This window comes from Aethalodelphis obliquidens, unplaced genomic scaffold (genome assembly GCF_003676395.1).
Source record: "Aethalodelphis obliquidens isolate GAN/ISIS:26980383/991018 unplaced genomic scaffold, ASM367639v1 scaffold19, whole genome shotgun sequence".
In the NCBI taxonomy this organism is placed as follows: Eukaryota; Metazoa; Chordata; class Mammalia; order Artiodactyla; family Delphinidae; genus Aethalodelphis; species Aethalodelphis obliquidens.
In genome coordinates, this window is record NW_020837963.1 from 28642263 (window position 1) to 28704994 (window position 62732).

The 62732-nt window shown below is 50.4% G+C and overlaps 2 protein-coding genes across 2 annotated transcripts; one reads left to right on the top strand and one right to left on the bottom strand.

The window, feature by feature from the left end:
* Positions 1–31335: 31335 nt before the first annotated feature.
* On the top strand, positions 31336–48400 carry SALL3 (spalt like transcription factor 3). Its single transcript, XM_027118867.1, has 3 exons — positions 31336–31417; positions 43334–46812; positions 47919–48400. The coding sequence occupies exons 1-3, from the start codon at positions 31336–31338 to the stop codon at positions 48348–48350; spliced, it is 3993 nt and encodes a 1330-aa protein (XP_026974668.1). The 3' UTR covers positions 48351–48400.
* Positions 48401–56634: 8234 nt separating this feature from the next.
* LOC113626712 (translation initiation factor IF-2-like) lies at positions 56635–59206 on the bottom strand. The gene is made up of 3 exons (XM_027118401.1): positions 59146–59206; positions 57428–58017; positions 56635–56905 (listed from the first exon to the last, which is right to left on the bottom strand). Exons 1-3 carry the CDS (start codon positions 59204–59206, stop codon positions 56849–56851), a joined length of 708 nt encoding a protein of 235 aa, XP_026974202.1. The 3' UTR covers positions 56635–56848.
* Positions 59207–62732: the final 3526 nt, after the last annotated feature.

The following is a 62732-nucleotide window of genomic DNA, read 5'->3' on the forward strand; positions in this document are numbered from 1 at the left end:
AAACGTCTTTTTATAGTTGGTTTGCCTGACTCTTCGCCACCCTTTCCTGGGCTAGAAGCAGGTGCTCAGCCTGATTTCCGGGCACGAGACGCACTTGCTGTGTGTCGTGATCTGCTTTGTCACGAGCTCTCATCTTTCCCCAACACCTCCTTCCCGGCCTTCCGGGACCCCCGGGTTTCTCTCCGTTCAAGTTTCTGTTCTGAGTTGCACCGTAGTTGCTTCATTGCTGTTTCATTCGAGACCAACTCCAGAAGCCTTGTCTGCAACGCGAGGGCTTTCCAGTCCTTCAGAGGTCCATATCTCACATCTCACGTCCTGGGCTATGGCCGAGAAGTGAGCCCCAGGGCCACCCTGTCGGCAGCACACAACCTCAACCGGGAGCGGCTCCCCCTTGCCGTCGAGACGAAGACCCGTCAGATGAGAAGCACCCTCTCGTTTTAGTGCCTGTCTGAAAAGCTGGACTGGTGCGGTTCTGTCTCATGAAGCATCTCTCCTCACTGCAATCTCCTTTCTCGCCTCTTTATTTATTTATTTATTTATTGGCTGCTTTGGGTCTTCGTTGCTGCGCGCGGGCTTTCTCTAGTTGCGGCGAGCGGGGGCTACTCTTCATTGCTTTGCGCAGGCTTCTCATTGCGGTGGCTTCTCTTGTTGTGGCTCACGGGCTCTAGGCGCGCGGGCTTCAGTAGTTGTCGCGCACGGGTTTTGTTGCTCCGCGGTATGTGGGATCTTCCCGGACCAGGGATTGAGCCCGTGTCCCCTGCATCGGCAGGTGGATTCTTAACCACCGTGCCACCAGGGAAGCCCTCTTACCTCTTTTTATAAAGGAAAAATTTTCTCCCTAGACACACTTGGGGCCGGATTCAACTCCCCTAATCCCTTTACCACGTGTTATGCCCACCTTCATCCTCTCTCCACGAGCTCTCCTCCCCAGACCGCCCGTTTGCTCTAGGTGCACACGAGCTGGTCTGTGTAAACGTACATCACCTCTTCACATACAAGTCGGGGCCCATCAAGGGCAGCTTCTAGAGCTGGACACCCAGCGTCGGCCTGAGCCGGCCCCGTTCTCATGCCGAGGTTGAGATGAGTCTCGTAACAGAATCTCGCATGACTGGCCAAGGACGTGACGTTCAGAGGTCACGGCCTCTCTGCCCAGCCACGACCCCCCTTGCTCTCTGTCTCCCCAGCTTTGGAACCAGACCCAAGGCTTTTCTTAGGAAGATTCTTACAGCCAATTATTAGGAGTTGATGAATAATAAACACTTCTGACAACCCTAATCTTTTCATCTATCATCTAGTTTGGGGGAGCCTCTTAGAGTTTCACAAAGGACGTGATTTAAAGTGCACCTGTGTCTAGTAGAGATGGGCATAAACTATGTGACTATGACGTTTAGTGGCTCCTGCTGGATCGTGACACTTACGAAGGCTCCCTCCTCTGCCGAGCAGACTTCTAGGACTGCATCCCACAGCATCTGCTTGGACAGAGGCAAGGAAAAGAAGAAAACTTGGAAAAGCATTCCCATCCACCCGGCGTGAAGGTTCTGGTTGTGTCCTGATCTACAAGGAATGAGAAAAAGCACACTTACCAGTTCTCCCGAATTCACATGGAGTCCCTTCAACTCTCCCCCAAAACTCTCAATCCAACAGGACTACTCGGGCCCAGAGCCTTCCTCTCCCCTAAAGAGACAGGAGGGGCCGAGGGATGGGACAGGACACATCACACAGGTCACCACGGAGGCTGAGCCATCCGAGCCCCAAATGACCAGCTCAGAGCAGGACAGGGTCCTCCCACCGCCAGGCCCGCAAAGTTCTCTATCTCTCCTGGAGCAGAAAGGAAACAGGAAAAGCCTTGTACACGTGGTGTTCAGAGACCTTCCCTCCCAAGCAGATTTTGGTCACGAGCTTGGCCACAGAGAGGGACCGGAATTTAAATAATTCAGATCATCAGGTATTTTCTCTAGTGCGTGTGATGGAGACCCCAGGCTGAGCATCAGGAATCAGGTTCTGAACCTAAGACCCGATGATTCCAGGGCACACTCTGTTTAAAGCGTGGTTTTTCTCTCCCGGGAAAGGAAGGAGCTCCTGGTGGAGGCTGCCTGCGGTTTCCACAGCAAAGCTGGCACGGAGTCTAGGGCGGTACTGATGCGACACCCACACACAATGGGCCCCTCATTAACCTGGCGGTGACTTCACAAACCCCACACAACGCAGACATTTGGAACCTTGAGCTCAGGGGTGTCTTTGTAAATCTCTTAAATGGAATTGCTGTTTTTATCTTACAAATAATATCTTTCCATCGCTTTACATGTATACATTCTAAGTAATAGAGTTTTTGTTTTTCTTTTTTGCGGTACGAGGGCCTCTCACTGTTGTGGCCTCTCCCGTTGCGGAGCACAGGCTCCGGACGCGCAGGCTCAGTGGCCATGGCTCACGGGCCCAGCCGCTCCGCAGCATGTGGAATCTTCCCGGACCGGGGCACGAACCCGTGTCCCCTGCATCGGCAGGCGGACTCTCAACCACTGCGCCACCAGGGAAGCCCTAGAGTATTATTTTAATCTGATCATCGTGGAAAAAAGAGGTCGCTTCTAATACAAATAAAAGGTCATTCTATCCCAAATATGACATTCTGGTATCTAAAGCCTTTACTTCAGATCACCCCCTTGTTTAGCAGCGTCTGAGGCACTTAGAGGAAAGGCAAAGCCCACCTGGCGTAAGGAAAGTTAGTCTGTAACTACTTGAAGACGGGGCTGCAGGACACTGTTCTTAGGTTTAGTATGTTCAGCTCCAACCTGTGGGCTCTGCCTGGTTTATGGCACTCGTCTGAGGACAGGACTTTTCAAAAACATTGTCTCATGATTTGTAGGACTGGAGGAGAGCAGACGCTAAAGATCTTACGGGGTGGAGGGGGACGTTGGATGGCGACCACCTGATGCCGGTAAGAGAACTGGTTTGGGCGCTTCCTGTGGAGGCGGGGGTGGGCTCAGAGACAGCAGGACTCAGCCTTGGGACGCATCCTGCGAGACTGGTTTCTCCCCTTCTGCCTCCAGGCAAATGTTGGGACACATCCAAAGGGTGTTTAGATGAAGAATTTCAGGGTGTTCCCATTCTTTCATTTTCAGCAGAATTGGTGTCACCTTTCCTGATGTCACTAAAGGTTCCCCTAAACACAGGCCGCCTCTGGGGACTGCATGTCACACACGGACTTGCACCCTCTGAGTGTGTCTCCTAGCACTTTTTGTTATTGTCTGGGGACGGATGGTTCTGCTGCCCCTTTACTGCAGCGGAAGAGCCTGATGTGTAAACATCTACTCTTATCTGATTATTCCTTAAGCAGAATTATTCGGTCAAAATGCAGGAATGTTTTAGCCTTTGATACCGTATGGTTCTGATAAGTGAAAACTCAGTCGTTTCCCTAATTCCGAGATGACCCAGGTTTTTTCTGTGAGTGTAAAGCCTGACGTCGGAGCTACTTCCTCCGGGACCCTGGTCTGGCTGTGCCCACCCCGGCCTCCTGCCCCTAGGCTGGAAGATTCCACGTGGAACTTGGGCAGGACACCTGAGGAGGTGAAGCTGCTGGCAGCCCCTGAACCCACAGTTTCCCCGAGACTCCCCACCTGACGAGAATCCCGTTAACTTCTAGTCTCTGAAATTTAATGTGTTGCCACCCCTCACGGCTACTGACCATGACGACGTAGTGCCTCTTGGTTCCCAAAACGAAGGTTAATGATCAGAAACCACCTGGGATCCTAGCAAGCTGTCCCCGAGCGTATGTTCTTGCGTCTGTTGGTCTAATTCTTGTCTCCACATTAGCCTGCGGCTTGGAGATGCTGCTCTTAGCTGAGGAGATCAGGCCCTTCTCCATCTCACGAGCCTTCATTTTTCTAAAATCCTCAGCTGACACCCTCACGCGAGAATTCCGTGCTAGGGAACCACACGACCAAGGGCTGCCTCGTGTCCCCCCTCCACTGCCCTTATGCTCCTTCTGTCCTTAACACCACAGCAGCGCGAGGTGGACGCTGCAGACCCTCTAAGTGCCTCTCGCAGGGCCTCTCAGCGCCTTTGGTTGGTACCACATTCAACGGAAAAATCATATGTAACTCGAGATACAGAAAAGAGGAAAGCGAACCCCAGCAGGGGCAGCCTTTGTTGACACGTGAGGGAGGGACAGGCTGGAGGGCTGGCTCTTCTCTAAGGCCCTCCTGAGGCCGCCCACATGGGCAAAAGTGCCCCTGACCTGGGCGCTGTGCGCCAGGGGTCTGTCCAGAGAACGCTGTATTAAGAAAGATGTGGCTATTCTTATATTGAGTTAGAAAGATTCACATCACTATTTGAGGGGGAGAGAAGCATATGGGGAAAATAAACAGAGGAAGACAGAGAAAGGATACCAGAGAGGGAAATGATGTAAAAGAAAAATGTAATTATACGTGGAATCAAAAAAAATGATACAAATGAACTTATACGCAAAACAGAAATAGACTCACAGACATAGAAAACAAACTTATGGTTACCAAAGGGGAAAGCAGTTTGGGATGAACAGATATACACTGCTGCATATAAAATAGGTAAAGAACAAGGGCCTACTATACAGCACAGGGGGCTCTAATCAATATCTTGTAATAACCTATATGGAAAAGAATCTGAGAAAAATAGATACATACATATGTATGTGTAGCTGAATCACTTTGCTGTGCACTTGAAACTAACACAACATTGTAAATCAACTAGACTTCAATTTTTTTACAAGAAGTTAAATGGGGGGAAAAAAGCCAAAAAGAAGAGAACTGTGAAAAGCTCCACTGGATCCTCCCCAAAGGGCAAGTTACCGTCTCTTATATTCTCTACCTAAGGAACCTCAAAAACAAATGCTGCGTCTTCCCTGCTTGTCTTCGTGTGTTTGCATAAACTGCTAGAGAAGAGTCATTTCCGCGGGGATTGGTTTTGTAAACTCATGGTTCAAATAACAGCTGCAGGAAGTAGGAAGTTAGGTGATGGACAGGGGTGGCCGGGGGTGGCGACCGAGGACGCAGTTTGTAAACAGCATCTGGAAGTAGCCCGTCCCGCTCACCGGCTCCCCTGCGTGGACCCTGAGCTTTAAGAGCCCACGTCGTCCACGCGGCAAGCGAAACGGAGGGAATTAAAACTGTGACTGTAATTGATGTGGCGTGTTCAATAAACATCAAAATTATTTTAAAATACCTGATCATCAAGAGAAAACTTTCACCCAAAACTAAAATCCATGGAATCAGGGGGAGTGATGGCAGCAATTAGGCACGTTCATTTGGAATGCTCTGATTCTGGTCTGTATTTTCGCAAGACCCTGAATTCCATCTGCTCGAACCTGCAGCTGCGGGGACTCTGCCCTGGCCCATGGCGTCCTGCGCTGGCTGCTCCCCGGGCGGAGACGCCGACCACGCTCTCTTCGGTTCAGTCTGTTTTGCCCTCTTGTCTGATATTTCCAAGGCTTTTTAATCGCAACCCCAGCAGACTGATCAATGACAGATACGAGCAACAACTTTTGCATGCTAACCGTGCCGGATGTTTCATCTGAGATAATATTTCTCCCTTAAAAAGTCTCTGCACGGCTATGTATTAATTAAAATCTAAATACTAAATATTGATTGATGTGTTATCAGGCCACAGCAGTCGGGCTCTGCCACATCGATTTTTTGCTGTGATTTATTATCATATTTAAGAAAAATCATTTCGTGTGATTATACGGAGAAATAGGCTTTAGTGAGGGTGTAATTCTTTTGTATCACTTTTGTCGTGTGGCGGTCAGGCCAACTCCTCAATTGCGGCCGAGATCGCCGACACCTTCATCGTCTCTTCTCTGCGGCTGCACGGCTGAGGCGTTAAGCCTCCTTGGTCTTGTCATTAGGAATAATGGGTAATAGGATTCCCTCCTTAATCACAACTAAGATTAACAGATGGATGAACCCACGTTCGTAAAATTATCTAGTTATTAACAAGTATTTCTTTTTATCGCATTAATAACACCGTCGCAGAAGATGTCTTTTGCCTTTGACGATGAGAATTAAAGCAAAGCCCAGAACAACAGCCAGCCAGCCCGATGTGTCACCATCAGCCGATGAACCTTCTCTCTCGGTGCAAAAGCCACGGCACAGCAACAGAATCCAGCCATGAGGAAAAACAGAGACACACAACTACACAAAACAGCTCAGTGCTGGGCTGCACCTGCAGCTATAAACGCAATTTATACGCAAACAACACGCGCTATTAAGGAAAGAAGCCTTTCCAACTGCTTAGATGCCAGTCATTTACAGAATTTCCCAAAACATAAGGGGAGTGACACAGACTCAGCCATCTGTACTTCAACTTCCAGATCAAAGTATTCATAGAAACATATTCACTCTGTCATTTGAATTATTGAGTCTAAATATTCCTAGCATCTTATTTTCTTCTCATTTATCTTGTGTGTTCATCTTGGGAGAATAAAATTACTTTAGTATTAAGTGAATGCCAGAACCACTCATTGTTCTTCCCGCTCATCACTTTTTTCTGACCTTGGAATAAAAATAAAAGAAAACAAAGGTATTGCCTTGCACTTCATAGTAGTGATTTTTCGGCTGTAGTCAACGATCCTTAAATTACATGGAATTTCAGCCATGAAACCTCCCTCGACACTCAACTTACTTACGGTCTCTCCCTCTCCCTTGGCTCTAAGGGAACCACTGTCGCCAACAAACCTACCTGCACCTCATCGCTGTCTTGGTCTTCTCAGGAAAATCAGGATGCCCTGCACACGCGCTCAAAAAATTCAAACAGCAGGCTTGTTCCAGGTTCGCAAAGGGAGCTGGACAAGGAGCCATGGGGAGGTTTGGGAAGAAAAAAGGAACGCTTTTTGTGGAAAAGAAATTAGACCATCCCATCATCGTTAAATTGAAATAAATTTAAAATATGAGGCCTTTTTCTCTAATTTCTCAAAAATTTAGCAAGTGTATTTAAAACATAGAATGAAAGGTAACATTGGGAAGAGACCACATTGGGGGAAAAATATAAATGCACTAATGTTGTGCCTATAGTTTGTGTCTTTCTCTTGTTATGGGTCTGTCCTCAGAGTGGTTTCATGAGAAGGAGGGAAGGAAAGGGGGGGGGGAGGGAGGGAGGGAGGGGGAAGGGACGGGAACTGTTGCTCACAATAAAGTTTATTTCGGGGGACACGAGCATGCTCACTGCACGCTCAGCATGGCTGGCTCTCAGGACCCCTCTAAGCCCAGGTCAGAGGACACAGAGATGAACCAAACGCCCGCCCTGAAGCCACCCACGGTCTTGGGAAGGTCACCCTGTGGGTAACCCGAGTCGCACACACCTGCTGTGGGGATGTGGACGGGCGGCATCTAACAGCCACAGAAGCTGGGCGTGTGCATCAGGAAAGAGCTCCTGAACTGAGTAGAGAAGAGCAGAGGTGAGGGGTCCGCCAGCCCAGCAGGGAGGCCCGGGAAGGGCAGCGGTCCTGGACGCAGCACCGGGACCTAACCAGCCAGGAGCTTTCGCTCGTCATGAGAAGTGTGTGTGTTTTATGGGCATCCACAAAAATGAATTCTGAATCCAGTCTCCTATATCAGGCAGGGTAGAGAGCCTGAAGCGAAATTTGTAGAAATTATTTTATAGGAAAAACACTAAACTCCGTCGTACCTATAAAAACTCTTGGCGTGTGGAATTGAATTATGAAACAGAAAATAATACTACACGGTTCCTCCATCATTCTCACAAGCTGCACACAGGCCCCGTGACGAGAGACTTGCACAGTGTGGAGGGTGGGAGGGAGGACACCCTTCATCCTTCCTTTTACCGGGCTTTGCTTTGTACTGAACAACAACCCGAAAAGCAGCTTAATCTCACTGCTGCATCGCTCCAGCCAAGCACAGCATCTTCACAAGAAACGCAGTTGCCAGTCCCTCACGTGGAGAAAACAGTTGCGTTTGCCTTCCTCCTTATAGTTGTGAGAAGCCTATTATCGAAGTCTCTAAAGCCGTGCGCTGGAAAAACCTGCCCTGGTTTTGCCCTAGATTTCCCACCTGTTCTGGAAGGAGGGCTACTGAGAATCCTGGACAGAGGCTCTGGCCTGTCCCCCGGCTAGAGCTCACTGCAGCCAAATGCAGACGCCAGAGGAGGGGGTCACACTGGGGGACACGAGCTGACCTTGCTCGACGACAGGTCAAAGGCCCGGGACTCAGGAGGGCAGGACGGGAACTAGGAGGAATACGACGGTCTGATGCAGATGGACACGTCCAACCAGCCCGTCCAGCGTCACAGGAGGAAACACCCGGTCTTGGCTCTCCTCCTGTGGGTCATGGGACCTAGGCACCCAATATCCCAACGTGTGCTGCATATGCACCGGGGGGCCCTAGGGGGGAGCAGCGCTGATCCCAGGGAAGCTGCATCGCCTGCAGCCGGGAGGGCGGGAGAGAAATCCCATCTGATTCTTCAGAATGACGGCCCGGCCTTGGACGGCACAGGCCCCGCTGAATGAGGTAGAGGCGGCTCTTATGATGTATTCACCACGTTCATAATGTTACCTAATGTGGCCCATTAAAAGATTGTACTTACCCAGCCCCCTTGCCATAAAATCACTACGGGAAAATCAACTCTGTAAAAATGTGAATTTACTGCAGTGTAACGCCTGCCAGGGCCACGCGGCCCTGATCACACCCCCTCGTCCCGCTGACACCGGTTCAGTGCAGAACGCGATGCGGAGGAACAAGAAGCACCCTCCGGATCTCACCCAGGAGCAGCAGCAGCCCCGTCAGGGCCCCAGACCCAGGCGGCTCTCAGCCCTGCTGCCCGCGCGTCCAGGCGCCCGCACCGTGCTCTCAGCACCTGGTCATCCTCGCTGGTGTCTGTCCACTGCTCCTTCCATCCTGAGTCCCTCCCGCCACCCCGTTCCCGATCTGTGCTCTGCTTTGTGCCTGAGCCTGGAGCGTGATGGCGGAGCTCCCTCCCTAAAGCCCGATGTACTGACAGGAAGGTCCTTCCTCAGCCCCGGGCCAGCAGGTCCAAGGCCCAGGCACCTTCACTCTCACCGCACACTGGCTAACTGGCCACAGGTGACTGCTGTCACCAGCCTCAGCAGGGCCGAGGGTGGTCCTGCAAGAAGCATGGAGCCTGGAGCTTGGATGTGACCCCCAGCCTGACAGCAGTCACTCTTGTGATGGGTGCCACAGACACGCTGATGACCACAGGCGACCTGCTGACACGCAGCCATCTTCCTAGTGACCTTCCTCAGGACCTGACTCGTGCTCTCCCCACGTGAGAACGGAGTTTCTAAACTGCAGCCCAGCTCCACCCATTGCATCTGGCCTCTGTTCATCAGAAACTGAGTCACTTGTTCACAAACGTAATTATGTGCGTAATGTTCTTTCTTTTCCTGGGGGAGGGGGTGGGTATTGGGGGTGAGTTGTGTCCCCCTGAACTATATATTAAAGTCCTAACCCCCGGCACCCATGAACGTGATCTTATTGGGAAAGAGGGTCTCTGCAGATGAGGTCAGGAGGGTAGGTCCCTAACTCACTCTGACTGGGATCCTTATACGAAGAGGAGACGGACACTCAGGGAAAAGCCCACGTGAAGATGGAGGCAAGGATTGGAGTAATGCACCCACGAGCCAGGACCGCTGGCCCTGCAGAAGCGGGGACGGGGCCCAAAGCAGGTTCTCCAAGAGCCTTCGGGAGAGCCCGGCCCGCTGACACCTGCATGGCGAGCTTCTGGCCTCCACAGGGCGAGCGAGTGGATTTCTGTTAAGTCTTCAGGTGTGTGGGCGCTGTGGCGGCCACAGGAAGCTGATCCAGGGGTGAGACCTAAATCTGATGCCCCCAGAAACAGAAGGCCTTCGTCATTCCCACAAGGAACTCACCCACCGCTGAAGAGTCAGCTCAGAGCAAAGACTTTCAAAGGCCATGCCCATCATCATGCCCATCTCCATCACCATGACATCCCCATCACCATGACATCCCCATCTCCATCATCACCATCACCCTCATCATCCCCATCTCCATCACCATGACAACCCCATCACCATCACCACCATCACCCTCATCATTCCCATCTCCATCTCTATCTCCATTCCCGTCACCATCCCCATCCCCATCTCCATCTCCAACACCATCACCGTTTTCATCACCATTGTCATCATCATCATGTAAGCGAGAGCATTGGTTACTACATATGCCTCCACACAGGCCACTTAATCTCTCCATATCACTGTCCTTGTCCACAACGTAAAGAGGCTGCCTTATATGCCCTCCAGGATGGTCCTCATTATCTGTGGACCTTAAAAGCTGCCCAATAAGTGATCAGTTCTGAATTTGGTGTGGGAGTCCAAATCCAGTGAGTCAGATCCTAGTGGAAACCACGCAGGTACAGACCAACCGGTGGTCAGAGCGGAAGAGCCTCAGAGAAGAAAGACGCAGGCCTGTGAAGCCGGGTGGATTGGACCCACCTTCTGCTGGCGTCCCAGGTGGCGCAGAACCCAGTGGTGAGTATCTCGAGTAGATTGGCGCCACGCTCTGTGAGTGCTGATACCCACACTGGCGGTATTTTAAATACCAGCTGCTGTATATGACAAAACTTCATAATCACTCTGACTTTTTGAAGAAACTGGGCGAGTTTCTAACTCAGAGAAAAGAGTCTGGTGTGTAGACAGCACCTTCTTTCCCAGTGTTTCTTTCTTGCCCCTCACCAAGGGGGACATGAGCCCCTTTCTTGCCCCTCACCAAGGGGGACACCAAGGGAGTACCCGCAATTCCAAGGCACAGCCTTCTTGGTGGCCAGTGTCAGCCCAAAGTCAGCGAGATGCAGAATTCTAATGAGAACAGGCTCATCGCCGTGGCGTTCATCCCTCCCTTTGGTTCCTCTGAGGTTGAGGAGTGTGATTTATCCGGCCGGTCCTCTCCATTTATATCAATAGCTACAGCACATCAACCCACAGTCCACAGCGTTCCAGGGGGACTTCAGCCCCACGCCTCCAAGCCATCATCCTAAGAAATCTCCTGAGCTCTCCTGTTAATTACCCTCAGCCAAATGCAGAATTCAGGTACTACCTGGAATAAATATAAACGTCACACATTTTCACAGGGCGTCCAAATTCCATTACGGATTTTCCATCACACCTGAGTCGTGTGACACCCACACGTCCCGTGGATGTGATGGCTAAGAGTAAACTACCTCCATACAAAATCATAAAGCTACTGTGGGCGGCCAAGTAGCAGCCCTAACTTTCTCAGCGTTTCCTAACGTTGCCATCTCATGCCACCGTCTCCATATTGGTAGAGCGTGGCTGATAGAGGACATCCTCCTGGTACCCGTAGCACCTGCTACACATGGGCAGTCCCCTAACAGAGCAGCCCCTGCCACTGCAGACTGTCTGTTCCCAGAGTTCTATGTCACCGAACGCAGTATTCTTTGGGATATCTAACAATTAGAAGTCACGGAAAAGCAGCCTTGACCTTCCACGGAGATGGGCTTATTCACTTGGAGAACCCTGATGCTACTCCCCTCCGAAGGGCCAGCCGATTCCAAGCCTGAAAAAAGGAAGCTCTGCTCTGGCAGGACTATTGTGACGCTGGCCAGACAGGAGCCAACAGACACCTCCGCTGCCAGCCTCGGCCCCCCGCCTGGCATCACAGCCCAGTGCCCACTGCTAGCAGGCACGAGTAACAGCGCCAAAAGGCCAGTGAACAGAAAGGGGCCGCCAGGGCTCCGCTCCATCCCGCGGGAAGGCCGTGTCTGCTGGCGTCAGCTCCCAGCCCTGGCTCCATCAGGGGGACTCGTGCCTGCAGAGAGAAACCACCCCGAGGAAGGAAAACAGGGCGAGAGGAGCACAGAACGTGAGCACCCCTATCAGCAGGTGTCTGTCCACCAAGATCATGTTCTTCTGGAAGAAGATGGCTTCCTTGTGACTAAGGAACAAACTGACAAACATAGGATATTTCTGAAAACTGCTAACGTGAGAAAAAGCTCTAAGCTATAATGTGCTGACCCATAAACCCCGAACAGCCTCCCGGGGCAAGGACTGAGGGGCAGCCACGGAGCTCTCGCTGCCCAGCTGGTCCTGGTTGTGGCCGCATCTGCAGAAACGCACATCTCTGCCCTTTCTCGTATCTTCCTGCGCAGCCTGTCACAGTCCTGCTGGATCCTCGTTCTCATTGTTCTAAACTGTGGTTTCCAGATAAATCGTCACAGCACTCTGGGCTTGCAGCAGAAGGCACAGGACGGGTGAGGAGAGCCAGGCCTCCCCATCGATCTAAATCTTCCTCCGACACTCTTCCGGGGTCTGCGCACCTTCGTCAGAAGCATGTCATCCCTAACTTCCCACTGCAGAGCACACGGCCATGGAATCCTGGCTATTCAAAGCACGGAGCAGCTCAGCTAGCAAGGAAGGCGTGTCGAAGTTCTTGTAACCAGGTAATAATTACTAACACATACATTGTGGGTTTTCTACTTTAAAAAAATCTTTACCATTCTAAAATAAAATAGGACCAAAAAAGTGATGTCTAAACTGCAGCAATAATTAGCAGTTATAATCAGTCAGTCTCTCCACAGCCCGGAATGTATACCCAGGGAGATAATAGGACATACATCATCTTTTTAAGCTTATAGGGAAAAGGAAACGTTTGAAATGAAAATATGTTTTTTTTACAACGTAATTGCCTTTTGGGGATTTCCTCCTAAAATGGGTACTAACTGTGCAACATCGTAGAGCTGTAGCTGTTTCTGACTCCATGGATTCTCCGTGGTCAGACTGTACAAAGGACGGAGATTTTTCTTGAAGCATAAGAAGAAAGTTTATTACGGGCTCCTAGAAAGAGATGCTTCGCTTGCGCCAGAATTATGACATCGTCCGGCGCTGTAACTACGAGCTAAGCAGGACGAGGGCGTGGCTTCCCCGCGGTGCCGACGCCCTAGGCCTCCCTTTCGGCTGTGGGCGCGTGAGGTTCTCAGCCCCACGGGCACCTGACCAGTCCCGGCGCTGCCCACTCACCCAAACCAGCGACGGCAGACCTCGCGGAAAAGCTGTTTAATTCAAAGCCAAGCAGACGTTTATGATGTGTTCAGTGAGCCAATTCTCTGATGACCTGAGAACACGCTCTAACTGCATTTTGTAATTATTCCCTCCATTCCAGCCGCACTATGACAAGAGGAGAAAACCAGCGCCCAGCTCTCCGGACACTGAAGGCACCTTGCTGACCGGGAAAGCGGCCCTGAGTGGGCGCGCGGCCCAGGATGTGACGTGCGCGTGAGAAGCAGCTCACTTCCTTGGCTGCAACTCCGTTCGTTAGATTTAGACCCCGACCCCGCCGTGCCCCACATCCTGGCGCCGCGCTGCAGGGTCCTGGGGGCTGGGCGCCCATCAGAGGCCCTTTGGTCTCCTCAGGAGCAGGGAGCACCAGCTACTGAGATGGTCACCGTGAAACACGAGCTGCCCGGCCCCTGTGGGCGGGGCCGCAGCCGCCTGACCGCACACTTGTGCGGCCGCGATTTCATCCTCACTGCAAAGATGGTGGCGTTTGGACATCCGACCCGTCAGCCGCCTGTGTCTGGGGAGGTGTTCCCGGCTCACACCTGGTGTCCGCACCGAAGAGCAGCAGCAATAAATGCAGGTGTGTGGTGAGCCCTGGATGTGGAGGCCTGGGCCCGGGGCCCCCGGCACGGAAGGGGCAGCACAGCCCTCGGAGGGCCACCGTCGCTGGGGGCAACACCCCCTTTCCTCCAAATCCAGAGGCTGGTAGTGCGCCGGACAGAGCGCGACCAGGAACCAGGGCAGCCGGGCTTGGGGAGCGGTGTCTGCCCAGTGAGGACTCCGACCGTGATGGGCGCCGTGTGGCGGAGCCCAGACGCTAGACCAAGAGGACGGCCCTGAGCCTCGCCTGGCCGGCACCCGCTTGGCTGGGGCGTGGGGAGGCACAGGGCGGGCCGGCAGCTGGAGCTCATTCCCAGTTGCTGAGAACTTCCCAGGTCCACGCCGAAACCACAGGCCCCACCAGGACTAGACACGCAGTCCAACTTACAAAGTGCAGCCCGCACGTAGGCGCCCTTGGAACGGGGTCGCGGGAGGGATGTGTGTGCCCATAGAGGGCCTCGGCCGCAAAAACGAGCCACCACAGGGGCTTCCCATGGCGCCCGCCCGGGCCTGTGCCACAAAAGGGGACCCCAGACCCCAGACGCCGCAGTCCACCCTCACGGGCACGGCAGCCGCGCGGTTGGGACCAGGGCGACCTGAGACAGGTCAGTGCTCCCTTCAGGTGGTCGGGCACAGTCACCGCTGATCCTCTGCTCCCCGAGTAAATCGAGGGGATCCCACCCATCGCTAGCTAAAGCCCGGCCCCCAATCCAGCTCCGGGGTGACCTACTGCGTGGAGGACCGAGGGGAGATGCAGCACCTAGCCCACACTCAGGCTCGCGCAGCCCTGGAGCAGACGGCAGACACCCATGGAGGAAGGTGCGGAGTTAAGTTACTCCTGGGAGGACGGGAAGCCACCCAGCCACTGCTCACTTTCTCCAGAGACCCGGCTGGCCCAGACCGAGGGGAAGGGAACCAGAGCCACAGGACTCGAGTGCCTCCCGGGCAGGAAGAGACCCGGACAGCCCTGGGGCCCGGTCTCAAGTTTCTGGTGTTCACTCAGCAAGTCTGATGGCAGGAAACCCCTTTAAAGGTGGACCACAATTTTTCTCACTGAGTAACATCTTGTGTCAAATTTGGCCACTCATACGTTAATCCTTTTCAGATAACACAAATGTAATACATTGACCCTTGCACTAACCTCACGACAGCCGAGAGCAAATGTGCTGTTGGTCTCTAAGGAAAGGCATAGAATAAAAGAGTTTTCTCCAATTATCCACGTATATACCAATCATTTGTGGTCAAAACCATGTAGCTGCCATTTTTCAAAAATTAGGGGATATTCTGTTCCTGAGTCACGTGGGTCCCCAGCGGCAGTGACTCCATGGGCTGTGCTCACCTCCCACAGGGAATGGGAGACCGCGGGCCACTTCTCAGGTGGAAGGACGGTGCTCTGTGGCAATCACTGAAACACCTAATTACGTTTAAATATTACTCAGGGCAACCAAACTTTTCCGCATGTACTTAACAGAAAGCAAAGTCCTCCACGCACAAATGATGCCTTTCTTTCAGGATTTTTTAAGGGTTTCTTTCCCGAAGAAAGCCGGCTGGGAGGCGTGTAGAAGAATTCCAGCCTGAGATCCTGCAGCTGCAGGACGGGGTTTGTGGTGTGAAATGCACGGCACGCGCTTCCCACCCAGCCCTCGGCTTTGCCATCCAGGGACAGGAGAGACGCAGATGCCATGGCCTGGAGTGGGTCCGGCGTCGTTCAGTGAGGGGAACGCTGGGACATCATCACGCCTCCAGCCCCGTTCCACGTGAGGCCGTCCGACGGCCTGCACCACAAAGACCATTCACTGATCGCGTTAAAATTATATACAAAGACAGCTGACAACATCGACTTCCTAAAAGTAACATGTGGAGAATTGAGATGAGAGAAGAAGTTGGAGAAAAGCTGGCAGTGATCCGAGTGCAGAAGCAACAACAGAGATTTCAGAACTGCACTGGCTGACTGTCAGCACAAACACGTAAGTTTTCGTCAATTTTTTTGGAAATCACAATGTGATATTATTTTAATTCTCTTTGAAATTGGTGCATTGTGACAAAATAATAGCAGCTAAATTATCTCTGCTTTGATAAGACTAAACTGTGTGTCTAACATGGAATATGAGTAGTTAATATGTTTGTGTTTATAAAGTCTTTGTAAAATTCAAGCACCAAGTGACTAGAAGGAAAACAATTCCAGCCAATTCCAATATGAATTATAATGACAGTTCTCAGCAAGAAACGAGAGTTTCCAAATGTGTGTTTGGGTCACCCCACATACACACAGTTCGCACAATTAACAGGTAACGATGTGAAATGAGATCCACCCTAGCAAACAGTACACGTTCTAATTCTTTTTAGAGCAATTACCCAAATATACCACTTTTTTCTGATAGCTCAGTTCTTAAACGAAAAAGGCAAAGACCATCCAAAAGACATCTTTATCTGTTATGTAATTTACATTAAATGTATTTTATAATATGCTTTCAATATTGACATTTTCAGCCGAAATCTGATTGATAAAAAAGGTAAAGAAAAAAGCAGTCAGCATAAGCAAAATGAAAGAAAAATTAAGTTAATAAAGTGGAAAATTCACTTTATAAATAAATTTTGCTTTTTTTTTTTTACTTTCAAATAAATATGGGACGTGTGCCTCAATCACAAAAAACAGTTGTATTTCTTAACTTTACACATGCAGCCATGGTCTAATTTCTTAAAAATATATAGTGTTACTTATGGAAGGAAGCGTTGGGATTAAGGTAAACTGAGGCATAAATCAATTAACAATTCATTCATCTGCCTTGTCCAGTATCTTCCCTTGTGTAAAAGACTAATCACTTGCCTTTCAAAAATTTAAAGACTAAAGAAATCAACCCAAAAGTGAATTACAAGTCTATACTTGGCAGAAAATATTAGTATATGAAATTTGCTTTTCATAATCACATGGCAAGTTGGTCTCATTTAAAAAAATATGTATCAGAGAGTTGGCTCAAGATGGTGGAGTAGAAGGACGTATGCTCACTCCCTCTCGCAAGAGCACCAGAATCACAACTAACTGCTGAACAATCATTGACAGGAAGACACTGGAACTCACCAAAAAAGATACCCCACATCCAAAGACAATGGAGAAGCCACAATGAGACAGTAGGAGGGGAGCAATCACAATAAAATCAAATCCCATAACCTCTGGGTGGGTGACTCACAAACTGGAGAACAATTATACCACAGAAGTCCACCCACTGGAGTGAAGGTTCTGAGCCCCATGTCAGGCTTCCCAACCTGGGGGTCCAGCAATGGGAGAAGGAATTCCAAGAGAGTCAGACTTTGAAAGCTAGTGGGATTTGATTGCAGAAATTCAACAGGACTGGGGGAAACAGAGACTCCACTCTTGGAGGCCACACACAAAGTAGTGTGCGCATCGGGACCCAGGGAAAGAGCAGTGACCCCATAGGAGACTGAACCAGACCTACCTGCTAGTGTTGGAGGGTCTCCTGCAGAAGCAGGGGGCAGCTGTGGCTCACCAAGGGACAAGGACACTGGCAGCAGAAGTTCTGGGAAGTACTCCTTGGTATGAGCCCTCCCGGAGTCCGCCATTAGCCCCACCAAAAAGCCTGTGGGTTCTGGTTCTGGGTCACCTCAGGCCAAACAGCCAACAGCAAGGGAACTCACCCCCACCCATCAGCAGACAAGTGGATTAAAGTTTTACTGAGCTCTGCCCACAAGAGCAACACCCAGCTCTACCCACCACCAGTCCCTCCCATCAGGAAACTTGCACAAGCCTCTTAGATACCCTCATCAACCAGATGGCAGACAGCAGAAGCAAGAACTACAATCCTGCAGCCTGTGGAACGAAAACCACATTCACAGAATGATAGACAAAATGAAAAGGCAGAGGACCATGTACCAGATAGAGGAACAAGATAAAACCCTAGAAAAACAACTAAATGAAGTGGAGATAGGCAACCTTCCAGAAAAAGAATTCAGAATAATGGTAGTGAAGACGATTCAGGACCTCAGAAAAAGAATGGAGGCAAAAATCGGGAAGATAAAGAAATGTTTAACAAAAACCTAGAAGAATTAAAGAACAAATACCTAGAAGAATTAAAGAACAAACAAACAGAGATGAACAATACAATAACTGAAATGAAAACTACACTAGAAGGAATCAATAGCAGAATAACTGAGGCAGAAGAACAGATAAGTGACCTGGAAGACAGAATGGTAGAGTTCACTTCCACAGAACAGAATAAAGAAACAAGAATGAAAAGAAGTGAAGACAGCCTAAGAGACCTCTGGGACAACATTAAATGCACCAACATTCACATTATAGGAGTCCCAGAAGAAGAAGAGAAAAAGAAAGGGACTGAGAAAATATTTGAAGAGATAATAGTCGAAAACTTCCCTAACGTGGGAAAACGTCCCTAACATGGGAAAGGAAATAGCCACCCAATTCCAGGAAGCACAGAGAGTCCCAGGCAGGATAAACCCAAGGAGAAACACACCAAGACACATAGATCAAGTTGACAAAAATTAAAGACAAAGAAAAATTATTAAAAGCAACAAGGGAAAAACGACAAATAACATACAAGGGAAATCCCATAAGGTTAACAACTGATTTCTCAGCAGAAACTCTACAAGCCAGAAGGGAGTGGCATGACATATTTAAAGTGATGAAAGGGAAGAACCTACAAACAAGATTACTCTACTGGGCAAGGATCTCATTCAGATTCAACAGAGAAATCAAAAGCTTTACAGAAAAACAAAAGCTAAGAGAATTCAGCACAACCAAATCACCTCTACAACAAATGCTAAAGGAACTTCTCTAAGTGGGAGACACAAGAGAAGAAAAGGACCTACAAAAACAAACCCAAAACAATTAAGAAAATGGTAATAGGAACATACATATCAATAATTACCTTAACTGTGAATGGATTAAATTCTCCAACCAAAAGATACAGGCTTGCTGAATGTATACAAAAACAAGACCCATGGGCTTCCCTGGTGGCACAGTGGTTGAGAGTCCGCCTGCCAATGCAGGGGACACGGGTTCGTGCCCTGGTCCGGGAGGATCCCACATGCTGCGGAGCAGCTGGGCCTGTAAGACATGGCCACTGGGCCTGCGCGTCCAGAGCCTGTGCTCCACAGTGGGAGAGGCCACAACAGTGAGAGGCCCGTGTAGCGCAAAAAAAAAAAAAAAAAAACAAGACCCATATATATGCTGTCTATAAGAGACCCACTTCAGACCTAGGGACACATACAGACTGAAGGTGAGGAGATGGAAAAAGATATTCCACGCAAATGGAAATCAAAAGAAAGCTGGAGTAGCAATACTCATATCAGATAAAATAGACTTTAGAAGAAAGACTGTTACAAGAGACAAGGAATGACACTACATAATGATCAAGGGATCAATCCAAGAAAGAGATATAGCAATTGTAAATATTTATGCATGCAACATAGGAGCACCTCAATACATAAGGCAAATGCTAAGAGCTTTAAAAGAGGAAATCGACAGTAACACAATAACAGTGGGGACATTAACACCTCACTTACACCGATGGACAGATCATCCAGACAGAAAATTAACAAGGAAACACAAGCTTGAAATGACACAACAGACCAGAGAGATTTAACACACACACGCACACACACACACGCACACACACACGCACACACACACACGCTCACATGCACACTCACATACTCACACTCATACACACCTCTCTGCTCACTAGGCAATAAACTTGTCATCTGTCACTGAAGCCCCATCTCTCCATCAAACAGCTGCCTTCTGAAATACAATGACCCCCTTAATAATCTCTCCTGTGAGTCGTACCTTGTGTTCTTTGAACCAGGAAATGCTGGATTGAGCCCCATTTACCTCAACATTAAAACGAGTTTCAGACACAAGTGTGATCTAGTCTTTGCGACCAAGAGAATCCCCTTTAACAAAAGTTGTGCTGTTCTAAGTTTTCTGTGATCATTTTAAGTCACTTCTTGAAACTAATTTTTCAAATGGTGCCCATTTTCCTGAAGCATTATAGTTTTCAATAGCTTCAAAACTCTGTGACACATCAGAACAAAATTCATCCTTAATAACCACGTGACTCTATAGGAATATTTTAAACCATCTGTATGTGTGCATCATGACGTTTTAAATATACACATTGATACATACATTATTCATAAGAGTAGAAGATACCACTTTGCAAAACTCCGTAAGCAGAGCGCATGACATAAAATCGCACTAGTTCCAGACACAGACCGTGAACCACTTGCAAAGGAAGCGCCCTGGGGCAGAGCTGTGCCCTGTGTCTGCACGGCAGCCATTATCTTTTCTCACAATTTAACCCGCTCTATAAACAGACACTTCCCTGATTGTGACAAAGACGTTGTTATAACGGCAAATACCACAACCTTGGGATCTTTAAGTACCTGTTGACCATCAAAAGACTGATTTACCCACGTCGTCCAAAGAGAGCCGCTCTATATTCAAAACCAAAGGTCGACACGAGTGCTGCCACCTTGTCTGACTCTGAATGAAAGGGTCGTCGAGAGACGTTACAGGAAACCAAGGCACCAGTGGTCCACTCACCCCAGCAGCGCGAGGTGTGGTCACTTCCCAGGTGCACGATGCCACTTCCTGCTGCGCCCACCGGAAAGTTCTTAAACACAGACGTACCTGATGCCCTGGATGGCATTTCCATTTTCCACAAACTCCCTGCAGCATATGAAGATCTTTGTAAACGGAGGGAGGAAAATAACTTCGAAGCAGGCGTCGATCATGAGGAAATGTTGGACCCTGTGGCGTGTGCCCAGCCCAGCCCATCCCCACCACCCAGGCAGTCGGGGGGCCTCTGATGGGCCTGGTAGCTGAGGGTTGACCGTGTCTGGGTCCTCCCCCTGGTACTTAGCACCTGACCCTGGGCCTGGGCCCGAGCTTTGAACTGGCTTCCAAGGGTCCCCCACATCCACCACCTCCACACTCCTGCCTCCTGCACCACCCCTTACTTTGAGACGTTCATCTTCTCTGATTTAGTGCAAAGAAATAAAAGCTTCTAATGACCAGGGGAAAGTTCTTATTTGTTTAAGTGGAGCCGCTTTTCTCAAAACACAACCCCAGAAAGGGTCCAGGACAAGAAAAGGAGCCCCGTGTCTGGAGAGGCCTGAGTGTGGCCGGAAGAGGCCCCGGAGCTGTAGCCGTGTGGCCTGGACAGTCACACCAACACCTGTGGCTTCGAGGCCCTCATTCACGACAGGAGGACGGCGATGAGCACCTGTAGGGTATGAGGGTCAAAGGGGACGATGTGAGGCCTCCGGCACAGAACCTGGCGGGCGAAGAGTAAGCGACCTTATCTGCGGAGACGTGTGCCCAGTGCAGAAGGGCCATGCGGGGACCGAGCGCCGGCCAGCCAGCCACCGCCCACTGCGGCATCTGAGCAGATGGGAAGGAAGCTAGCAGGACCCGGCCAGGTGAGACAGTAGTGATGCTCAGGTGTCGCGGGGTGAGCAGGGTATCCTTAATATCTTCCTTAACAACTGTCTGGGATAACTCATGAAAAAATATAATATTCTTTTGTTAGTCACTGTGTCCATGATTGCACAAAATACGTGAAGAAAAGAGGAACCATAAAGTGGAATGCTTCCTCAATCAAAGAAGTCTAATTTCAAAAATCAGTCAAGAAAAAGCAAGCAGAGCTGATCTCAGGGGCATTAGATGTTCAAAGAGGGGAAGGTGAGTGGGAACCAACAGTAAAATCCGCTTACGCGGCAGAGGGTCAAGGCAGGATGGCTGGAACTCAGGTCATTGGAGCAAATTCATCTGCAGAAGAAGACATACTTTGCCCCAGAAACCCAACCAAACAGCAACCGTGACCAGAAGGATGAGGGCAATACTCTCCGAGTCCCTGAGGCGGGAGACAGCGCGCTTAGGAAGACTGACATTGTTGCAAGGGAGGCAAAAGAAGACTCTGGTGCCATGTGGGAAATTCTGAACGTCAGCCCAGTGAGAGGATGCATTAGCAGTAGCAGAAACTCTGCACCATAATTAGGATGGTCAGTGCTCTCTAAGGACTGTCTGCAATTATAGACAAAGTGACCACAGGCTCCTTTACTAATTAACAAGTGACCTTGGGCATGTCATTAACACCCTGGATCTATTACATCAACGCATCTGTAAAATGGGTTAATAAGCAGAGCAGTTGGAGAAATTGAGGAAATTCAAGAATAAAGGTGAGCGCTCCTATAGGATGCCTGGCTGCACAGGTGGTCAGTGCAAGTGCCCCAGGAACAGAGAAGTTTAGAGGGAGCAGAGGACAGACTGCGAACCACCTTTGAGTTAGCCCGGGAAACCCAACAGCAGACAGGGTAAAATTTCACCAAAGGCGTGTGTGTGTGTCTGTTCCCCTTAGATCACTCCCAGCTGCCCTGGCACCAAGCAACCCCCGCCATGGGGGCTCAACGGAGCACTCAGGGCCCTGAGGTCTCCTAGAGAAGATGGAGAGCCTTCTGGTCTGGGCGCACAAAAGCCGGCTGTGAAATGAATTTGAGAATAATTTAAAATGAAGTCTGGGGGACTCCCCTGGTGGTCTCATGGGTGAGACTTAGCCTTCCACTTCAGGGGGTGTGGGTTTGATCCATGGCTGGGGAGCTAAGATCCCACACGCCTCGTGGCCAAAAAACCAAAACATAAAACAGAAGCAAGATTGTAACAAATTCAACAAAGACCTTAAAAATGGCCCCCATCAAAAAAGAAGAAGTCTGACCAGAGTTAAATTGCATGGGAAGGACTGTAATCTTCAGGGTTCATAGAAGAGAGACAACTGGAGAAAACGAGGTGAGAGCTGTGCTCTGGACATGAGAGCAAGTATGATTTCTTTTGCTCAAATTCACCAAAACAAATAAACGGCCCCCATAGTCATTCTGTTTACCAAGCACTTTCAGAGCCACTTTCACAAATTCTGTGGACCTTCTTTCTAACAGAGGATGTGGGACTCGGCTAAAGACAGAAGCTGGGGCCGGGGGTGTCGGTGCTGAGCTCAGGTGACGTAGACCAGGTCTCACTAGAGCATCTCTGTGGTGTGGACGTGTCGGTGGTGGAGACAAGGGTGGTCCTCCCATCACGGTACAGGGCACAGGGTGCTGATGTGTGCCCTCCCTTCAGGCTCTCTGGGCGAGGCCACGGCTCTGGGGCCCGGGGCCACTGCTCCGTCACCTCCTCCCCCTCTCTCTTCTTCCTCATCCACGCTGGTCTCTCGGCCTCCCTCCTACCCCACCCTCCTCTGGCGGGGCCACGGCCCCTCCCATCCTGGTTTCTGGGGTTTCTCTCCCACTCTCCTTTTGCGGTCATAGTGGCTCCAACATGTAAACAAGCGTTTCTTCTTTGGCATAACTGTCATTAATGCCTTTACTGTTGTTGACTTTCCTCGCATGCCTAGACCCCCTCTTCCAGCCGGTCATTTTCTCTTTCAGCCTCTGAGGATGCTTTTATCTCAACAGCTCTGACCAGGCCCAAGGTCATCACGGTCCAAGACAGACCTGCCGCCGGCCCGGGACCGAGGGCGTGGGGAGCAGAGCTGCCCAGTCCTCGTGGGTTTCTGCAGTGGACAGACTGCAGGCTGCAGCATCTCCCTGGAGGAATCAAAGGAAAACGTCCTCGGTCCCGAAGAGCCACTCCATTTCTGCCGGGGATGTAGGTGAGCCTAGTTTTATGAAATTGATGTGTTACTGTGCATACTGGCTACTTCACCATATACTGCCCCACTGGCTACTTTAGAGAAATCTGCAGTTACACACCCAGAAAAGTGAAGAACCCTTTGTTGAGTGAGTAATGGCCCCTTCAACTTTCTTTTTTCTTTTGCAGTACGCGGGCCTCTCACTGTTGTGGCCTCTCCCATTGCGGAGCACAGGCTCCAGATGCGCAGGCTCAGCGGCCATGGCTCACGGGCCCAGCCGCTCCACGGCATGTGGGATCTTCCCGGACCGGGGCACGAACCCGTGTCCCCTGCATCGGCAGGCGGACTCTCAACCACTGCGCCACCAGGGAAGCCCCAACTTCCTGTTTTATGAATTCTAATTCAGTAGGTTTTCTTAAAGAGCACACACGCACAGCATGCAAACACACCCAGACTTTCGGAAAATCCACTTTCCGCACACTGGTTCCAATTTTTATAAAAGATTCCTTTTTCCTTAACTTTCTGATGCCAAGAGAATCAGTGTGTTTGGGGTACAGTGTCTCCCTCCGTGGAAGGGCAGGGAGCACACCCTGTGATGGCGGGGCCTCTGCATCACTCCTCCCATGTCTGACTTCAAACAGAAAAGTCTGGGTAAATCAGACATATACAGCTCAAGATGAAGAATACATCATTAGGCAACACTTGCCAGCAGTGGCCAGCAGTGCAGAGGGAGAAGCAGAGATGTGCAGATCTGAGGGCTCCCCGGGCACGTGTAAGAGCAGAAGGTCGGTCCTTTCCCAGCACGGGTCAGGAAGGCCGAGAGAAACACCCTGTGCCTTAGCTGCATCCACACAGGCCAAGCACAGTCATTAGCGAGGGGGGGGCCCACGTGTCCGGACAAACCTGCTCATTTATTTAGCTCATCAATCCTACTGCACGGTTTGAGTGGGAGACTGTTTGTTCTGCTACCAGGTCGGTTTTCTCTTGCTGTTGATGGTTTTCAGGAGAATGTGGACTGACTAATTGTTCCTCTCCCCCAGGCCTGACCTTCAGGGACAGCCTGAATGGGTCCGTTCAGTGAAAGGCCCGGGGCGTCCGATCACAGCGCAGACGTCCACCCGGAACGGGAGCGGACCCGCACTGGGGCTGAGTGGTCTTTGTCGCCAGCACAGCGCTTCGGGGACCTCGAGGAGCCCTCCGCAAGGCCGGCTTCTGCAGAATTTCAGCTCTGCGCTTTTGCAGAGATTGGAGCCAAAGCAAACGACACTTGTGATAATGAGGAAGCCAAGACCGATGGGAACGGTCACATCAAAGTTGTGCCCGCCTTCCTAAAACGTCTTTGAACACGTTATGGAGAGCGGCTGTGCTTTCCAGCGAGGCGCCTCACGCGTGTTCGCGCGCGGGAACCCGCGCCCCTCCCCCACCGGCCCGCGCCGAATTCGCGGGGTCTCACCCGGGCCCAGGGCGGGGGCCGGGGTGGGGCGGCGCCTGACGCCCAAGTACTCCAGCTTCGCCTTGCGAGACCCCAGCCCGGCGTGCCAGGCGACCGCAGGGACCCCACGCGGAGCCCCGGACGCCCCTCGGGTGGGCCCGACGGCGGACTGGGACAGCGGGCCGCGTCCTCCAAACTGAGTGGCGTCCGGACGACGGGGGACCCTCCGTGCCCTGGCCCCGCCGCCGCGCGGATTAGGAGCCGGGGAGGATGCGGTGGGCCGGTCTCGCTTTTCACATCCCCGCCCCGACTTGGTCCGCGACGTCTGAGGGTTGCCGAAACGCGGGTGGGAAGGATTTGCGGAGGGGTCGAGGGCAGGGGTCCCTCGGATCCCACTGAAGCGAAGGCCCCGAAGACGGCCGCCCTGGAGACTGAGTGCCTGTAGGCGCGGCCGCTGGGCCCGAGAAGGTGCCAGGAGGCTTCCGCCCGCGTCCTCCCTGTGTCCCCCGCCGCACCCCACGGCCCTCTCCTCCCAACACGCGCCCGAAACTCGGCCTAGACCGGGCCTAGGCGTGCAAGGGCGCCCCCTGGCCCGGGGACCCCCGCGGGCGCCCACGCGCAGACACGCGCGCACTCGCACACCGCCGGGCACGCTCGCGAGCCGCTCGTCCCCGCGTCCGGGCAGCCTGCTGGCGCGGGGGGCGGGGCGGGCGGGGGGGCAGGAAATGCTGTTAATAGGGGAAATGCACACGAATTGCCCGGACGGACGGCTTTTGATGTGCTCCTCGGGGCGGCGCGGCCTCTCCAAGCCGGCGAGCCCACCCGGCGTGCGCCCCTCGCCGCCCGCGCTCCCGGGAGCGAAGCGGGCCCGAGAGCCAAGGACGCGCGACATTGATCTCGAGCGAGCAGGAGGCGGAGGGTCTCATCCTGTGCCTCCCGTCAGGCAGCTCGCACGGAGCCCTTTTTGTCTCCCTCCACCCCCAATCCCCTGGGCCTCCCGGCTCCCCGATTCCCCCAGGGCGGGTGGGCAGGCCGAGCCCTGCGGAGGGTGGTCACGGTGCCCGCGCGCGTTCTCACGAGCAGAGGCCGCCTGCTCTCGGCCTAATGTATGTACACATATAAATATAGTGTTCGTCCAAATGACATTCTGCTCACTCTCCCTCTGGCCCCCCGCCCTCCCCCCTTCTTTTCATCATCAGCAAATAAAGATTAGCCGGGAAGATTATAGAAAGCGTTTTCAGGCTCGTGCTGATCTCTATTCCGGAGGCTTTGTGATGATATTGATGATGATGATGGTCAAGTGGACAGTTTGATTTTTGTGTTTGGAGCTAGTTATAAAGAATCAATATTATATCAAGGGGTAACTTTCGTGATAAAGGACTTTAACCAGTCCGGCTATTCATCATAAGTCTGTAGCAAGCAGATAGGTCAAAAGAAATTATATTGCACTAAAGAGTGAGTCTTCTTATCTCTCCCACACCAGGGGAATAGGGACGAGCCGATCGATACAGTAGCTGCTGTATACTTCTTGCAATTATCAATAGCTGATTTCGCCTTTTGAGGCCTGCATCTAATAGTGCAAGCTAATAATAATCGTTTGAGCCTCCCTGTGGGCAAGGGAGTCAAAGTTTTAGCTGGCCATTATGGAATCATACATGCTGGAGTGCCCCAGCCGGGCCCACATGCAGCCCACATACGCGGCTCAGTGGTCACAGGAGAAGTACTTTCACATGGCTTTTTGCGTCCCTAAGTGTGAAGACGAATGGCTGCGTGCTGATGTTTCCCTGCGTGTGACAGAAAAAGACATGGAATGTTTGCCTGTGATGCCCACATGTGAGGTTGCAAGCCGACCTGGAAAGAACATACAAGACAGCTTCGGAGCACACAGACCTAGATGGATTTATATATTACACACGTGGCACCCATCTATAAAAATATTTAGACATATTCATCTCAACAGCTTTGAAAGCAGAGGGGGCGACAGCAGGAGTGGTGTGCAATGTGGGCACGGCAGTTAGCTATATGTTGGGTTACTTAGGGAGAGCATTTTATTTTTACAGGGAAAGTGATTTTCAAATGGGTGAGCAAGACGGTCAGAAAAAAAAAACCATACGTATAATTTTTGGCTACACGTTTTCTAGCCCAGCCCCCCGCCCAAATGTAATAGAAAAGCAACATCTTTATAATTGGCACTTGACATGCTGTTTGCGTTGGGCTGTGGTACACCAAGCACAGATTTCCTGTTGATGGAAACATTTATCATCATGATTGCCCCAGAGTGGCAGGTGGTGTTATCAATTACCTCTTCTTACCAATAATAATATTAGTATGGTAATATCTTTGCTCAAGTGAGAACCAATTAGCAGTCACTTGTCACAGCATTAAAGACACAAAATCACGCTGGATTTAATGGTAAGGACCTAAAACAAAAGTTGGGGTGGGGGAGGAACCAGAGACAGGGGAGAGAAGGCCAGGGAGAAGAAGAAAGGAACTTTGATTTGGGAGGGGAAAAAAGAATGAAAAGAGAAAATAAAGCCCTAACATTTGAATACTCTTTTTGTATAAAGTAGCTGGGGAAGTAAGCACATTGTAAATAAAGTAACAAATGCACCTTATGCAAAACTGTCTTTTGTGGATGGAAAGCCAGTAGCTTCAGTAAACTGGGACATTAAAATAGAAGCAAGTCTCCAACATCCCCTTGTCAAATCAATCCTGCACATAGGCTTTCTGTTTTATCTGAATAAATGATACAAATTAATCAAACACCTAATTATACGTTCCACAAATGTAAAATGTACAGTATTAATTTGTAAATAATATTATTAAGTAGACAAAATAATAACGTGTCACCTCCTAAGATGAAAACAACATTGCAAGAGGAAAGACAATTAACAAATTAGATTTAATTATAGGGAAGAAAAGCAACTTTTGTTTTTGCAAGAGTGTTTAGGTATCACAATATTCTAATAGGCAGTGGTCATGTGACGGTAGGGACTTGTGTGTCGCCAGCGCGACTCGGTGTCTGCGTCTCTGATGCACAGCTCCGGGGGTCCTCCAGTCTGGGCGTGACTGGAGGACACATCCTGTACCTCATCTGTGAAGATATTCTGCTTGACACGTTGTCGCCTGGCGATAAACCTATTGCTGGAACTCAAACTTTAGACGCCTGTGCTTTCATTAAAACTTGCTGCACTAAATAAAAACAATTAAAGAAAAGTTTCAGACCTCGGTGGAGGGAGGCGAGGAAGGGAGAACAGGTTAACGCAGAAGGTAACTCGCCTTTTATTTTCGGCCTCTACTTTTTTTTTTAATTTTATTGATCTTGAACACCCGAATCAATTTTTTAAAAGGTGCGCCACACAATTTACTGATCCGCACCATTCTGGCAGTGGCGGGGAATTTGTGTAGGTGCCCCTTTCACAGCCTCCCCGGCTCTTTCGTCCAAGTCTTTGCTCCATCTTCTCAACGAAATCCCAGCGTGGAGAGCGCGGGGGCCGAGGTGGAGCCCGCACCTTCGGCCAGGCGACCCCACCGCGCGCGCCCTGGGCGGGGATCGCACCCCACGCCGGGCCGGTCAGACCGCGAGCTCCGTGTCCTGCTCCGCGGCCGCTCACTTTGGGGGAACCACTGCGTTCACCGCAGCGCCGAGCCCAGCCTGCTGTGTCTCCGCACTTACAACGCGCAGCGCGGGCGGGCGCGACACCTCTGCAATCTGACAGCTCGCTTCTTACAGATAAAGGGCCGGGGTCTCACTTTCGCCTTCGCTGGAGGGACTTAAGATCCTCCCCACGGCCGCACACCGTAGAAAATGCAGAGCAAGTCGACGGAATTAAGCAGTGTCGTTCAGGAGTCCGGGAAAGCCCTAAGGAAATCGTGCCAGTGTGTCGGAGAGAGAGTGGGGGGCTGGGAGGGGCGGACGAATGGCTTTAGGAACAAAAAAGGTGGGGCCGGTGCGTGCAAAGCGGCCCAAAGAGGAGGAGTCGGTGACACCGGGCCAGGAGGCTGCCGGGGAGCCGGGCTCGGGCTTCCTCTGAGGGACTTCGGACGCCGCGGGAACCTACGTTTGCTTCTTTTCCCCAAAGTGTCGATTTTTGTAAAAAGAGGGAAAAAAGAGAGAATTAAGCAGGCAGTGCACCTTTAACCCGACCCACCGACGATCGTTTTGTGTTCTTTCTCTGCCGGGAAGCAGACATCTACCTCTCTGCTGCGGCGCTGCAACTTCCCCAAACTCTGGTCCGTCCTGTAAATTCTGCAAGAAACTTCCACTCTCTACCACCGCCCTCCCCCACCAACACACGTCCCTTCCTCTTCCCTCCTCCTCTCTTTGCCACTCTTTTGCCAGGAGAGTTCCTGGCCCGCTCGCCCCAAAACCCTGGCTGCGAACTTTTCACTGCCGAGCGCCTCTGCGCCGGATGCGAGAGCGTCCCCAAAATGCTTGCAGCATTTGCCAAAGTTGACAGCGCACTAGCGATACAGACCTTTCTCCCCACAGCTTAACTATAAAAGCCCTACCGTGGTGTGTGTGTGTGGGGGGGGGTAACTCTAGATTTCGAACATCTTTCAGATGTCATTTTTTTCTTTTCAAAACAAAATTTCCTAAATGAATACGCCTGCCACCAAACAGCAAAGCAAAACCGACCTTCAGGGATTGGTTGGGAGGAGGGTGGCAAAAGTGGCGGCGGGGTCTCTTTGGAGATGATTCCAACCTGTGCACTTCCTTCCTCTGTATGATTTTCCTGCGCTTTTCCTGGAGCCCAAAGCTGTTGCTTCGTGAAACTTACACAATTAGAGGCGCGCGGGAGAACCGCGGCTGGGTAGCGGGAAGATTCTAGAACGGAAAAGCAGCCCTTGGAGAGCCGGGCGAGCGGCGCGGTGCCGGGGTCCAGCCGGGGCGGGGGATCCCCACTAGTCAGAGCCCCGCGCCCAGCCACGCAGGGAGATCGCAGCCCTCTGGGCGCCCGGGGCTGTGTGCTCGCCGGCTGTTCCCCGCCAGCACGCGACCCTGGGGGAAGCGCCGGGAGGCCATCTGTGCCAAAGCTTCGTACCAGACAGGGCCACTTGTGAGGACAAATATTATAAATTTAGGAAATGAAAAAAGACACGCTGGGGCGAGGGCACAGGCGCAGGCTCTGCGGCGACGGGGCCTGGAGCACATCCCAGCAGCCGCTCGCGATGGAGGACACGCGCGGGAATGAGCGCGCGGGAGTGGGCGACGGCGCGTGTGCACGTCTGCGGTGGGTTGCGCGCGCGGGGGCGAGGGCGCGTGCCTGACAACCCGCGAAGGTTGGGTGCGCGTGCGGGAAGCGCGCGGCGCCGGCTGCCCAGGGATGCTGGGCCGGTCCGAATGTGCGCTCCCCCTCACCTGCCCTCCCCCCACGTCGCCCCCGACAGTCCTAGAACACGGGGGGCCGCGCGCAGGACTTTTGTGGACTTGGAACTTTCAGTAACGCGGTCTCGGGGCACCCTGCGCCCCCTGCCCACGCCACAGGCGCCCCAGGACTGCACCCATCGGGCAAGGGAACTGGTGGGGGGGACACCGGAGCCCTGTCATCCCCTCCCTTCCCCTGGATTTAAGGAGCCGCTGGCGGCGGGGAGGCCCGGCGGGCGGGCGAAGGGCTGAGGCGGCCCCGGTGGCGGCGGCGGGCGGGGCGGGCGCTCAGGAGTCAAGGGGCCCGGGGGTGGGGGGGCGGGGAGACGGGGGTGGGAGCGGAGGGGAGGGAGGACGAGGGGAGGGGAGGGGAGGAGCCGCTCGGCCCGCGCAGCTTCCGAACCGGAAAGTTGGTCTTGCCGAAGTCCCGCCACCCCGGCGTGCGCACTCCGCTCCGCTCCGGCCGCGAGCCTCCGGGCCGGGCCGGCCGCCGGGGGAGCCCGCGGAGGGGACACGAGCCCGGAGAGAAGGTCCGGAGAGAGGGGACACCAGAGCCTGAGCGGGGCCGGCGCGCCGAGAGCCGCCGCGGACGAGTGGAGGCGACCGGCCGGCCCTCCGCGCCCGGAGCGCAGGAGGCTCGGCGCCCGAGCAGCCCGGCGAGACAAAGGCGCCGGCCGGAGCCCTGCCCGCGGCCGCCCGCTCCGGGAGGGGCGGCGGGCGGTGGCGGGGGGGGGGCGCGGCGCGGGGCGCGGGCGGCGGCGCAGACACTCTATAAAGGGGCGAGCCCGGCGCGCCGGCGGAGAGGCGCCGCGCGGACGCCGCGAAAGTTTGCTGCCTGTGCCCGGGGCCAGGCGGCCGCCGCGGCCCGCGCCGCTCCCGGCCCGCCGGGCCGCACCGGGCGCCGAGGAGAGCGGAGCCCGCGATGTGAGGCGGCGCCGGCCGCGCGCCCGGGTCCCGCAGGCGCCGGCCCCTCCTCGCCGCGCGGCCGCTAATTGCGAGCGCGGCCTCATTTGCATAGGCCGCCCGAGTCCGCTGGAGGCCGGCCAATCGGCGCGGCCCTCCGCTAATGGCCATGCATTATTCACCAGCCTAATTGCTCAGCCCCATGCGCGGCCCGCGCAACCGCCGCCGCCGCCGCCCGCGCCCCGCGCCCCGCGCCCGCCCGGCCGCCCCGCGCCGTCCCCGCTGGCCGCCCCGCTGATGCCGCTTCCCCGCGCGGGGCCCGCGCGCCGCTAGCAGCATGTCTCGGCGCAAGCAGGCCAAGCCCCAGCACCTCAAGTCGGACGAGGAGCTGCCGCCGCCGGACGGGGCTCCCGAGCACGGTGAGGGCCCGCGGACCGCGGCGGCGCACGGGGGCCTGGGGGGAGCGCGGGCGGCGGGCGCCGCGCACCGGGGAAGTTCCCCGGCTCCTGCGAGCCAGTGTCTGCCGCGCGGCGCTCGGCCCGGGCGGGCCTGCTCGGGGACCCGGTCCTCCACCGGAGCGCGCGGCGCGGGAGTGCGGGAGAAGTAAACTTGGCTCGGCCGCCCGGAGTTGAGCTGCGCACGGAGGCGCCACGGCTCTGGGACCGCTCGGAGTCCGCGCTGCCCGGCGGAGGCCGGCGGGCCGAGCCGGGCGCTGGCGGGAGGGGCCGCGCCGCCGCCTCCGCGCCGCCCCTCGGGCTCCCCGCGCCCGGACGCTGGGGCCGGCCTCGGCGATCGCGGCGTCCCCAGGGCGGTCGCGGCGGCGGGGACGCGTCCGGGGCTCACCCACCACCGGACGCGGGCCGGGGAGGCCGCTGCCGGGACAGCTTTGTTAGGCGCCCGGCGCCCTGGCCGGTGCGCGCTCGGAGCGGGTCCGCCGCCCTGACCCCGGCTGGCCAGAGGCCGCCCTGTGTGCCCGAGGGCCGCGGAGCTCGCGGTTCCGGGCGAGCCGACAAACCAGTGATCCCATTCCGAGGACAGTAGGAAGTCGGTGTCGCCTGGCCTTTCCTAATGGCCGCCTTGGGAATTAACCCCGGGGTGAGCTGCGCAGCGGCGCGGGGGGGTGGTCCTTGCACGCGGTAGGACCCCGGCACGTTTCTGGTGCCTCTCGGTTTTCTGGGGCCTCTTCCTGTTCTTTTGGAGGCGCCGCGGGCAACTCTGCAGCCAGCTGGCGGGTAGGAACTTCCTGCCCATCCAGGAGGGAAGGTAGGAGCCACGAAAGTTAGCGCTCGGCGAGGAGCCGGCTGGCCGTGGCCGCGCCCCAGCCCGGGAAGTTAGGGCCCCGGCCGCTCCGGCCTCCCGCTGCCCGCGGATCCCCAGGGGGCGGGAGGGGCGGCCGCGGCGCGTTCGCGGGACGAAGGGAGACCCTCCACTGCCCCTGAGCCCGGGCATCGAGTAGTTTGTTCCCTACAAAATAGGCCGGCCAACTTTTTAGATTAACCTATTCTAAGTGGTTTAGAGCAGATACGCGTCTTTTCGCTTTGAGAATTAGCCTGCAGAAAATAAAAAGTTGAAGAGTTTAGCGTGCGGTGTCGTAAAGTTTGCAAAAGCCGGTATACGTCCGCATCGGAATGGAGAACGCGAGTAAAGACTTCTTACGCGGCTGGGAATTCAGGAATTAAAATTTGAGAACTCGTGAGGGTCTTTTTGTCGCAGCGGAGGTAAGGGAGTCTTATCTGTGTCGCCTGGTCACCCAAGATTAGAACGGGAGATATGCTAAAAAGAAACGCTTGCATATGGTGGGTAGATTAAGGACAAAGAATCTTTTTGTCATGGAAATGGGTTTTTTTTTGTTTTGTTTACTTCATCACATAGAATTTCTCACACTTGGTTTGTTTTCTATTGCCCTCAATGACTACATGATCAAATGAATGGATTTATTTCTGCCGAATGAGAAAGACAGTCTTTCCTTCAAAAGAACTACATTGCATCCCAGTGAGGAATTTTAAAGCTTTATTATTGTGGCTCCTGAATAGCTTAAAATCGGCTTTCACAGCCGCCCCAAAACGCAACAATGTAAATACTTCTGAGCTTTGTAGGGTCGTTATCAAAATGTGCAATGTCTCCTTTTATTAAAGCATATTTTAATTAATAGAGTAAAACCCCTTGTATTTAACAATTAACAAGCTGAGGCACTGCTATTCATTTTTAATTTCACTTCAGAAATGAGAGCGTGGTGAACCTCCTAGTGTAAGCGTGTGGAGGGGTCCAGAGCCCTTATTTGAAAACCTAAGATGGAGTAAATTATTCACAAGTTCTCTTTTGAATTCCCCTTGTTGTTACTGAATTTATTTAGGGGTGAAACACATTCAGGTTTTTTTTACCCACCGTGGGATTAAAGTTTCTGTCAGCCTGTGTTTTTCACAATCATTCAGGGTTGTAATCAAGATATTGCCACAGTTCCTGATCGTATTTTGCAACAGGCCAGAAATAGCCTGTCTGGGGCTGAGCCTTAGTCAAGTAGTGTGTTCCCTCGATTGTTCGGGCGAACTGTTTAAAAAATAGTTCTTTCTGATTTAATTATTCTGAAGCTGATTGTTCATGGAGCATAAAAGATAGTCTGTTCTCTCTTCACTTAAGGCACGTTCACGTATAGATTGCTCTGTTGTACTGACCGTCATCAGGAGGAGAACTAAGTAAAATATTTTTTTTAAAGCTAAATGGTTGTGAAAACTAAATTACTCCAACGTGAATCAGATATTCTCCAAATTATATTCTGTTAAATGCAGTGGAAATCAACAGACTATGCATGAAGTTATAAGCGACCTAAGTTAGGTTACAGTGTTTTAGAAACGAAGTAAATAATTCCTTTGTATTCCTTTGGATGTTACATGTTAATTAAAGCAGTAGATGCCCGCAATAAAATGGAAGGTTCTTGATAATGATATGAAACACAAATATTCTATGCAAAAATTTTAGTATAATGTGGGGGGAGGCAGTCACATTAATTTACAGTAGAAGACTTTATTTCTTTAAAAAAAAAGAAATCTGACTATTATCTTTCAGGCTTTGGTTTTTAGGCAAGCAGTGAAAAGATAGCTGTCCAAAAATGCTTCAGTGCTCTCCAAACCTTATTGCAGGAATGAAATATGATGACATATGTAGAATGAGAAAAAGTGATAAAGATTTACGTTAAAGTTCTAAAGTTATCCTGTTGTAAAAATGTGTTTTAAGGATGACTGGGACTAAACTTACATTCCCACTAGGTACTATCTTTTAAAATTGCAAATTGTTTCATTCCTGTTTCCGAAAATTTAGAAATAAGTGGGATGCAGCTTTAGGATTCAGTTAATTAAATGTATGCCACAATAATGAAATCTTTTGAGCCAGCCGAATATTTTTGTTCTAAGAAAAATTAATTAAAACTTCTAATGACGGAACAGCACTTACACTCCTACTAAGAGCTTTAAAAGGTGTTTGTTGCTGTCCTTCACTGGATAAAATACAGCTTAGGAAAGATACATTTTACTGCCCTTAGAAGGAAAGTATGTATTTAAGGAGAAACAAAAGGATATTATAATTTAGAGCAGTTTGCCATCCTGTATTTTGTTTGTTTTTATTTTCTGCCAACTCACAGTTACATGGCTATCTTAAAAATCCTTTTAAATGATCCTGTGATTTAAGACTTTACCAGTGGTGTTCATAGACCGTGTTTGAATTAAGGGGAAGAAGGCCCCCAGCCCTGGGTGAAGAGATCTTTTCTCTTTTATCTGTCTGTGCATGCTTTGCCTTCAGAGCTCTGGGCACTCACTCACACACTTACAATTCAGCATTCCAAAAGGAAACAATACAGAAGCCACTTTCTGACATCCCTAGGCAGACTGTTTTCTCTGAAACATGAAAGGTAAGGAGTAAGTTAAGCAGGGAGGGAAAGGAAAAGAAGAATTTGCGAACGTTTATTTTTTAAATGACATTTAAAATCCTAACCTATTTAAAAATGCATAATTTGGTGGCCAATAAAAAGCATGCCAGTTAATTCTCACCTTACAGAGAAAGAGCTGATTATGTTACAGTTAAGGGGTTGGTTTTTTTTAGGCACCATTTAAACTTCTACAGTCTACTCATAATGCAATATTTTTTGATCTGTTTAGAGCCAGAAAATGAAGAAGGTATGGACCAACAGCAGGAATTACTTACCAAGCTGATTATGTTTTGTGTACAAGATGATGGCAAAAGGAGGCCAAAGTGGGTCAGATTTCATTTTCAAGTACAATCTCTAAGAGGCTTTGCCATTCACCCCGAGATAGCTCCAAGAACGTTTTCTTTTGGGGGGAATTCAGTAAAGGTACAACCAAGGTTTCCGTTCTGTGTACTGACCACCAGTTAGAATTTAGCATTCTTAAATGTAAGTATTTTATTTACATGAAATAAAAACCTTCTTAACTGTCAATGAGGTCATGCCCCATCCTTCAATGCTGCATATAGTTTCAAGAAGGATAATTTTTAAATAATACTTATAATAGGAAGAGGTTTTGTTAGTTTTCATTTTCCTTCATGATTTCTTGACCAGTTGCTAGGATACGAACAGCATATCTTAGTCTGGGGAAGATGAGGGCTAATTCTACCACTGGTGGGACAGGTTTGTAGTTACAGCATATGTGAAGTTGCCACACACTTCATATAAAATCAGGCATAAGTAAAGTCTGTGTAGAAATTGAATGTTTTACTATTACCTTACATAAACTTTTACATTTGAAAAAAAGAGCCCGGTCCTTAGATTTTTTTCTCTTGTTAAGTTGAACACCTTTATGACCTAAAGTGCAGTTAACTGTGTGATTCCCAAGCAAATAAGGCGAGTCATATCACAGAAAGTGAGATATTAATTGAAATAATAAAATAATGTAATGGGCTCTATTTATGTTAGAGGTTAGGATTTGATCTGTTTGTTGAAGGCAAGAGTTCTCTGGGCTGAACCATTGCCCACCAAAGAGACCTGAGGCTGCCAGGGTGGCGTCCAACTCCGCGGTGCCCTCCGTGGGCCTGTCTTTTCCGGTCATCCCAGATTCGTTATGCTAACCATCGGGGACCCCTCCCCTCCTAATTCCCGGGAAGCCTTGGGGCCCACACAGCGTCCAGCCTTGGTGGCCTGGGGTCTGTGGGAAGGAGGGCGTGCAGAGGGCTGGCAGCTTCCCACCCATCTCCGCGAAGGTGGGTGGTTCAGGGTGCTGCTGCGACAGACCTGCTGACTTAACCTTTGCCTGCTTTGCCCTGCCGGGGGTGGCCACTAGATGTCAAGCTCATAATACAATGAGTGCATCTGTGCTGTTGACCTTGGCAACAGGACTCACCAGTGTTCTGTTAAGTGTTAACACTGGCTCCGAGTGCGGACTGGGGACCCACGAGTTTGCTCTGTGCTGCTCGGTTTATCAAATGCCCATCTAGTGCAGCACAAGTGTTTATAGTGCTCAAAGAGGGAGAGAGAACCGTTTTCTTTTGTGTGGCTGTTACATCTTGAACTGTTTAATTAACCCTGCAGGTGCCATGGCGCTTGGTCTTCATTCGCCGGCGTTCTCGGTCCTCTTTTCCAGAGTGCCCTCTTCACAGCACCGTTTGGTAATTGAGTTAGGGCTCTGCACTGCAGAGCCGCTAGCTTCAACCCCCCAGGGCAGGGCTTTTCCTGGATGATTTTTCGCATGTGTGTAAACTTCGCCCGTAGAAATGGAACAGTGCGGTGAGGTGATGACAAATCATGGAAATGATTTAATGACCTAACCCCGAGTGCAAGCAGTCCGAGGGTTACAGTTGATCGGCGCCTTGTTCCCGGACACCGTGTAGTTCCTGCTGCTCTGGGGCTGTTTAGACCCAGGTGTTTATACGTCTAAGTGGCTTTGCTTATTTATGTGTTTTTATGCGCGGTGGATTTGAAAAGTAACGTGTCGAGGCCCGTAGGCGCTTCCGCAGAGGGGTGTCGTGGAGCAGCACGTTTAATTTCATGTGTGAGGTTAAACCTCCGCCTCTGAACCGAAGGTGACCCTGCACAGACCTTGTTTTTCCCCCTCCCCGAGCTTTGATGGAAATTGTTTGCATTTGCCGCCGTATTCCAGGTTTGGGCGTTCTCGGTGAGGCAGAGTGATACCCGTGTATTCATCGTAAGCAAGATTACAGCGTAACGTGTGAGTGAAAGAACTATTGTGCAACCTTAAAGTGTAACAAACATCTTATTATTTGATGCAGCAGATAGTTAACACAAGTGAACGTTGTGGCCGCTTTCCATCTGCGTGTGTCCATAAAGGAAACAGTGTTTCCCCTCCCTGGTGCATCACCCCACAGATGAAAAACCGCAAATGTTTTAAACAGAAGACGTTTGGCGCCTGTGCCACAGGTGGTCCTTACTTAACAAATTTGAGGCGTGGGCCGCTGAGTCGGCGGAAGCGGCCTGCGGGTCAGTGCGGCTTGGGCGAGGCACGAGCGCCCTCCGCTGTTCCGCTCCGAGCTCACACGCTTGGAGGTCTAGGAAAAGGACAAAATTTTTCTGTTGCGTCTGGAATTTCTTCTACATTGTTAAACACGGTAGGGGTCTCTATTTGTCTCCTCCTGCTTCACAGCTTGGGCTCAGTATGTGATAATTCATCTTTCTTTATGGGATTCAAAGCTATCATAAGGAGTTAAAAAGAATTAATTTGCAAGAAAATAGTGTCTCCTAACAATTTGGGAAAACTTGAAAAATGCTTCCTAGATTTTTAAGGGATGGAAAAGGCACAGGAGAAAGTAAGGATTCCTTTCCTAGAGACCCACGTGGCATTTTCAAGTCACTGATTAAAGTGGAGAAGTTAACATTCCTTTTCCCGGTAAGGAACGTTTGCTTCTCTTTTCGTTAATTGTAAGGGATTTAAAATGCGTAGCAAAAGGGTGGCAGAATAAAGGTGAGAGTTTGGGCCTGATCAGCAAAATTATCGAACACCTGTTTACTGCCCTTTGTAATTCGGTTACTGATTTGCAAGGCCCAGCCTCCTGGAAGGAGAGAATAAGAAAGCCTTGCTGAGAACTGCAGTTTGAATTTTTTAAAGAAAGCATCTGGTCTCAAATATTCTTATCTATGTTACAGGCACGCTTTTAACTCGTGGCTTTAAAAGATCATCGTGAGTGTAAACATTCTGTCCATCTTCTGCCACGTCGTTTTTATTTGGAAGGCCGCATATGCTTTTGCAGGCAGCGAAGACATGATCCTTGTATAACATGATCCTTGTGTATTGTATAGCAGACCAGGAATCGGAGCTGAGAGAGCAATGGGAAGGGGATCCTTTCACACCCAGAGTTGTCCTAAGAATAGGGACATTTTTGCTAAACGTTTTCTGCATTTTTTATCAGTGAGAAGGAAAAAAATCATGTCATTTTAAGACTGCTGTTGGAGCTGTTTTTTGGTTGGAGGCCTCTCTGAAAGGCGGTGGCACCCTTTCCCCCTCCTGCAGCCCCCAGAGGCGGCACGCTTACTCAAGAACGTTTGAACGGTGAGGCTTAGAAACGCTGGAAATCTCAGGCATAAATAGCAAGCGTGGGGCTAGCTGTAGAAACTAATTGCACGTTTCCTCTCCACCTGAAACAGCTTCCTCTTCTCGCCTCCGTGCTTTTCGCTCCTCCTGACTGCGTTCAGGAAGACAGACTCGGCGTTACGTGCAGACACCCGGCTCACAGCCATGGCTGGTACATCCTTGGTGTTAGCAAAGTAGAGAGCTCTTTCCAATACGTCTTCTTCCTCGCATTGGTAGCCCACGGATACAGCAAAACTGGGTGGTACTTTCAGAAAGTAACCTCAACCAAATATTCCCGTTAACCAAGAAGGGAAGACTCTTGGCTAAGTTCTGTTCCTGGGCGCATTGGTTGGCGTTTTTCTTCACTAGTTCTAAGAGAACCCTGGTGCACTGTGAGGCCCCTGCCTATTTACAGTTTGAAGTCTCTTAGTTATTGAGGAGCCAGTATGCAAAAAGTAAATTATTTCGACATTAATGATAATGTTAACAGTGCTTGTTTTTCAGTTCCCCCTTAAAGGAAGAAAGAATTTTCCCATTGCATTAGGAAGTAAATTTCTCAAACCTTGTACTGTTGTTGCAGTGGCTTTGACGTGGTTTCACCTTGAAACAAACTTTTTTGAGCCATGTCAACAAATGGATATAATAACTTCTATTTTTAGAATGAAAAGCCAGTTACACATGTAAATTTAATTGAAAGGTAGTTGGATACATTCGAATCCGACCTAATACTGGCTTAAAACAATGGCAGGATTAAGGGCTTTGGAAGTTGCATGATAAAATTTGGAGCTGCTGTCAGATCTCTCCTATATGGGTTTTCTAGTTATATAGACAGCATTTTTTTAAAGATAACTGCTTCCAGATGAGCACATCTACACTGTAACACGATGCACGTAATCACTGTAACGGAACTGCCATCGAAGCAAGTTACAACAACTTACTTTGCATCTCGCTCTCCTGAATGTGGCGGAAGGCTGCTGCTTTCACTCTGGACTCAACTGCAGTCTTGCTGCTTCTGAAGAGCTGTGTCCCTAGTGAAACAGGCTCGTTTTGGTTCTCCCCTACCAACCAATTCAGTTGAAGTGCTTGTTGTTGTTTGAAAACATTCTTAAAATATGCACCCAAAATTTCAATTGCACACATGACGTATTAGAGGCTTTTCATTTGCATTCATTGTACTCAAGACTGTCTTGTGAAATTTGTGCTTCTCTGTAACTTTTATGGAATGCTAATCCTACTGAGATTTTGATCGTGAAACAAGTGGAAATAACAGTTGAAGTGATCACGTTATGGTACTTCATACAGACCCCAGTAAGAAAAATTACAGGTGGTGATTCTAAATTATTTGCCCCCAATAAAAAATCTGAATTGTATTGAAGAATGTTTTTCCCTCGCTTATTGTAGTTTTTAAAATATGTTTTCGTTAAAAGGCAAATTTATTATGAAACTTGGGTTATAAAATCCAACAATTATTGGTTTTGTTAGGTTCACTAACATAACGAACTAACAGGTCCCAAATGCCATTTTCACCCAATTTTCTCCCTTCGGTTTTGCTTTGCTTCTTCAATTTTAGAGGAATACAGTGGAGGCTTATATTACTTTGACAAGAATATCTTCACTGTGTTTAGGTAACTATCAATTTGCGTTAAACAAAATGGCTTATTATTTGGTAAATAGTACTTAAATATTATTCTATGCACAGTTTCTACAATGGAGAAATAATTGTAATTTTGCTAACCTGCCAATGGGAGAAGAAGAAAATTACCTTCCCAACTTCCATGAGTTTGGAGGTGAACCCAAAATACTTAACACATGGAAAAAACCAATAGAAATGTAAAAATTTATCTTTAAAGTAAATAGAGATTTCTTTGGGCTGCTTAAGACCTGTGAGAAAAGTACAGTGTAAAATAAAAGTGCTGTTTCTCTTTTTCACATGCCACAGTTGTTACAAAGAAAATCTGGGAAATGTTCCTCTGTAAAGATATAATTTATTTATAATTAGTTAATTCTTCCAACAGTCAACGCACTTTACCAGAAATCAGCCTAATTTTTAAGCATTTTCTCAGTGAATTGTCCCTAAGCACATATTCCATGTGAAAAAAAAAGTATTCTTTTATAGCACAGGGAACTATATGCAATATCTTGTAATAATCTATAATGGAAAAGGATCTGAAAAAGAATATATATATAAAACAAATATATATATATATAAATTAACTGAATCATTTTGCTATATACCTGAAACTAACACAACATTGTAAATCAACTGTACTTCAATAATAATTTTTAGGAAAAAGAATTCTTTGGACACAGCATACACTGTGTTTGTGTCAAATTCTAAATGTATGTACCATGTGAATGCTTTTGTATACCATGTAAGTTATACATTTTTCTTCTCTAAGGAATAAATGTAAAAAACATTTCAAGAAATTAGCAATATTTAATTTCTTGGTGTTTTTCTTTTTAAAAAGTATTAAAATTAAAAAGCTCTGTGAAGAGTACGGCAGGCCTTCTGTATCATAGCTTTAAAGTGGTAGTGTTCAGTTATGATTAATAATTACACTAGTTCATGATGTACCGTAACACGGCTTCCAACTTGATGGCTTGGTGCAGAGGAACTTTTTTTTAAGGGCCACTTACGTTTTTAATATGTGGGTCTACGGGAGAACATTCCACTATTGTAAAGAAATTTAAAAGTAGAGATTCTTTGCACTGTGTGATAATGTTTAAACTACATAACTAAAATTTGAGATAGCCCCTGTTTTCTTATCAGTCATTAAGAAATTATTTACCTGAAGAGTTGAGGGGTTTTTCCTGCCCTGTTCCATAACCTTTGCAGGTTTCAGATGAGTTTTTGCATACATTGAACAAAGTTAAGTACTCCGAGTATTTATTTGTTAACGCTCCTATCTGCAGTATCAATCAGCTGTCTTTGCTTCCAGCTGCACTCAGCCTCATTACAGACACCTATTACATTCCTCCCTCATACGGTAATGAGACTTCCTGCAGTCTGAGCTTCAGCACCGAATTCAGTTTAAAAGTCTAGCAGGTCCTTATGGGCTGCAAGCTCTAACTTCTTTTCCCCTTCAAATGGTTGAGCCAGTTAAGAAAATGCTAATTGAACACTGCTAATCATTTTTTAAAGGCAAGTATAAATTACCTGGAAATAGCAACCTCATGGAGAGCAGCCTGCTAGCCTCAAAGAATAGTTTGACCTTCTTTTCCAGTAGAGGGACTACATATTCTTACAGGATGTTTTTTTACAAATCAGATTTCACTACTGAGATCAGTGCCGAATCCTTCTCCTAAAACTCTAAAAGAGAAAACCTGGAGCCTTCTTAGCAAATCCATTTGTCGATGTTTCAATAGTAAACGATTTCCGGGGACGCAAACTTGAGGATGTGTGGCTCTCACACTCAACTATGCACGACAACAAAGGGCCGATTTGCAGCTGTCATTTGTCTCCGTTCAAGCTGATTTGTTGCTGTCACTCCATCCACAAGTTGACAAAAAGCAGTCGCAAGGCAGTGCTACCCAGGCCGGCATGTGGAGCCTGAGGAATCGTTGAACGCTGCCTGTCACCCCAACGTCCCAAAAAAATAGGAGCTGGGAATGTCATCGGATGTTGATTTCTTGTTCCCGTATAGCTATTTATTTGATCAGGTGTGAATGAGAATTGTTGATTAAACAGGGCTGTTATTCGGCAGAAGAGGGTATAGGAGTCAGGAAGTCGCTGCCTACAACAGTAATTAAACATGTGTAACCAATTAGAGGGTTTCCACTATGGCACAAGTATATAATTTGCTATGTCTTTCTATGAGAATAGATGAAAATAGGTACAAAAAGTGTGACTACAACATTCTCATGTTAAACGTGTCAGCATAAATGAACTTTGAATATATAATTTCTAGTTTGTTAGCAATCTGCAGAACACGATTGACCAGTAACAATAACATGTAATTTTGGTTCATTTAGCCAAGAAATATTGCATCTGACAGAGCCAATTAATTGTATTAAACGTGATTAATTTTAGGCCCAGACTATATTGATGGTATTCATTTGGCAAATCCTGAAATGTACCCTCTCTGGAGGAAAGTACGATGGCCGAAAAGATACAGGATTGATCTGTTGATCAAACTACAAGTTGGAGAGATTGTTTTTCTGAGCAGAGATGTAAGAAGTGCTTATATATTCTTTGTTATATTTACAAATGCAAGTATTTAGCTGAAATTTCCTCCATGAAATAAATGCCCATTGATCTGAAAGCTTCTGCAGAATTACATTAAATCTCTAATGTCTCGGCGCGGCATACAGATAATAAATCTTCGTGGTCCAAGCCCGGGAGAGTGGCAGCGGCCGGCTCTCCTGTCAGGTGCTGACGTGAGTTTGAAAGGTTACAGATTAGTTTAGCAATGTTAAGTGAACTGGCAAAGGCATCTCTAATTTTGCTGGAAATGAGGAAGCCCAGTGGTCGGGGGAGTCCTAATGAGCCCATCGAAAGCTGGCTTTGTACCCAGCAGACAGGGTGGTTGCAGATTGTATGAAAATATTGGAAATCAATGGCGTCTATGGAATTTCATTAAGAAGCGGTATCCACAATTGATAGAGCCTCATAATTCGATGGATGGTGCTAAGAAAATGATTAGCTAGCTAGAAAGAGTCATAGGATACGCGTGCCGGGACGTCAGAAATGTTGAAGTGGGGTAATTTGTACAAAATAAAAAATATTGATTTTACTTATGTGCAGAATTTTGAGATGGAGGGCAGGCTGTCTCGCAAGGCCCTGGCTGATGTAATGTCTTGCTTTTCCAGCGGCCCCCGGGGAGGGCGCCGAGGACGGGGACAGCGGGAACGAGAGCCGGAGTGGAAGCGAGGAGACGCACGTCTGTGATAAGTGCTGCGCCGAGTTCTTCAAGTGGACGGACCTCCTGGAGCACAAGAAGGCCTGCACCAAGAACCCCCTGGTGCTGATCGTCAGCGAAGATGAGCCGGCCCCGCCCTCTGAAGAGTTTCCAGAACCTTCTCCGGCCAGCTCTCCCAGCGAGCACACGGAGAGTGAGGCTGCCGAGGAGACGGCCCCCACAGAGGGCGGGGAGGGCGGGGCGGTGAGGGCCCCCGAGAAGGAGGACGAGCCCATGGAAGTGGGCCCCTCCGTGGACAAGAGCTTCCAGAGCCCGGGCCCCACGCACGCAGGGAAGCCGCCTCTACCTCAGGTCCCTGAACCGGCCCCCGTGGCCGCCTACAGCATGCCAAACACCAACGTGACGCTGGAGACCCTCCTGAGCACCAAGGTGGCCGTGGCACAGTTCTCCCAGAACACGAGGGCTGCAGGAGCCGTGGGATCCAGCGGCGGGGTGGCGGCCGTGGCCATCCCCGTGATCCTGGAGCAGCTCATGGCCCTGCAGCAACAGCAGATCCACCAGCTGCAGCTCATCGAGCAGATCCGCAGCCAGGTGGCCATGATGAACCACCAGCCGCCGCGGCCACCGCTGAACCCCAGAGCGGCCACGGGGGCCCAGAGCGCCCCGTTGCCCACCTCCGGCCAGCTCCCGGGGCTGGCCGCGCACTCGGCCCTGCAGCTCTCAGCCGGGGCCGCCCCCGTCCCCACGGCACCCGGCCCTGCCACCCAGCCGGCCGCCTACGAGGGCCCCCAACACCTGGCCCAGCCGGCGTCCGGAGCCAGCACTCCGCACGTCCCGGGCGGGGGCCCCTCCGGCCCCGAGCCCGGCGCCCCGGCGTCCTCCGGCGCGGCCCCGGCCTCCACTGCCCCGGCCCCGGCGGTCAGCGCCTCCGGCGCCCCCTGCCGGCCGCAGAACGCTTCCACGCCCCCTGCCCTGGGGCCCGGGCCCCTCCTCAGCTCGGCGCCCAGCCTGCCAAGCCCACTTCTACCTCAGACCTCCGCCGGCAGTGTCATCTTCCCCAACCCGCTGGTCAGCATCGCAGCCACGGCCAGCGCGCTGGACCCCCTGTCGGCCCTCATGAAGCACCGCAAGGGCAAGCCCCCCAATGTGTCGGTGTTCGAGCCCAAGGCCAACGCCGAGGACTCCTTCTTCAAGCACAAGTGCAGGTTCTGTGCCAAGGTGTTTGGGAGCGACAGCGCCCTGCAGATCCACCTGCGCTCCCACACGGGCGAGCGGCCCTTCAAGTGCAACATCTGCGGCAACCGCTTCTCCACCAAGGGCAACCTGAAGGTCCACTTCCAGAGGCACAAGGAGAAGTACCCCCACATCCAGATGAACCCCTACCCCGTCCCCGAGTACCTGGACAGCGTGCCCACCTGTTCCGGGATCCCCTACGGGATGTCACTGCCCCCGGAGAAGCCGGCCACCACCTGGCTGGACAGCAAGCCCGTGCTGCCCACGGTGCCCACGTCGGTCGGGATGCAGCTCCCGCCCACCCTCCCCGGCGTCAGCCTCGGCAGCTATGCCGACTCCCCCAGCCTCACCCCCGCCAGCCGCTCCCCGCAGCGGCCCTCGCCGGCGTCCAGCGAGTGCCCCTCTCTGTCCCCAGGCCTGACCAGCTCCGAGGTGGTGACCGCCGAGTCCCCGCAGCCGGCACCCGGCGGGTCTTCCCTGCCCAAGACCGAGCCCATGAGCCTGCCTTGCACAAACGCCAGGGCGGGGGACGTCCCCGCCACTGGGCAGGTGTCTGCCGCGTCCGCCCTCGCGGACAGCAGCCTGTCCCCCGGCCTCTGCAGCCCGGTCCTCCCGGCCGGCGCCGAGCAGTTCAAGGCCAAGTTTCCCTTCGGAGGGCTGCTTGACTCTATGCAAACGTCCGAAACCTCCAAGCTGCAGCAGCTGGTGGAGAACATCGACAAGAAGGTGACGGACCCCAACCAGTGCGCCATCTGCCACCGCGTGCTGAGCTGCCAGAGCGCCCTGAAGATGCACTACCGGACGCACACGGGCGAGCGGCCCTTCAAGTGCAAGATCTGCGGGCGCGCCTTCACCACCAAGGGCAACCTGAAGACGCACTTCGGGGTCCACCGCGCCAAGCCGCCCCTGCGCGTGCAGCACTCCTGCCCCATCTGCCAGAAGAAGTTCACCAACGCCGTGGTCCTGCAGCAGCACATTCGCATGCACATGGGGGGGCAGATCCCCAACACGCCACTGCCCGAGGGCTTCCAGGACGCCATGGACGCCGAGCTGCCCTACGATGAGAAGGCCACGGACGCCCTGAGCGGCTACGACGATGACATGGACGAGAACTCCCTGGAGGAGGACGCCGAGCTGAAGGACACGGCTGGCGACCCATCCAAGCCGCTGCTGGCCTTCTCAAGCTCCTGCCCGCCCTCCCCGCCGTCCGTCATCTCCAGCATCGCCGCCCTGGAGAACCAGATGAAGATGATGGACTCGGTCATGAGCTGCCCCCAGATGACCGCCCTCAAGTCCCTGGAGAACGGGTCCGGGGAGAGCGACCGTCTGAGCAACGACTCCTCGTCAGCTGTGGGCGACCTGGAGAGCCGGAGCGCGGGCAGCCCGGCCCTGTCCGAGTCATCCTCCTTGCAGGCCCTGTCGCCCGGGAACAGTAACAGCGAGAGCCTGCCTTCTAAGTCCCCGGGCCTCGGCACCCAGGAGGAGCCGCCGGAGCCGCCGCTGAAGACGGAGAGGCAGGACAGCCCGCCCCCCGGGCCCGAGAACGGAGGGGCGCTGGACCTGACGGCCCCCCACCCCGGCCGGCCGGCCATCAAGGAGGAGGCGCCCTGTAGCCTGCTGTTCCTGAGCCGAGATCGGGGTAAGTGTGCGAGCACCGCGTGTCGTGTCTGTGCGAAGCCTTTTGCTTGCAGGAGCGCGCTGCAGACCCACCTCCGCAGGCACACCAAGGAGCGGCCGTTCGTCTGCGCGGCCTGCGGGCGCGGCTGCTCCACCCTGGGTAACTTAAAGCAGCACTTGCTGACCCACAGGTTGCGCGAGCCGCTTCCCCAGTTGCTTGACCCCAGCTTTGCTCTAGGTCCCGGCCAGGGCACCCCGAGCCTGGGTCCCGGCTCCGCGCCCGCCACGATCAAAACGGAAGTGAACGGGCACAGCAAGGCCGGCCCCTTGGCCGAGGGCCCGCCGCTGCCGGCTCCCATCCAGGTGCCTGCGGGGCCCCCGACGGTGATGAGCCCCGGCCTCGCGCCCATGCTGGCCCCCCCGCCGCGCCGGACGCCCAAGCAGCACAACTGCCAGTCGTGCGGGAAGACCTTCTCCTCGGCCAGCGCCCTGCAGATCCACGAGCGCACCCACACCGGGGAGAAGCCCTTCGGCTGCACCATCTGCGGGAGAGCGTTCACCACCAAGGGCAACCTCAAGGTGAGGGCCGCCCGGGAAGCCCCTGCGTCCACCTCCCGTGGTCCTGGCCAGGGGCACGGCTGCTGCCGAGCCCCCGAGAGACAGCGCGGCGTGTGCCTGCGTGGCGTGTGGTGTGAGCGCGCTTGTGTGTCATGGGTGAGTCTGCACCGTGTGTGTGCCTGCGTGTGCGCGTTGCCTGCGGTGCTCCCACGCGTGTCCGGTGGCAGCGAGGAGCTTGCCTTCCACGCGGGCCCGGCCTCCCCTTGAGGGCTGGTGCTGCCTGCGTGGCTGCAGGGCGTCGGGGTGACGCTCGCTGGCTGACAGGGCAGGCCCAGGGCCGGCGCTGCCCGGAGGCCAGTGGGACGCTGACACCAAGAGAACCGGGCCTGTAGATGCTCGCAGGTGACGCCAGTGATGCAAGTCCCGCCCCGAGGCCAGGGGTCAGATCTGTGGTTCTGGCCACTTGGCTGCCACGAGGGCCCAGCGGGCACCTGGGAGAAGCTTCCCAGCCTGAGGGCCGGGGGAGGGGAGGACGGTACAGCGACGTCACGACGTCACGTTTGCGTCTGAGGTACGGCCACGCCGCCCGTTTTCCCCGGAGGTGTGGAGTGTGTGGCCGGGCACCGAGGACCCGTCCAGGGCCGTGCCCACACCCTCAGGGGAGTGTGCCGCTTTGCAGCCCACGTCAGGCGCCTGCGTGGGTCTCAGTGAGCCCTCGGGGACCTGTGGCCTCCGCTTGCTGGTAGCGTGAAAGCCGCCTGAGGGCTCTGCTGACCACAGGTGCCCAGACGGGAGAAAACCAGGCACGGGCACAGTGAAGCCAGGGGTTCTGGGGGGCGGGGCAGGAGCTTCGGGACCCTCCGGGTGGCCCGTGGGTCTGACGCCTTAGGGGGGAAATGATTCCATCCAGCTGTGCAGCTCTGTGTACTTGACAGAAGGAAACGTTGCAGGTTCAAATATAAGATGCTCAGGAAAGCTCACCTAACAAGTTTGTTGTCCCAAAGGAATGCTTAGGCTGGGGAAGAGGGCAAGGAAAGGAGCTGGAGGGAGTCCCCAGGTCCCCGGGCGTCTCTGTGACCCCAGGGCTGGGTGCACTCACGCCCAGGTGTGTCTCGTGTCCCCCGCAGGTGCACATGGGCACCCACATGTGGAACAACGCCCCTGCCAGGCGCGGCCGCCGCCTGTCGGTGGAGAACCCCATGGCCCTGCTGGGTGGTGACGCCCTGAAGTTCTCCGAGATGTTCCAGAAGGATCTGGCTGCACGGGCCATGAACGTGGACCCCAGCTTTTGGAACCAGTACGCCGCAGCCATCACCAACGGGCTGGCCATGAAGAACAATGAGATCTCCGTCATCCAGAACGGAGGCCTCCCCCAGCTCCCAGTAAGTCTCGGGGGAAGCGCGCTCCCCTCCCTGGGCTCCCTGGCTGCCGGGCTGGACAAGGCGCGGCCTGGCAGCAGCCCGCCCATCGCAGGGCTGGACAAAGCCAAGTCGGACGCGGGAGCCGGCCGGCCGTTCACGCGGTTCATTGAGGATAACAAGGAGATCGGGATTAACTAGCCACGTCCCTGCCCTGTGGGTCCCCTTCCCCATTCACCCAGAGCAGGAAAGACGTCACCGGGTGGCTGCCCGAGGTGGCCTCACCCGCTGCCCGGTGCGCCTTTCGCCGTGAGCTTGACCGTCCTCGAGAACTCGGCAACCTTTGAAATAGATTTAAGTCAAAAAGAGACGTCCTCGGAGAGCCACCTTGGGAACGGAAGGGGCTCAGAGCACATCCATTCCGTCCCTCCAAAGCCCAGCAGTGCCCAGAGGGGGCTCCCCGCCCTATTCCAGGAAACTCGTTCAGTGGTTTTGTTCGAATTAGTTAGAAACTTGAACTCTGTCCTTAGAACTCTTATCTCGAAGACGTGGTCTAGTGCTCCCGGCGCCGTGTAGCATGGCAGTACCTTCGTCTGTGGTATTTATGATGTTAAGATGATGCGGGTAACAGACAATACAGCCCAACTTTAACGGAAGCTTCTGTACTGCAGAATACAACTGGCTGTGTGATTTTTGTTTTTTAAAGCAAGATTTGTTTTACTATAAATAAGTGGGTTATTTCCATGCAGGCAAAATTGTGAAGTTCTGTTAGGAAAGAGCATGCTTTTCGTGTGCAAGCACCTGTCAGTAACAAGCCTTTTTTTTTTTTTTTTTTTTTTAATTTAAATGTTTGTAGCTGCTATGTGGATATAGTGTTCTCTAGTGTGGTGTGTAGCCCAGCAGTTGGGAACAAGTTACAGACAGACACCACCGTGAATTATTCACAACGTTATAGCAGTTGTGAGTACATATCTCGCATTATCAAACCTGTACAATAAAAAGGTAATGTTTGTATAATGTGGTTGAAAACTCTTAATTTATACTCTTGCACTTTTAGTATTTTGTATTAGGGAGGTTTGTCTATAATTGGAAAATTTTAAAAGATGTAAAGTATTTTATAAATAGTACTTTGATTGAAGGAAAATGAAGAGGAAAAAAAAAAAAAAAAGCTGTTACAGTCTTAGGTCAGACGGTATGAGAAATCTGTGCTCCTTAACCGGAAAAGCCTCCAAGACTTGTCAGTTCCTCAATAAACTAGGGCCTGCTGTTTCTTAAATTAAATGATTTAACTTTTCTACGAAGCCCATTTAAAAACTTGACCACCCTAAGAAAACTTTGATGAATTCATCTTAGGACTGTGACACCAGTACACGCCAGGAAGTAAGCGAGAGAGCACTGCATAGGCATGACGCTACTGTAGCCTCCGCTCTCTTTCTCGCACGCCCCCCGGACGAGAGTTTGACTGCCTGCGAGGCCTGCTTTTCTGCTCAGTAAACTGCAGGGAGGGTCGGGGCCAGGCAGCATAATCAGTCATAACCGGGACGTTTTTCTGAGTTCCTGACTTATTTATTATCTTCTCAGATGAAAACAAAGCACACTGTCATCTGATCAAAGCACAGTCTCGTGCTGGTGATTCTGCCCATTGCCCCGTGTCAGGCAAGGGCCCTGGGCAGGTGCCGGGCGGCGGGGCTGAGCCAGGCCCACACAGAAGTGTTGTGTGCTCTACCTCATTTTGTGCGTTGCAAGCATGCTGGAGTCTGAGACCGTGAACTTCCTCTGGCAGTGCTGTCCTAGGTCGTCGTGGGTGGCCGGGTGACAGTGCGAGGGGCTGAGTCCCCGAGGAAGCAGTCGAGCCTTCTCAGTTGAAACCGAGACATAGGACCATCTTTCCAACACAGCCACAGCAACAAGTCACATCGTGTCGCTGAACAGAGTTTCAAAGACTCACAGATAAGCAGACCTAGCCGTGATCTCTGTCGGAAACGAACCCTGAACTCTCCAGCTCTGTTTCCCACGCAGGTGGGATGGCGCGTGCCCGGGGTACCCTCTCCTCTCACGGGATGGGTCGGGGGGTCCCAGCGTCGGGAAGAGAAAACAGGTGCTTGGTGTCGCTGTGTTTCAGCAGTGAATGTTCTTATTATTTATGTGTCCTTTTTGCTGTGATTTTTTTTTTTTCCTTTTTGGTTAGTATTTGGTACCATGTAGTGTTCTCTCCTCGCAAAAGGGTGTGTATATAACGTAAGAAAAGAGAAATGTAAAGTGCTGTAAATAAGATGGCCCATGACGGGACAGTGAGACTGTCCCCACCCTGTGCTCAGGGCGAGGCTGTCCCTCTCCGCATGGTGAAGAGACACTATTTTTCTATTGCAACACCGTGTAGGGCCAGGGGCCTCCCTGAACCAGTGGAGAATTGTTACCCAGATCCAATATTTTTTATGATGAAATCTGTGGCTTGACACATCTACTGATTGAAATGGATGTCTTAGTCTAGGTTCCTATTTTTGTCATACGGAATTGAATAAAATGCAGGATGTAATATTATTTCTGAATGGCGTTCCTTGATTATTCTAATGGAGAAAGTGGAATTTGAGGTTACGGTCATTGGTGGTGGACGTATATTCGTGGTGTTTCTCCAAGGAAAGTCACTGGGTTCTGAGAGCTTAGATCTATTAAGCCATATCTAAGCGTGTCTTGATTGGTCTCGAAATTTTCATGTTTCACCTTTTTCTAAAATAAAAGTGCAGCCTCCTAACTGTGGATTTTTTTTTTTAATTTACGTCTTTGATGGAAGAAGATGTAGTAGAAAATGCTTAATTATTAGAGACTATTGGCAGTGTCCAAAAACGACTACACTCTGAATTACCATCCCCTTGTCGGCATTGAGGGAAAATAACGGCTCTTCAGGTCCCTTGAAAACTAAATCGCTGTGCCTCTAGTGACAATTTGGGAGGGAGGTGCAGGGAGCACAGTGTGGCCGCTGTCGGCACCCTGCACCTGTGAGTTCCAGATGGAGGACGCCCTTCACTTGAAAAGAAGCTTTACCTTGCCGATAACATTTGAGAAGACTTAAAACTTTAAATCATTTAATAGCTCCTGGATTACAAGATACACAATCCATTTCTTCTTTTTAAAAAATAGCTACTGATACCTGGAAGCCACAGTAAACTTCACCTGGGAAATGCTGGGTGATTTTGAAGGCGCGATAAGGTACTAACCACTAAACTAACTGCCCAGCCTCCCGGCAGGTATCGTATAATCATAAGCCTTAGGAATTAAATCCTGTTGATTGCCGAGCTAGAGAGAAATCATGAGATACAAACCTCAGATAGTAAAGTGACTTTTTTTTACATATGGTAAGGAAATAGCGAAGATTTCTACAATCATTTAAAGTAATTAATATAAGTTAAGATGCAAGGGAAAACAAAAGAGATTTACTTCTTATTTCAAAAACGTTTCCAACATAAAAGCAGAGGTGTTCGGGCTTCACGAGCCTGGGTATTTACTTCTTTCTGACATCAATTCTGGCTGCTCAGACCATATATCAAAGAATCATAAATGCCAACAATCCCTAAAAATTATTTGTTTAAATATATATCTATTCTGAGTTCATTACAGGAACCGTTAACATTTCAGACTAATTAAAAAGTATCGCTTAAGGGCTAAGAAGCAATTGTTTTTAAACGCTCACTGTTTAATTTTGTCCCCGTGGAAGCTTGAAGGCAGCCTGGGTTCCCTGCCTGCCTTTCCTCTGTGCTTGGCAGACAGCGCCCAGCTCCTGCTTCGGCTTTAAGGAGCTGCAGCAAACATCAGGGGTGTTTCTTTATTACCGGGCTGCACGGACGTTTCCAGCCCAACCGCCTTCAACTCACCGTATTTATTTTGGCCGTCTGTCTAAACCGCGCAAGTCCAAACCCCTCATTTCTTTCCTCTGGTGCATGCTTGCAGTGGATAATAATGTCACATACGTGTAATTCTGTGTCCTGCCTGTCACCTTGCGAGCATGCCTGCCAACCTGTGGGCCTCGGAGTTCAGTCTTTGTGTTCAAAATCCTGTGCTCATTTGCTAATTACCGGCACTGAGGCACTCGTTCATTCCTTCAAGAAGTTTTTTAGGGACACAGTGCTTCTTTGAAAAACAGAGGCTGTGAAACGTTTCTATCAGCAGCAGGTCTCTTGGCCGATTTTTAGCTACAGGAAGAATTCATCTACAAGATAGTCAATACAAAACTAGGAAAAAAATTAAGTCCCCCTTTTCTTTTGCACTCAAGTGGGAAATACTGCGTATTGTTTCAGCATTTTTTATGAAGGGAAAACTTTAAAATGAAATCACCATAGAAACATTGTCCTGCCGTTCTCCTGTCCACAGTTTTGTGCCAAGTCACCAGGCGTGAGCGTGTGGGCATCGCCCCGAGTGGCCCAGGTTGGCTGCTCCGCAGTGAGGCTCGGGCAGGGGACAGGTGGGGACAGGGCCAGGCTGCCCCCTTGCCTGGCTGTGCCCTGTGAAAGCTGCAGCCTTCCCTCCTCACTCTGCTTCCTGATCTGTAACAACGGGGGAGAATTTGATCCTTAAAATTTCCTCTTCTAAGAGCCGGTGTTTTTTTTTTTTTTTTGAAAGAACTACTACTAGTGTACATCTTTCTTCCCCCCCCCAAAATTCACTAGACAGACTAATTGACGGTATTTGTACAGAGAGAAAATACAAATGATTACCTAAGAATATAAATATTGAAAAATCTATTACAAATGACTTTGCTAAAGAAAATATGTGGAATCATATTTGGACCATGAAAAATGTGTTGGTATCTTTGATTTTTTTATCATTAAATTTATTGAAGCTTTTTAAAATGCAACTATATTTAAGGTAAAATAAAGTCAATCTCTGTGAACATTACGCTGACTGCACTTTCTATCAGAAAAGAGACTTTTTTTAATGGTTTGGTTTTTGTCCTGTGCACTGTACACCTCACATGCAGCGCCTCATTGAGGTAATTAATATACGTCTATCTATACATCAATATATTCAAAAGAGGATGCAGTTAAAAGCAGGTGTTATCTCTCGTTCTTTCAGCGAAAGATTGAGAACCTAACTATTAACATCGGGTGTGCTGCCCTGATTTATAACCGCATCGGCGGTCTGTGGTCTGACTTCTTTGGAAGCCTTAGAGATTGTACTTGGGGGCCTCTACCTCACCCCCTTATGGCTGACTTCAGGGTTGCACTGAGCGCCGCACCCCAGCCAGTGGGAGATGACCAGAAAGTTGGCGAGGCAGGAAAGAGAGGAAAGGGGTGTCATCGACGTAAGAGTACATTCGTGTTCTGTTCTATCAGAGGTTCTCTACGCCACTAAATGGAAAACGTGATTCGTAAGCCCGCCCTGAAGTAAAGGGATCTGTGCGTATCCATGTGAATCACTCACTGTATCTGATTCAAACGTGGAAATAAACGTCTGACTACCATAGTCCCAAATGTGCTTATTTGTGAACACGGGAATTTTGCAAATTCCCCCAAACACTTTCTAAGCTGGTCTGTTGTGCGTATTTTTAAATCACAGTATTATCTATAAATTAGGAAAGTTGCAGAAGTGTGAGTTCCTTCACGTTCCATCTGGTACTTTCAGTGCTCTCTGATTCCATTTATTAATTTTCTTTCTGGCTTAACCTCCAGGACACCTGAATTTTCATAACTTTTTACAAGTAGAGACACAAATATTTTTAAATGACCAAAGTTGTCACATTTCTTTTATAACTGGCGCATCTCTTGATTATATACATGTTATAAAGCATTTCTGTTTCATTTTACTTTTTCTATTTACGGTGTCAAGGACAGCTTAGGAAAAGCTCTCGTTATGACCTAAACTTACCCAGAGGAAGAAATATGTCACACCTGCCCACAAACACCACCGCCGAGGAAAAACAGGCAGGCTTAGAAAAACTATTTTCCACCCTTCGGATGGTGAAAGTTTTAGGGATACGCAGTAGGAAAAGCATATAGAAACTTCCCCGCGCATTCAAATAATTGAGAGATAAGTTAGATTTTTGAATTCGTTTTCCTTGACTAACAAGCCTAGAGTTGTTTGGGTTTTTTCCCCCTAGGAAATCGGCTGGTCTAGGAGCAGTTCTTGGGGTAATGACTGTGCTTGAGAGCAAGAAGCATGGACACCTCCTTTAGGTTTTGTCTTTCGGCATTTCCATCCTTTATTTGGTTTCTTGTTTGGGGCTGTTTGTTCTGCTGTTTCTGATGTTTAGTAACAGAGCTTTAGGTGCTGCCCCTAAATGCAGAGGCGGTACGGGTAGGGCTTTGGGGTCACCGAGAAAAGGGTTCTGGAACCCAGATGTTTCCTATTTGGGACTTTAAAAAATTGTAGGTAATTGAAAAGAGGTAGGTGCTGTGAAGGCATTCTCTTCTAAAGGTGAACAATTCTCTTACGTGCCATCGTCTGCAGACACTTGGGCTGAATAAGTCACCCAGCCAGTGGATAATTTCACCCCAAAATGACTATAGCTCTTTATTTACTACATATGGAGAAAAGACCACCAACTTATAAAAGAAGCCAGTCTTGAAACTGTACCAGCAGTGGAAAAAAACACTAACAGAGACATAAAGAATATAACACTCACCAACATCTCCGAGAGTTTTATAGCTGCGTTAACCTCATAGATTTTCAATTAAGAGCTATAGGCAATTTAGGAAAATGAAGTTGATCAATAAATATTGGTAAATGATTAGCTTTTCCTGAGGACAACTGCACATTTTTCATAACCTCAGGACATTTTATAGGACTTGAACAAATCCTGGCGTATTGTTTAAGGTAATGAGTCTCCCAACTCATTTGTTACAATGAACTCCTTCCTCATCCGCTGAAAGACCCTTCCTTCATGTTTCTCCCTTTGCATTGCCGTCCCTTATCCAGAGTTTATCTCCTGGCTTCTTGTTCCTGTTTTTTCAATTTATGTTTTAACCCTGATTGTGCCACTTTTGTCAACTGTTTTGCTGGGAAACAGTAGGAGATCAAGTTATAAATTAAAAATCATAATTCGGGGGAGTTCCCTGGTGGTCCGATGGTTAGGATTCAGCACTTTCACTGCCGTGGCCCGGGTTCAATCCCTGGTCGGGGAACTGAGATCCCACAAGCCACGCGGTGCGGCCAAAAACTAAATAAAAATGAAAATAAAAATCATAACTTGGTTATTTTCAAGGCTGGTCCCTGAGGCTAAGCTCTGAGCCCGGTCACCTTTCTCTTCCACTGGGCTGAGTTACTCAGTTTTAGAAATATAGACTCTGTCTTCGAAGACATGAAAATCGTGGCTGGACTTGGTTATTAACTGAAGACAAATTCAAAGTTTCCTCCCAAGTCCTGAAAAGGGAAACTCGGAGATGAGTTAGCGTCCTGACACCCTCCCTTGTCTGCGGGCTTCACTTTGGCTCAAACAAAGCATCCTCTGTGGTGCTGAGGACTTACCTGGTGAGCCCCGTGGAGCCAGCTGAGAAATGCGTCTGCACGTCTCTGCAGGGAGGGGGTGAGAGATAGACAGAGGCCCGTGCGCCGCAGGGCCCATGCGTCTGCTGCCTGGAGACCCAGCCTCTTGCTCCCCCAGGACTGATACGATCCTGAAGACGACAGTGAACCGTGACCCAGTAGTTCATTTTGCCTTTCTTGTGTGGTTGATGGTATCCGACTTCATTCGCTTTGGGTGCATGCAGGGAATAAGTGTAGGCTATTTAAAATTATACGTGCATTAAAATAGTACTTGTAATCGCAGGAAAAAAAGTACCACTATACCCCAAATCAAGCCTTAGTGAATGAACTACAAAGAGAACGTAAGTCCAAGATCTTGAAGAAAAATGGCATTGCCTGGCCCTTGATAAAGCTCACTTTTAAAATATTCTTAAACCCCGATGTTCATCTCAGTCAGTGATAAGAACTAATTTAAGTTGTTTTGATCTTCACTATTTTGTAGAAATTTCTACTTTATTGATAATCTGTATGTGCCTGAAAAAGCAGCCCTTTAAGAATCAACTTTCTAAGGACATGCACTTAATTCAGCTTAGCAAATACCTGTTTGTCCAGAATAACAAGTTGAGCTTTTTGAGCAGAAAATAAAGCTGAGCTTAATTATTTTATTGCTGCACACTCCCTGAGGTGAGGGAACGCGAGTTTCTCTAAACTTCGCGGGCAGAGAAAACAGTCGGCGTATGTTTGCAAGGGCAGCTTGGTTGTTATGTTGGAAAATATTGTGTCTCACATGCACTTTAAAATTGCGTATTCGGGGCTTCCCTGGTGGCGCAGTGGTTGAGTCCGCCTGCCGATGCAGGGGACACGGGTTCGTGCCCCGGTCCGGGAAGATCCCACATGCCGCGGAGCGGCTGGGCCAGTGAGCCGTGGCCGCTGAGCCTGCGCGTCCGGAGCCTGTGCTCCACAACGGGAGAGGCCGCAACAGTGAGAGGCCCGCGTACCGCAAAAAAATAAAAATTAAAGAAATCGCATATTCGGTATGATTTGTATTTACCCTGCTTTTGTAATTAAAGAGATAGGAGCTTTTCTTTGGGTGCGTGGGAATTACGTTAGCAGGGCGTTGGGTGTGAATACAGCCTCCTCTTGCTTCCAGACGAGGCCCTGTTACGCAGACGTGTAGGAACCTTCTTTTTCCCCAACAGTGACATCACGTCCCCACCTGCTGCTTCTCTAGGAGCTGCTGGGGGTTACTTTCCATCCTTGCGCTTACTGTAGCCCGGGATCTTTAAGGTAGAGTCTGTTTCCTTTAGAAAAGTGAAACCAATCTTGAAACACTGCAACCTTTCTAAACATATAAAGTACAACACTTTCCAAAATTAACAATAAAATGGGATGCAACACAAGTCCTCTGGCCCTTGGACGCAAGGATGCCCCCGGGTACCTGACCCTGCAGGGATGGAGCTGGAGCGCGGGTGCCCTCCTGGCTTCCGGGGGCTCCGCTCTGCCCCGCACTCCCGTGCCACGGTCCTGGCCGGGGGAGACCAGCCTCACGGCTCCTCCAAGAATCCCCCGCGCCCCGGGTTCTGCCCCCAAAGCGCTGTGTCGTCGTCGGGCGTCGGCCCCTGTGGACGGGCCGGGCCCGTCCCTGCGGGAAGAGCCCAGGCAGCCCGAGCGTCCCCAGCTGCGGGGTCGCACAGAATTGCCTTGTGTGGGCATTCGGGGCGCCCTCAGCGCCCGTCCCCGGGTGCGCACGGCGCGTTAGAACTCGGGACAGCAGAGGGTGGTGGGCAGGGCGGCCCTGAACGCGCAGGAAGCCGCACACCCACCAGCTGCCCGGAAGCGACTGGGGGCCCAAGGTCGGGCGGTCCCAGCGCCGGCCCAGGAGCCGCAGGCTCCACCTCGCCCGCGGGGTGTCCTCCCGCAGGTGCCGGGCCGGCGCCGCCGCCTCCCAGGGCTGCTGCCCAGTGGCGTCCCGCGGGTAGGAGGGTGCTCCCTGGCCGCCTGGGAGCCCCGCCGTCTCGGGCAGGGGCCTCTGTCTCCGCAGGGGTGACCTGAGCCCATCTCTTGGGCAGTTTCCCGTCTCCTGGCCTACGGAGATCCTGACACAAAGCCCACCGGTGAGCGTGCGGGGACGGCGTGGGCTCGGTGAGGCCTCTGCGGGCTGGGGGGTCCCGGGGGCCCCGCAGGCCTGGCCGTGTCCAGGCTGAGATCGTGGAATGAGCCGTGGACACGGTGAGACCTCGGCGGGGCGGCTGTGCCGCCTGCACACTGAGATTCCCGAAGGTCCGCGGTCTGCTCTGCCCATCCCCATCCCACAGGGCAGGGGGCTTCCCCGGGGTGTCCTTTACGAAGTGGGAACCGACAGTGCTTCCTCTTCCCTCTTCCTGATCTGGCGTCTGCTCACTAATGAGCCACACTTGTTAGCTCTGGTCACTGAACAGGATTAACCTACAAAATAAGGGCAAATTATAATACACGTACGCACAGCGTAGAGGGCGGGACTCGAGCAAGAAAAGTCTGTGCCTGGGACACATAAGGGTGGTAAATACAACCAACATCTGTTCAAGCCTGTAACAGTCCTGACTGCATGCAGGAGATGAGAGGTAGGTAATAGGTAGGTAGGTGGATGGATGGATGGATGGTAGATGGATAGATGATGGCAGATGGATGCTGGACAGAGGGACAGTTGATGGACGGATGGACGATGGCTGTTTCCTGTACTGTTGGAAGGAGTAGAAGATGAATGAAATTCACTTCCTGCCCTCCAGAAGCGGCATTTAGGCAAGAGACACCCCCTGCTCAGACCACGCTGATGCCCGCCCCCCGCGCCGTGTTATTTCACCCTCAACCTTTCACACCTCCCCCTCTTTTCAGTGAGTGTTCTGTCAAGCTCAGCAGTGGCCCTGGAGCTGGGGTGCGCGTCGGAATCACCTGGGAGCTGGTTACTCCGCAGATCCCTGCGCCCACCCCGGAGGCTCTGATTCACCAGGTCTGGTATGAGCGTGGAGATGTTGCGTTTCTAATGGGTTCCCAGGTGATGTGGGTGCTGCAGGTCCAGGGACCACACCTCGTGAAACCGCTGATGTAGTCACCAGAGCAGGGCTCTCAGCCCTAGCCGCTCATCAGAGTCACCGTGGAGATTTCCAAACCCAGCCAGCCTCTCTCCTGACCGAGTGAATCGGAACCACCTAGGGTAAAGCCCAGGATTCAAAACGGCCCCAGGCTTTGCAAAAGGATAACACCCAGCCCACCTGGGGAATCTTGTTAAAATGCAGATCCTGACTTGATGTGTCTGGGGTGGGGCCTGGGATGCTGCATTTCTGCCAGCATCCCAGGGGAGGCGGCTGCTGCTGGTCCTGAGACCGCGCTCAGCAACGACAGAGGAAAAAGAAGTTTTGAATACTGCTTAAAGGCGGAAGTTCAGCACCACCTGGGCACCCAGAGTCCATGTGCTCTTCTTTTTCCTGAGAACCTTCTATCAGTTAAGTTTGCATTTGGCCACAAATAACAGACACCCCATCTAACAGCCTCAGTAGAGGTTTACTCTTCTCATAGAACCCAAAGGCCAGAACTGGGCAGTTGCAGGGGATGATTCGCTCGCCCATTGGTGCTCGCAGAGGCACTAATGCGTTGGTTTGTCCTCGTGCTGCTCCCTCATGACCACAAGATGGCTGCTGCTGCTCCAGGTATCGCATTCACGCTCGCACGCTCATCTGTGTCGGCACGTGTGGCGTCCACGTCAGAGGCCTTCTCATGGCCCGCAGCCAGTCACCCACCCTGGCACCTGCTGAGTGCCAGAGCCACACTGTGAGCAGACATGAAGGCACTCGCCCTGTGTGTAGCGGGTGGTTCTGTGGGTGATGGTAACCGCAGACGTAATCTCACATTCACGAGAGGCACATTCCCGATTCTGGCTGTCACCTTCATGGCCGAGCTCAAAGTCCTGCACGTAGTCCTAGCCCAATAAATACGTGTTGGTGCACTGAAGTCAGCGTTATATGTGCAGAAAATCCTCAGAACTTTGACGAAGTTTGGGTGAACCAGGAGGAAAGCAAATCTGCCAAAGAACTTTAATATTTTCTGCATCTCCCCTTCCCTGTGTCTCAGCAGTGATTATTGACATGCAATGCTGAATGGCTTTTCTGCGGTCATGTCTCTGTGTTCAGCTTAATGATATGGGAACTGCGGATGGAGGTGAGGATAACTTGAAAAGAAAAGGGTATTATTGGTAAATGTGCTGGAAATCTTGCAAATGTGAGAGGATAAATGGAAATTTTACAGGACTAATGAGTTTTTGAAAACTGTTAGCCAAGCTTGTCCAAACTGTTCTCTCCCTATTTAGATTTTCTAAATTAGAAACTCAGAAATTTTGTAGCTGTTTTAGTCCTGGAATAAATAAACAGCCAAAGTAGATGGTGTGTTTCCATTTATTAAGGTTACATTGTCTCTTGCTTCCATTATAACCTATGTATTATTTTTATTGCAGTTGATGTGTTCAGAGCACTTGCTTTATTGAGTCCAAATGCAAGTACTTTGTAACCATCACTGGCTCAGCTGTCAAAAAGAAGTGAATTCTAGGCACCTTCCCACTGAATTTTTAAAAATATACTGTGGGGTCCTGGGACATTTTCACATAAGCCTAAAATTAAATTTTGAGGTAAATGCACCATAATTCTGAAATTGTTGGTTAAAAATGTTTATAACCCAGTGGTTAAAACCTTGAATTTGATTCTTGGGCTTAAGTCTTAGTGTCAAATTTGAATTACATTCATCCCTGAAAACGGTTATGGACCTAAAAAGAGTCACATTTATATATTTGAATCCAAAAGTCTTGCTGTAAGGGGTGAGCCTCTCATACACTTTGAACTGCACAAGTAACCTTTATTTTTATCACAGTTATCAACTGTTTCATCTGATACCGCTGTCAATTGGCTTAAATACAGTTTGCCTCAATGTTGTTAATTTGATGCCCTGGGAAATTACCCCCATTCATCAGTTGAGAGATTGTATTTTACTTTGCATTTATGTGCTTCTATTATGTAACATGTAGTTGAATGTGAGGAAAATGCTAAACGTCCTTAAACATCATTTTCTTCCTAAGCAGATCATCTGAGATTATTTTGTCTTTTGAAAAAAGAAAAAGTTATCTGTGAAATATTTTATCTCTGTTGCCCAGAAGTGTCTCAGATGTAATACAGATACATCAAAAACTAAGTTGTTGGGCTTCCCTGGTGGCGCAGTGGTTGAGAGTCCGCCTGCCGATGCAGGGGACATGGGTTCGTGTCCTGGTCCGGGAAGATCCCACATGCTGCGGAGCGGCTGGGCCTGTGAGCCATGGCCGCTGAGCCTGCGCGTCCGGAGCCTGTGCTCCGCAGCGGGAGAGGCCACAACAGTGAGAGGCCCGCGTACCACAAAAAAAAAAAAAAAAAAAAACTAAGTTGCTCACAGTTATTGTAGTGACCATAATTTGAGAAATAATTATAAATTCTAAGTTGTGCGGGTTGGTTTGTTTGTTGCCCAGGTAAAAAATATAACATAGGCATTTTGTTCTCATGAATCTTTCAGAATTTAAGTTTAATGCATTCTGTCATTTCATACTGACTCGAATGCTAGAATAGTGGATTCTGACATTTTTACCTGTCATCTTCAGGAGAAGCGCTTTATACAGACGTCCCTCCTTTGCAAACTGAAACTGCGTGTGCATTCCGTTACCATTGTGTTAAAAGCGGTTTAAGAGCTTCGGCCTGAGTGCTGTAGTCTTCCAAGTGTGAGTCTTCACCCATTTGTGGGTCATGAAATCAATTTAGTGGCTCTAAACCAGCATTTTTTTTTAATGAAAGAAAATAATAGAAAGCGTTAGACTGCGTGGCACAGCAAGTTGAAATGGCGAGTCCCAATTTATACCCATATATGTGTGTAGACAGGCTCGCCACGGGAAGTGGTCACGATCAAAACATTCAAAAATCATTGCCGTATGGATACATCTTTTCCTTTTTCTCTGTTCCTTTCCTCTCTCCCTCCCTCCCTCCCTCCCTCCCTTCCTTCCTTTCTTTCTTTCATCATTGTTCACTTAATAAGGATTAAAGTCTAAGGCTATAAAATCTGAAGTCTGTCAAGTTTCACATTCAGGCTCCATCATTTACTCTCTATGTAATTGCAGGCAAGTTACATACCTTTATGCCTGTTTCCTCAACTGTAAAATGGGCATAAAAATAGCACCTGTTTCATAGGCTCATTATAAAGTTATGCGAGTTCATACACGTCTTTGTAAAGAGCTTAGACCAGTGCTTGGCATATGGTGAGTACCACATAAGCATTAGCTAGAGCTATTGCCAACTCTTGAGTGCAGTCTTTTGCTCTAATATTCACAAAGTAGCTTTTTTCATTGTTACTAGTTTTCCATATGCTACATCCTTGTATATTATTATTTCAACATTTCTAGATGGTGATACGTATCCCTTTATACTAGAATTTTTTTTATATTACTTAAATCTTTTGCATTTCCTGAGACAGGAACTTTATTAGATATTAAAATGAGTAATTCCTATCTGAATTTAAATATATTGAAATAAATGTAATGAGGTTTTCAATTACGGGAAGCAGTCACTGAATGCATGCATTACTGGCATAATGGTGAAGGATTTTAATGACATTGGTTTTGGATTATGAATATACATGGGAAAGGTCATTAGCTACCTGGTAACAAAATGATGAAATGCAACAATTTTTAAGGCAAGATACACTTAAGAATGAAAACTAGGATCTTTTCTTGAAGTTTTTGGAAGATTATTTGTAATTCATACAGGAAATTAAGAAGAGTGGGTCTAGCTATACCAAAGAAATGGAAAGACAAGATATAACTGTCCAACCAGAGCTGGTACAAGATTCAGAAATAAATCACAGATTTTAAGAAAGCTAAAATAAAAGAGAGGATTTTTACTTATAGTAGTTCTGTCCTGCAAAAATGTTTAAACTTTCAGTAGATAAAAACCATCAGAATCTTAACTTTATAGCTTTACCCAAAGCAGATCCTGGGAAGACTGTATTTGGTACTAATAGGCAAGGATTCCATCCTGATAAATGACTCCTCTGACTTCTGAAATTACGCTTTTCTAGACATGAAAGAAGGAA

Bases quoted from the DNA above. Each gene is read 5' to 3' on its own strand.
- SALL3 (XM_027118867.1), top strand. From the start codon at position 31,336: ATGTCTCGGCGCAAGCAGGCCAAGCCCCAGCACCTCAAGTCGGACGAG. The intron at 31,418-43,333 runs GTGAGGGCCCGC...TTGCTTTTCCAG, and splicing joins GGACGGGGCTCCCGAGCACG to CGGCCCCCGGGGAGGGCGCC. The intron at 46,813-47,918 runs GTGAGGGCCGCC...TGTCCCCCGCAG, and splicing joins CCACCAAGGGCAACCTCAAG to GTGCACATGGGCACCCACAT.
- LOC113626712 (XM_027118401.1), bottom strand. From the start codon at position 59,206: ATGGGCGAGCGAATCATCCCCTGCAACTGCCCAGTTCTGGCCTTTGGG. The intron at 58,018-59,145 runs GTAAACCTCTAC...AGAGCTAACAAG, and splicing joins CTTTGGGTTCTATGAGAAGA to TGTGGCTCATTAGTGAGCAG. The intron at 56,906-57,427 runs GTGGGTGTGCGG...ACTTTTCTAAAG, and splicing joins CAGTCGCTTCCGGGCAGCTG to GAAACAGACTCTACCTTAAA.